A 72,089-nucleotide genomic window follows, 5' to 3' on the forward strand; every position below is an offset into this window, starting at 1 on the left:
AGCCCCATAGAGTACATCTATACAGCAATTAAATACCCGCAGTTGGCCCAGGTCAGTGGACTTGAGCTCACAGGGCTTGGGCTGAGTGGATGTAAAACTGCTATGTAGGTGTTCATGCTCGGGGTGGAGCCTGAGCTCTGGGATCTCATGAGCGGGGAGGGTCCCAGTGCCCAGGCTCCACCCTGAGCCCAAATGTATATTCAGCAATTTTTTGTCCACAAGCCCTGGGCTTGAGTCAGGTGACCTAGACCAACTGCAGGTCTTTTATTCTAGTGTAGACATATCCAGAGTTGGCAGTTTTTCCACAGCTCTTCCAGAATTAGCTGTAATTGGTCAATAGTCTCATCAAATAAGGCAGTATCATCATACTTGAGATCCTCTAAAGGTGAATTTAAATTTCACACCTCCTTCTTTGGCTTCAATCAGCTTTGTCATCAAATAGTCAATTAGAACTCAAAAGAACATAGGTGAGAGAATACACCCCTGGCATTCTCCTGATTCTATTGAAAGCCAGTGTAACAGTAGGCCTTGAATCTATATTTAGACCCCTAAACAGTAGGACAGATTTTCAATCTCCACAGCTGGTTGACTTTAAAGCTGTGAGGTCCTGAGCACCTCCAAAAAAAAAATATCAATCCAGTTGTTTAGGAGCCTAAATGTAGATTTAAGTTTCCTAGACCCCAACAGAGTCCAGCTGAGTTATTCAAGAGTGTATATTTTATTACAGCTAATTAATTCTGGGGCCAACCTACAGTCCCTTAATCATTCCAAACTCCCACTAACATCAATCCAAATTTTGTGTGAGTATGAACTGCAGGAACTGGACCCTTATCTTCATTCTACATTAAATGCCTGAAACTTAGCTACCTTTCATTCCAGTCCTTATTGCCCAAGCTACATCTTCAGGGAACTGTAAAGAAATAAAGTATTGCCTTTTGCACTATTATACATGCTGCAACAAGATTAAAGGTTTTCAGGAAAGGACAACCATTAAGTCACAGGAACTTTGAATTAAAGTGATAGCCTCAACCAAGTTTGAAAAAAAGATGAAATTTATTTTTCATGCTACAGTTTCACACACATATAGCCATTCATATATATCTCAGGATTTACTCATGATTACCATTGTGAAATTGTTTCCACTCTAGCAGTATCCTCAGTTCTCTGAAACCCACACTCCCGGGGCCAAAGTCAGTGACTTAAATGGGGTACTATACACATAGGGGGCAGATCCTGAACTGGTGTGGAAGTAGAGAAAGAACTGACAGGGATCTGTAGGGGATCTTAATGCATGACAGTCTTTGTTAGCAAGAGTTAGGCTAACTGTAACCCTAATAACGCGAGATTTGTAGAAGCGAGGATTGTGTGAGGCGAGTGGAAAAGAACTGTGTGAGAAGTTGTTTTTTGACCTTGTGTAGATAATATGAAATGTAGCCTGGAGTCTCTTGGGGGGCCTATTGTACACCAATGTGAAATCCGACCCACAGTGGCTGACTCGGCCTGGCATCATCCGGCGAGGAAGCTACCTGGGTCTAGGAGCATGTGAACCCATCTTCCCTCCCTCTTCCTTTCCGTGTGGGCTACTGACAGTCTGATCATCTCACTGGATGCAACGAGAGTAAGTGGTGCCGTCTCCCTGAGACTAGCCGACGCTCTTTGCTGAAGGGAGATGTAGGAGGGTCGTGGCCATCCTCCTTTGCCTCTCCTGTGTGAGTACCCTGCAGGGAGAGATCCTTAGTTTATGTGCCGCTAGTGCGGACAGGGCATCCTCCCTGTGTGTGTGATTGGAAAATGGGTAAGGGACAGTCTAAGCCAGGGGTCCCCAACCCCCGGTCCGCGGCCCGGTACCGGTCCGCAGCCTCTTAGAAACCGGGCCGCGAACCGACCCAGTGGAGCTTCCACAGGCATGCCTGCGGGAGGTCCAGCTGAGCCGCGGGACGAGCGCTCCCTCCGCAGTCGTGCCTGCGGGAGGTCCGCTGCTCCCGGGGCTCAGCTGGAGCTTCCACAGGCACGCCTGCGGAAGCTCCACTGGAGCCGGTGGACCTCCCGCAGGCGTGCCTGCGGAAGCTCCAGCTGAGCCCCGGGAGCAGCGGACCTCCCGCAGGCACGACTGCGGAGGGAGCGCTCGTCCCGCGGCTCAGCTGGACCTCCCGCAGGCACGCCTGCGGAGGGTCCGGCAAACGAAACCGGTCCCTGGACCTAAAAAGGTTGGGGACCCCTGGTCTAAGCATTCCATCTCACCCCCTAAGGGTACCCCAGCATATTACATGTATGTATATTATGGTCCTAAAACCTGCAGGTATTTAGACAATTGGAATCATTACACGTGTGAAAATCCATCTAAACAATGCCCACTAGAAGGTACCTTCAATCTAGATAAGATCATACATCTCAGAGGAGCTTTTAATCACCAAAAAAAGCCTCTGACACAGTGTGAGCAATTTGTCTATTGAGGAAAGGAACGGGTTAATTTGAAATTCAGCTTGGCCCAGAGATAAAGAGAAAGTTGCTCTGCGTTCAAGGTCAAGAATCAACGCAGACCATGCTAAGTACAAAGAAAAACTGCTTTTGGCCCCAGCTGGCTGTGAAAAATATAGACAGAGGCAAACCAAAGGCAATACAAGTTACAGAACTGAGATTACATTTGCAAAGCTTAACTGTCCAGTGAGATCCAACAGTGTGCCTTTGCGACCCTGGAGCCGGTGTGGCTTGGTGACACTGGAGAAGCCACAGGCAGCCGACCTGGACTGGAATCTCTGAAAGAGACGCCGCAGGAGATTCCAGGGTGTAAAAGAACAGCCCTCCCAAGAGCGAAAGCATGTTGGAAATTCTGGACAAGCTGTATACAGGATAATCTCCCGTCCACCTCTTCCCCTTCTCTGAACATTATACACAGACGTGGCAAGTCTGGATGTACATGTGTGAGTATGAAAGTGGCTTAGGGCATTAATGTTTTTCCTGAGTGATGTGGGAGCGTTCCCAACACTCTCTGTTGTTGTTTTATTATTTTATTAATGAAGCTTTAAAATTCAGTCATATGGTGTGTTTTCTTTATCTTCCCCCAACGATCCTGTAGTGTCAGCCTGATCACCTGACATGAGGGATAGATTGTTAACAGAAATTTGTCACAGTTTGGTGGGCAATTGAGAGAGGGGGGAGCCCTGCAGAATTTACACCATCTATTTGTTTTACCCTCGTTATTTTATGTTTGCTTTGCTTGGTACTGTTGGTGTTATATGTTGAGGACTACATGATTAAAGGTGTGCCCACACTCAGCCACAGTAAGTCTGAAACCTGGAGAGGGGTTTAGCATTCCTCTCTCCGCGCTGGTTGACCGGGAAGGGTGGCAAGTGGATCTACCCCAGTTGTAGCAGGACTGGGCAATAGAGAAGTTGGAGAAAAGGGAAGAGATGTGTACTTGATAACTAGAATTGAGCAATTAAGAGCACAGATCATGAACCAGGCAGCAACTCAAACCTACGCCCAGGGCCAGCTCCAGACCCCAGCACTCCAAGCGCGTGCTTGGGGTGGCATGCTGCGGGGGGCACTCTGCCTGTCGCCGGGAGGGCAACAGGCAGCTCCGGTGGACCTCCCGCAGGCGTGCCTGCGGAGGGTCCGCTGGTCCCGCGGCTCCAGTGGACCTCCCGCAGGCATGCCTGCGGATGCTCCACCGGAGCTGCAGGACCAGCAGACCCTCTGCAGGCACGTCTTCAGGAGGTCCACCGGAGCCGCGGGACCAGCGACCACCAGAGCGCCCCCCGTGGCGTGCCGCCGTGCTTGGGGCAGCGAAATTCCTAGAGCCACCCCTGCCTACGCCCAAGGCAAGTTGCAGGCCTTGAGACAGGACTTCCAGGCAGAAAAGGAAGCACTGGCTAAGCAAGTACCGGTCCTTCAGGGACTTGTCTAAATTTAACCATTTGTGCTCAGCATATGCCGTAACAGCAGTGTGTTTGCCACAAGAGGAAATTGAATAGTTAATGCCAATGGGCCATGCGTTTTTGCCCAGGTGGCAAGCCTCACGGGGGAGGACTTGGGTAGCCTTGTGAGTAAGAATGTTTAAGGGAAGAGACCAAGAATAGTGGGGGCTAGTTGAGAAGCCCACCCTCCTAGCTAAACTGGTAGTGAGACAAAGCCGGTGCCCATGGAAGGGACGGTTCAGCGAGAAAAGCAGGATCGGGCCCAAGCGGGCAGGCAACAGATTGTGTGATTGGAAAACAGGTTGGAAAATTTTGAGGGCATAGTGGAAGGAAGGAGTAAGTAAGTATCAAATGCTGATTTAAGTTGATAAAAGTGGCTGTTGAGAGATATAAGGAAAGAGTGAGAAGTTAACTCTGTAGTTGCTGGAGGGAACAGCAGTTGAACTTTGTAAAAATGCTAAAGAGGAAAGTTCTTGGTGTCTTTGAAATGTTTGTAAATAAATCCAGGAAAGAAATTATTTGATTGCAATTATTTGGCTATGAACAATTTAGTTGAATTAGCTAAAGAATGTATACAGTGCTATGTAATTGAAATCCTATTAGGCTCTAAGGGGCCACTATAAGTAGTGATGTTTTCTTTCACTGTTTGAAAGCAGGAGTTAAAAGTAAAAGGCAAACAAAATACTGGTAAAAACAATCGTATCCCTTTTAAGTAAGAATCTTTAAGCTGTGGATAGCTTTGGATCCAGAAGCAAGTCAGAAAGCATCTGTATTAAATGCAAATTATCTAACTAAGATAGAAGCCACTGAAAACTGGGCTGCCTATGAAACAAATACAAGAAAATATGCGGTGATTCCCCTATTTTGCCTGAAATCAATAAGGGTATTTGTATATTTTAAGTGATGATTGACTGCCCAGAAGGGTAGACTTCTGTTTTTTGTCTTTCAGATAATCAGAGAAAACTGATGCCAGCTGAACAGCATTCAACGTACCATGCATTTACTAGCACAATAGGAATTATGTTTTGTTTTCTATGTCCTGTCTTGTGGTGTTTGTCTCGTGGCCAGAATTGTTGTGTTTAATATTTTCATAGGATAGTCTAGTTTAAAATCAAACAGAAGGGTTAAATTAAAATGCAGATATTTGTTTTATTCAACTTTGGAATACAAAGTGTTTGGATAAATCAGGAAAATGTGATATACTAAAGTCTAATATATTTGTTTAAGTAAGAAAAAGAAACTTCATTGGCCAAATCAATTTAATTGAAAAACTGTTATTAAAATTTATATTCCAACAGTCTTTGGAAGCAAGGACATGAAAAGTTAACCCACTCCCCATCTTGTACATGGGATCCTTCTGGCTACCTCAGATTTCTAGCCAGAGGGCTGGGGATGGTGGGAAGCTATTGAACACGAGAGGTTGTACTGAGTGGACTCCTCAAAAGTGGGTGTGCTTGTCCTGACTTGTTGCTCCAAGCTCTGTAATAAAGTTATTTTAGTGGAAGGGTATATGTGGCATACATTGAATAATAAGACTAATGTACTGTATAATGGCAATGTTTATGTGTTCATTGTTGGGAAAAGGTGAGAAGGAAAAAGGACAGAATGAATTAACTAGAAAAAATAGCTAGCATGCTCAGTCTAAAGATAAGACACTGGCCCCATTCAAGGACACTGCTCACAGCTAAGACTTGGCTGACAACCAAGAAAGGGGGGGGCTTGAATGTGCCCACACAGCTATGAGATCTGCAAAACACTGCCAGGCATTAATGAAATGTGTTAGGTTTCTTTTCTCACAGGTAAAGAAGCGCTACCCAAAGACCCTAGCAGCCCTGCCACTCCTTCGAACCAGGAGGCTGGATCTATGTAAAGGTCCACCAACGAAAGACTGCTTTGGCTCCATGATGGAAAGGCCCTTATTAAGTCCTGCTGACTACCAACACTGCTGTGAAGTGCCAAACACTGACTGCTTGGACCCATGATTCTCACTGCAAAAAGACCCCTCCACCTCAGGAGGATTCTGCTACTGATGATTAGCCTATTTCTCCTTCTAGTTCTGCTGAGCCTTCTGGACAGCAGGGAAAAAGGACAAGGTGAAGTGCTAGTAACCTCTCCCTTGTCCACTGACAGATCTACTGTGGTTTTGGATTTTTTTGAAGAAGTAAAACCATTACAGGGTGATATGCTGGTAACCTCTCCCCTGTAGAATGCTGAACCACGATTGCTTCAGGAAAGAAGGAACACTCGCTCCACTGAAATTGCCAAAGTCCAGGAATTCCTGACTAGAAAGGACATTAAGAACTGACCCTGGTGAAGAAACAAAGAATTATACACTGGCAGGAAGAAATTTGTGGGACCCATGCTTGGGAATGTGGTATTGATTATGTTGTTTTGGGGTTTATTCTACAGGCTGCACCCTGAGTTTTGGATAAATCCTTCAATATGTATTGCTCTCCCTAATTGGATTTTAAATGACAAGTACTAAAGGCATCTTGTTGCCACTGACCCTGCCATCTCCTCCATTATACTATTACCCCTGTAATACATCCAAATACAGACAATGCCATATATTTGATAAAACCAATGGCCAAGGACTTCACACTTTAGTGATTTATTTAAAGATTGTTTGGAAAAAGAGATTTTTTAAAGTTCAGGATATCCCATATAAGCGAACAATTGAGTGGAGAATAAATGGATCAGTGGAAATAAAAAATCTATGATATCACTACAAATGAACCCTAAGAATCTGTAATTGAACTTGATGGGTTCCATAGTAAAGTAGCTATGATGGCTGTTCCTGGAGTTTGCAATGTGTTACATGAAAGAAGCCCTTATTGTTATTTAGTCACCCAATTAGTGATTAATTAAACAAATACCCAAAGAGTTTGTTCTGCCACTGGAAATTTTACCTGTATTGAAATTATTCCAGTAATTAATAATGTAACCTGTACCTTATTGCAATACACTCCCTCCTATGCTATTAATGTTAATGCCTCTTGAAAGTACCTGAGAATAGTTAAATAACAGATGTGATATAGTACTACACCAAAGAGAGATGTATTAGGATAACAATGGACTGTGATTAATACAACACTAGGGACTGTCAAATTTACATTGCCCTTATCCAGTTTCCAGATCACCTCTACATATCCAAATTGCTCACAAGGGGCTGCCATTAGATTAGCACAACAGAGGGACCTGACCAGATCCCTGTGGGATAGGGCCAATAGTGCAGCAGCCATTTGGAATATTCTTAAAAGACAAGAACACGATGAGAAATTGGGCCAACTAGAAAAGGCAACTAGCCTTATCTCTGGGGCTCAGCTAACAGGCTGGAGTTGGTGAGTTCCATGTCATTTCCCCCCTTAGTTCTATGACCCAAAAGTTGCTGACAGAGATGGTATTGAATATCACTGAGGCTGGGAAGGCATTGCAGTGAGATCTAGTATGTTTAGAAATTCAGGATTTCCTGAATGACCAGCTAATGGCCATTTGGAATGATCTTGAGCACCAGACTTGGCCCACTGCCCTTACAGACACATCAGGAGTACCATCTGATCTGTGGTCATGGAGACATACTTGGAGACTTTCTGGGTGGAAGTGTGGACATTCACAGTGTTCCTTCCAAGCATTTGGACCGGTTAGGGGGGGTGTGGGCTCCCACATACCGAATCCTGCCAGGTCCATGGGCAGGATGCATGTGGGATTGGGTTATTCATCGAGACATCTGGGAAATTAGACCACCTGGTATAGCTAACTGATTTATAGTCAGTGCCCCTAGAATAACACCTGACATTTTGGATAGGAATAGGGAGTCTATGGACATTTTGGCTGTTAGAACCTCTACAGCTTCAGTGTATCCATAAACTGAAGCCAGGGGAAGTTGTCACTATTCATGCCAACGTTTGTTGTGAGGGTAGAGGACAAGGAACTACCCTGACAGGACACTTACTTTTTCAAGCTAATGATAGCTGTGTGTATGTTAAAACCAGTAGCCCTTAGGTTCCAGATACCCTTTAACTGGACTAGTTTAGTATCTGAATGGTTTCAAGATTTGCTTTCAGTGTTACCAGAGGTTCAAAAAATCTCTGAAATACAAGGGCAAATTCACATGCTTCAATATATATATATATCAAATTGAAAAGTATGCTTTTCATACAGCTTATAGAGTGTCTATTTTATGTACTAAGTATGATGTATTGTGCTTTATAACTAAAACTGTACAACAACCCCATCATATTATTGCTATGGGAATGTTATTGCTTGTATTGCTTAGTTATTTTAGGATTATGTTATTGTTGTTGTAAAGGATGTACTAAAAGTAATACCTTTCATGTCCATGCTAATCATACACTGTTATTACATCCAATCAAAACCCCTAAGGTTGAAACATCTGATGTAATCTGAAATCCATGGCTTAATGCAAATAGAGGTTTGAAAATATTTGTTGTATTAGAAGTACAAAAGGGGGGAGTGTGGAAGTAGAGAAAGAACTGACAGGGATTTGTAGGGGATCTTAATGCATGACAGTCTTTGTTAGCAAGAGTTAGGCTAACTGTAACCCTAATAACGTGAGATTTGTAGAAGCGAGGATTGTGTGAGGCGAGTGGAAAAGAACTGTGTGAGAAGTTGTTTTTTGACCTTGTGTAGATAATATGAAATGTAGACTGGAGTCTCTTAAGTGAGAAAAACGAGATATCAGCGTGACCTATGTAATAACAAAATACAGACAATAATAAGCAATAGCTGCAACAAAAGTATAAATGCTTGCTGTAATTGTGGAGAGACCTGTCTAGGAAGGGGAGACCGTATGTCCTAGTGCACTCTCTCCCTGCTGTAGCTGCTAAACAGAATAAAGTATCTGACTTTGCTGTACCCAACCAAAAAGTGAGAACTGAGTTTTTCTCCGACACTGGTGTAAAACTGATGCAGCTCCAACTGAAGTTAATGTAACTGATTTACATCAATTGAAGCTCTGCAAGTCAGTAAAAAAAATGGTTCGTGGTGGATGTAAAGTAGCATAGCAATTTGACATTCATGCAGCGAATTTGGAAAATAAGTGCAACCTTACACATTAAGAGACAGATGCCATAGTATGCACCAGCTGCTTTGCACCTGTTCGGAAACACGGAGAAGCCATAGATCCAGCTTAACTGGCCAGTTGAGCAAGGTTTACAGCTTCTGTGCACAACCAGATTTCTGCAAAGTAACTGAAGTGTACAAATGAATCTTGCCTGGACGAAGCAGAAGGGAGTATAACAGGAAAACATCAGTGTGTGTGTTGGCTATACTTTTGCTAACCTTTCTATAGCTGCTATATCCATCTTCTACCCTGCAGTTTGCAAGATGCTTGGCATTCAGTGGAGGTTACTGTATCTTACCACCTGCCTCCATTTCCTGACTTATTTTCATCCAGATTTAACTTACTCCACTATTTAAGTCAATGAGCGCTTTTTTTTTTTGAATTGCTCCTGCTTATATGAATTTGGCTCATCACAAGGAAAAAGAATTGCATTCTAGGAGCTGTGTTGAGAACTGCTAGGTAATCAGGCTTTATGAAATTCACAATTGAGGGATTAAAATTAAAAGAAATAATCTTATTTTTATTTATAAATAACTTGTTTATTGCAAGATTAAATATTAATTTTAATTGCCTTGTGTTGTACAGTTCTGAATTTGCACAACATATATAATTTTGCCATCTGAGAGACTAGCAATTAAGCTAGGCTGTGAACTAGGTTCCTCTTCAATAAAAAAATATTATGCCGATGCTTGTGGTTTTTCCTGTTAACTTTTAACGCTGTTTGGGATAACATGAACGTACACAGTCATAACCTAACCATCCATGTGTGTCATATTTGTATAAGTGGATGCTGACAGAGTGGGGAATGCAAACAGATGCTCATAAACACTCTCAATGGGAAACTTTCCAAGTTAATGCAATTTTCATGGTTTGCGTGCATTTTATATTTGAATATAATAAAACTTAAGACTATAAACACATATATTAAAAAAGCCTTTGACAATCCCTCCTGCCCACTCACTTTGTGTCAGTTCGAAGCTTCCCCAGATGAAAATGACCAATGCCATTAACTGCTGAAGACTCTGATATTATAGATGTATAAATGAAGTTCAGTCACCCTTTTGGTTGCAAAAAAACCCCAAACAAAAACAACACAATAGAGTTTAACCAGCGGAGTATTTGGCAGGGTTGTCTCAATGGTAGCTCAAATCATGGAAGAGAAAGCAGTAAGCCAAGAAGCGTGAGGAGAAGGAAGACTGTCATTATGCATAATGAAAAGTTTACATGTCCATCAATTTCACAAGTGCAACTCAGGAGGCCTATTGAAAATTTGTCCCAGATTGTCAGACTTCCTATGGTGCAAGAAATATTAATTTAATACTTTACCCTCTAGTCTTTTCAATAGCCTCACACATCCACCTTCTTCTTTTTCCTACTTTTATTTATCAAATGGTATCTTAGAACAGAAAAACAACACTCCTGTCAGGGTTCCCTCCCCACTCTGGGGTACAGATGTGGGGACTCTCATGAAAGACCCTTATGCTTATATTCCACCAGTTTAGGTTAAAAACTTCCCCAAGGCACAAATTTCTCCTTGTCCTTGGACAGTATTGCTCCCACCACCAAGTGATTTAAGCAAACATTCAGGGAGAGGCCACTTGGAGTCCTATCCCCCGCAAAAATATCCCCTCAAGCCTCTTCACCTGCTTTCCTGGGGAGGTTTGAGAATAATATACCAACCAAATAGGTAACCAAGGTGAGCACAGACCAGACCCTTGGGTTTTTAGGAAAAAAGTAAAAGAAGCACCTCTGTAAAATCAGGATGGAAGGTAATTTTACAGGGTAATAGGATTTAAAACACAGAAGATTTCCCCCTAGGCAAAACTTTAAAGTTACAAAAAAACCAGGAAAAAACCTCCTTCTTAGCATAGGGAAAATTCACAAGCGAAAATAAAAGATAATCTAATGCATTTCCTTGCTTTACTTACAATTTTTGTAATCTTAGATGCTTATTTCAGGTAGGATTTTAGGAGAGTTTTTTTTTTCCTGCCTGGTCCCTCTCTTTGTCCCGAGAGCACGCGCGCACACTCTCTCTCTTTCTCCATCCCCCAGTTTTGAAAGTATCTTCTTTCCCCATTGGTCCTTCTGGTCAGGTGCCAACTACGTTAATTGAACTGATTAACCCCTTACAGGTAAGTGATTCTGTGCCTCTGGCCAAGAGGGATTTTATATGACTGCATAAATAAAGGTTGTTACCCTTTCATTATATTTATGACAACTCCTTTCCACTGATCAATTTCCATCTCACTGTATATTGGCTTGTCTTTTGAATCCAGCTTCTTATATCACTGCAAAAGTTAAAGAAGTTCCTTTCCAGCAGTATATACTGTACTAGGAAGCTTTTTAAAATAGACAACGTTATGCCTCTTAAAACATTTTCTTTTGATTCTGCTGCCTTACTAGTTATCACATCCTGCCTAATCTCCCTTTCTTTAGGGAACTCCTTGAAAAATAGTTCTGACTCACCTTCAAACGGTCTAATTCCCCTGTATTATACATACTTACCCTAGTGTAACTCATGGACTTTGACTGGTGTAAATCAAGAGTAACTCCACTAAAGTGAAACAAGAATCAAGTCCCATTTTCATTAAGACAATATTTTTTTCAAAGTGAAATGGGTCTAGGTTAAAAACATAAGAAATTTTATTATCTAGTCCACAGAACAAACAATGTGCAGGTGCAGTGCTATCTTCCTCACATTGCCCTTCCAGTGACTCAAGGACCAACTGTGGTGGTCAAAGAATAGTTCAATCTAAGCTTTAGTATCTGCTGAAACTGCTTACAAAAAAGTGCTAGTTTTAATGGAGAAGAAAGAAGGCAGACATTCTTGACTGCAGACACCAATTAACTTCATATGTGCAAATGAAAGGCTGTCAAACCATAGTGTAATTATCTTCAAGTATTTCCTGCTCAGGCTGCTGCACGGAAACCATTTTCCTGTATGCGAGTAACAGTGTTTTTTACTTAGTGACAAAGAGTCCTGTGGCACCTTATAGACCTGGGATCAGCAACGTTTGGCACGTGGCTCGCCAGAGTAAGCACCCTGGCGGGCCTGGCCAGTTTTTTTACCTGCCACATCAGCACGTTCGGCTGATCGTGGCTCCCACTGGCCACAATTCGCCGCTCCAGGCCAATGGGGTGGTGGGAAGCTGTGGCCAGCACATCCCTTGGCCTGCGCCGCTTCCCACCACCCTCATTGGCCTGTGACGGCGAACAGCAGCCAGTGGGAGTTCTAATAGGCCAAACCTGCTGATGCAGCAGGTAAACAAACTGGCCCGGCCTGCCATAGTGTTTACCCTGGCGAGCCACGTGCCGGGGTTGCCGACCCCTGTTATAGACTAACAGACATTAGAGCATAAGCTTTCGTGAGTGAATGCCCACTTCGTCATATGCGTCAAGATGTTTGTACAATGTTTTTTACTTGTTCTTTTGGAAATTTCGGCTGCATTTGAGAGTATTGATCCAATCATCATTTGCAAAAATTATACTGAAACTTGTTGCTACTACTGAAACTGCATTCTCTGACCTTAATTTCATCATCATCATCTCTGGAATGTTTTGTTTCTTTCTACTCCTGGGGAGGTTTTCTGTCTGTCATTTGGCTCTCAATCATGGTGAGTCACAAAGACTTCAGCTTTGTGCCTCATTATAGCTTCTCCTTAGTTGGTTCACTTGGAGTAGGTATCATTTGTACACAGATGATAACCAATCTGAGCAGCCTTTTTGAAAATTCTCATGCCTATTTGATCTGTGCTAGAAGGTATTAATAATTGTATTTTTCTGCAGTGATATTTCAGGATCAAAACTCTGGTGAGGAGAATATAAATATAATGGGCCACATCTTCAGATGATGTTCATCAGCACTGGTTAACTGAATTATGCCAATTTGGTCCAGTTCATGACCTGGCTCAGCAAATTGTTAAACCGTACCAGACATACTTTGTTCTCAGTGCACACTGCCACTACATCAGTGTATGTGGCATGAAATACAAAAATAGTTATAATCTAATTTTTCTGTTGATCTTGAATTTACTACGCCTTTGATTTTCATATATTATCTTTGGATATATAAATTGTTTCTTGAGAAGCCCAAAAATTAAAGAATTGCAGGTCAAGAATAAAGTCCCTGGCAAAGCTGGGTGGCACAATTTCCATAGTACCCTCCAGAGAGTGTGTGGTTCCTAATTTGCATATTTTGTACTCATGAAAGGGTATGCCTTGCAAACAGAGGGTATACCAAAGGGTTGGGAAGCAGTGGTGCGGGGTAGTTACCACAGGAGTGAGCAGGCTAGACAAAGGAATTCCTGTCAGGAAGATGCTGAGGAGTTGCCCAGGGATGGATCTGAGAACAGACATGATTCCTGAGCACCAACAATGGACTGACAGCCCAGCTGAGCTGTGTGAGCTGGGGCCACACCCTGCATGGGCACAGTTCCACTGACACCATCTCACAAGATGGCATATAGTGTGTAGGAATTGTAATATCCTTGTAAATAGTTTGCAAGCCCTCTACTGGGCTTTCCTGTCTTTTTTTCTGCAGAAGCCATTAGTACCTAGCAGATCAGCAGTGTGTATAGGTAGATAGGGCTTGTATGCATGTATATAGTTATTTGGATCCCAACTGTGTCCATGTGGTTTCCTCATATTCTTAATATGGAAACAGCAAAGACAACAGTACCCAATGACCATGGATATTTACAACCTTCAGAATTCCTCATGACATTCTCCTATGTATTTCATACATTGGGCAGCTACATATGTACAGAAGGACCGCATTATATTAAACAGATCTATTGAGGTCCAGGGAAGGAAATGGTAGCCTGATCTCTAGATTATGAATTAATTATATGTATTACTTAAAAGTTCCCAGATATCAATTTGAGGGTCGACAGGTTCTTTTCCCAAGATCAGGCCCAGTGCTATTCATATTATTATATAGTTGTGAACCCTGATGTTCACAGTTGCAACACTCATGCTAAAGGAACTCTTCTATAACTGCAAATAGTTTATTAATACATTTAGCACCATCCCGAACACTCCAACATAGTAAGGTAGATAGAGATACTCCATATGCTCTCTCCATCCCTTGCAGAACAACCTGAAATGATAGCTATCATCTTCCTCATCATCAACGGCCATCGTGCTGGCATCTCCACAGGGCTACATCTCTCTCTCCTACTGCCCATAGGCTGAGATGCAACTTTTATAACATGTTATGCTGATACCACTATGTCTGATGCATATTCCGTAGCGGTTTCTCTCCTCTCTCTTATTTGTATGTCCTTACCTTACTAATATTGGAGTGTCCTTCTATCGGTTAGCATATCAATGATCTCAACTTATTATCAGACACATCAATTCATCACCATGACACAGTTGTGGTTGGATTCATGTTCCTGTGGTCAGAAATTCCCCTTAAACACTATTTTCAGCTCCCCAGTAATTGGGGTTTTCTGTTGGGCTGTTTATCTGTGCCAAAGTTCATAGGTCTCAAGCCTTATGTTAACTGATGAAGCTCATGTCTTACAGGATTTAGGCCTGTAGGTTCCTTGCATTACTACTAAATCTAATAAAGGCAGAATATAATGATGAGAAGGCAGTAAATATAATAAAGGCCAGCTATCCCTTTGGGCTACAGAAATAAGAGATACATAGTTCTAGTTAAGTACAGATTACTAAACAGTCATATATACACAGGGTTTCTTTATAGCACTTCAGCCTCCCACAGTTCTTTCTTGCTTTCTATTGACCAGTAAGAAAAAATGTTATTATTTGTTGAGCACAATAATTTGCTCAGGTCTGTACAAAACAGAGTAAGACACCTTGTACCTTATGGAATTTATAGTTGAAAAATCCCTCATCTTCCAAATCCTTACTCAAATGAGTGATCCCATTGAACTCAGGAGGACTATCAGGTAAGATCTATACATGTGAGTAAGTGCTTCCAGGATTGGGTGCTGTAATCTATGAGACAGGTATATCTCCATATAACTGGAAGGGACCCTGAAAAGTCATTAAGTCCAGCCCCCTGCCTTCATTAGCAGGACTAAGTACTGATTTTTGCCCCAGATCCCTAAGTGACCCCCTCAACAATTGAACTCACAACCCTGGGTTTAGTAGGTCAGTGCTCAAACCACTGAGCTATCCCTCCCGTCAATAAGCACACCTTTTAATTATCAAATTAACTGACTGACGTGCATTTTCATGGTTTCATTTTAATCTTTAGGTTCATTTTTAGGCCCTATACTGAAAGGCACCGAGTGCCTGCCGTATATGTGCTGAACACTCTCAGTCAAGGGGTGCCCAGCATGTTGCTCACTTGAGCCCTCAGGTCTTACAGTAATGAATGCTGGATGCCCTTTACTGAAACGTTACTTCTCAGGACCCAAGTCTGTATGGAAGGAATGCAACAGGGTTTTGTGGGGGTTTTTTTGTTTTTGTTTTTGTTTTTTTAAGTGATCTAAAGTTAGGCACTTCTGAAACTTTTATTGCCGAAGGGAAACAAACCCTTGTATGTGAGACGGAAATGTGTTTATGCAGTATCTAAGTCAAGAGTGTTGTTATAATTAAAGCCTCAACAAGTTCCCTTGCTCCTGTGAACAGTATTTCCATTATTGCTGAAGTAACTACAGCTGACTTACTTTCTCACTGCCAGTGTACATTGATCATCTGTCTTTTCAGAGCATTACTGACTGGCTGTAAAACAATCTCAGCACAGCCCACAGGATGCTGGTATTGCAATTGTATTTTAATAAAAGAAAATGGAAAACAATAAAAGAAAAACAAGGGGGAGGACCACCTCTACTTTCCTTTCACATATTGTAAAAATTACATATACACACATACACATATAAATAAAAACCACACATCCCAGATCGGGATTCCACATGGGCCCATCTGTAAAACAGCTTGGAAGATGTCCACTGTTGACTGCAGGCAACACCCACAACTGTTTTACTTAACACAATTAGACCTATTAAAAGTAATTTATAAAAAATTGGTCAGTTCTCAACTATTTTTAAAGAAACAACATCATTCAATTATGCACATCATCTATGCAGTTTACACAGTGTTGAGTGTTGTTATACATTGGGCCCAATCTTCAGCTGAGGTGAATCAGTATAGCTCCATTGAAGTGAGAGCTTCATTCCTTCTTGTAGTCAGGGATGAAAGTATCATTAAGCACTTACCAGTACATGGGCCAGCTCCAACCCCCGGAAGAGCGGAAGGAGGGAGGTTGGGGGTCAGTATCCCCCAGCCAGTCCATCCGCAGTGCCTGTCCCGTGCCACCCAGGGCTCCAGCGTTGTTTTAAAGGGCCCGGGGCTCTGGCTGCTGCCACGGTAGTGGAGGCCGGAGACCTGGGCCCTCTTAATTCGTAGCCCTCAGGTAGCTGCTCCTTTTGCCCCTACCCCGTTGGCAGCCAGGGGGGCAAAAGAGGCAAGGACTTTAAAGTGCTGCCGGGGTATGCTTTAATCAGGGTCCTTTGCCGTGGCAGCACTTTAACATTGCTGCCCCTTTTGCACTACACCCCAGTCGGGGGCGCAAAAGGGGCAGCGACATTAATGTGCTGCCTGGGCAGCACTTTAACGTCAGCTGAGTACCGGCGGCCACTTTTTACCAGTATGCCATACTGGCCCATACTGGCTTACTTTCACCCCTGGTTGTAGTTCAAATTATTCCAAAGAAATAAAGCAAGTGCTGACTTCATTGGATCTGTATCAGTATACTCAATTGAGTTTAACTTGGAATTAAGACCACAAGATATTTGCAAAGGAATTGCAGGTAATATGGAAAGGAAAAAGTCAGCAAACTGTCCAAGTGCACATGCTGGACAGATCCATTAAGGAGGAAAAGTTCATCAACATTTAGAATATCTCAGTCTCCTGGCATCAAAGAGAATAGTACCACATCAGCAAAACCTAGGTCCTGGCAACACCTGATATAACTACATAAGATATTATTCAACTAAAATAAAATGGCATAGCTGTTTTTGCATTTTAAAACACCATATGACCTGAATCAAGAATTCACTGGAAAGACTTAGTTATTTCTTTGCTGTATTGGAAAAAGCATATTTCAGAGAGGGCAGGCCACGATTATTCACTTTTTTAATTCTTATTTTTCTGTTTCAGATTTGGAATCAGTGAACAGTTCCATCATAGTCCTGTCTAGGCATTAAAGGGTCTTTGCCATAAAATTTCAGAGCACTGCATGGACATGGCCATTTGGTCCTTTACACCATTCAAAGAAAGGGTAATCTTGGGCTCTAATTGGTACAGGATATTTGCACTTACAAACCCAGACTCAGAGCCACACTAAGTGTGGACTGAGAAGAGGGTAACTTTAACCTCCTTCATATTCATGAAAAATAAGGGTGTTTTTTTGTTTTTGTTTTTGTCTTTAAATCTACACTCTAGTGGTATGGTTATTTGGAATGTCCTTTCCTGTATATATTCTCTATACAAAATGATCCTAATAGGTCTAATTGCAAGCCATTGAAATCAGTGAGTAGTCTTTCAATTGATTTTGGTTGGAAAGATCCATATTCTGAAAATAAAATGCTTTCTGGCATAAATCACTCAACTTCCATCCTTCTTCTTATATTTTGATTTGTCTGGGTCTGACATTTTACTTCTTAGCTGAAACTATAAAACAGTTGGTTTTTCAGAGGCTCATCAGACTAATCACATCTGGGCAGAATTTGTGCCCATGTTTGGGTTCAGTTACTCTTACAGCCCCAAGTCTTGAACTCCCAGGGAAGTTAGAAGGATTTCTGTATACCCATATCTGAGGACAGGCTATGAGTAGTTTGCACCTTTCATACAGTAACCACTATAGTGGCCTTCTGGACTACTTCATGTAGGGCAGTTCTATGTGTGGAAGAAAGTGCAGAGACATTTATAAGAGGTGTACAAATAATCATTCAAGGCTGGCATTGGTGATCAGAGGAGGGGGAAATGACATGACAGACGAGCAGATAAAGTAGAGAGGGATAAGCTGGGAAAGGTCTTACAAATGGCTACAAAGCTTGAATATGACATGGTGGAAGTGGTGAGGGATTCAAAATGAGTAGTGATAAGGTCAAAGAAAGAGACAGGGAAAATCATCACAGCTGTGTTTTGTAATTCTAACAGCCCTCTCCAGGTAGAAGCAGCAAGTGACCTTACATGCATCTGACGAAGTGCTCATGCTCCAATACATCTGTTAGTCTATAAGGTGCCACAGGACTCTTTGCAAGCCATTGAAATCAGTGGGTAGTCTTTCAATTGATTTTGGTTGGAAAGATCCATATTCTGAAAATAAAATGCATTAATGCACTAATTACATTAGTACCACTGTTGCCGAACCCTACCCTGGACCACAACTCCCCTTACCCAGATCATCAGGATGCTTCATTTTCTGTAGGAGACAGTGAACAACCTGATTCATCAGCTATCCATATGTCACAATGTAGTGCCTGGCACAGGCCGCCAACCAAGAAGACAGCTACCGCAAAAGGGTGCAAAAATTCCAGCAACACACCACAAAGATGGGATTTAAAGTAGATTAAAATAGAGGGGAAGGATGCCCGTTCTGGGGAGCTTTGTCAGAGGCTGTTGGCTTCATATGATGAAGTGACCTCACATTACTGTAATCGGACATGACCAAGGAAAACAATGAAAGAAAGGGATAAGATGTATCTGAAAGGAGTCAAAATTCCCATGAACTTCACATGGGAACATGGTCCCATGAAAAAAAGATGATTATATTTACACAGAAGATGAACTATATGGGAGGAACTTCCCTTGTGTTCTCACCCTCCAATAAAATAAACTACACTCAAACCTCCCCACCTCTGGTTCCAATTGCTTAAGTGTTTGCTTTCTGTGCGAGGTGTATTTGTAGTACAGAAATGAAGAGTGTAAGACATTTGTTTGCAGTGTTTTAGTCATGTTTGTCTGTCATTTTCACTACAAAATCCTTGGCATCTAGACATTTTTAAAATATGAATATTACAGATTGTCTCATCTCAAGGAAGACAGTTATGGAATAATGTACATTTAAAAAACGGGTATTTTCTAAAATTGAAAGGTTCAGGGACAGTTACAGAAAAAAAATTATTCCTTAACAATAGAGGCTACATATTGATGTCTTAACTCAGATAGTTTTCAAGGGTAGTATTAATGAGAGACTACAATATTTTTGTTCTAATGCATAAAGAACATCGATTCTGTGCTTCATTGTTCAGTTGGTATTATTCTTCACAACTTATACTATATATACTATTTATTTGGCAATTGAAGAGCTTGATTCTGAGTTCAGTTTTATGCTGGTATAACAGCATTGCTTGTGATTTCCATGAGGATAAGTGAAGAGAATGTAAAGTAAGAATTTAGCCTGAGAGTAAACTGACAAGAATAATGTTCTGCTAAAGTGATCCATTCATGTCAAGCATTTTCCCCCAAGCAACAGAAGCCTTACAGAAAGAATGCTTTGACCAGCAAGTGAGAACAATTTGCTGATGGCATTTGTGTTAACAGAAGAACTTGATCTCAAGATTTCCCAGCCTCTGGGACAGAACTTTTATCACAGAACTGTACCCCTATAATTTATTTTAAAAATTTATACCAAATTATTATTTTTAATTGAGGTCATGGAAATTACATGAAGTCCTTTAAAATAAGGCTTTAAAAAAAAGTTACAAAACAAAAATCAGAGCTTATTAATATGACAATTCACATATGAAGTATGAACTGGGAAGATGACAAAACTACAGAAGATAAGATTTAAGTTGTCTTTCATCTTTGAATTGTATTTCCTTACCTACTTAAGCCCCAGAGTAGAGTTTCAAAGAAAGTTCCCAGCCTGTCAGAAGGCACAGATTTTCCCCAAAACAAGGCAAAATGTCTTAACTTTTCTAATAGATACAACAGTGGAATCATACCAAGGCCCTGATTCTCCAGCTTGCAATAATTTTACAATGGTATAAACTACATTAATTCCAACTGAATTTCTCCTGATTTATGCTGGAGCAGTAGGGGTGACCCAGTTACTGTTTTGTCTTGCTCAATATATAGGCCACTCTTTGCATCCTTTAGACTATGGTCTGCTCTCACACTCTAATTAGGGATTTGATTAATTTTACGCATTCTGGTATAAATCATAATAACCCCGTTGATGTCAGTGGAGCTATTTTATACTGATAAAACTGGTGTGAGGAGAATCAGACCTTCAGGTGTTCCCTTTAGTAGAAGGACCACCCAGTACATCTGCTACTCAGTTTGATAGATGGATAATCGAAAATCTTTCATCTTCCCATGGTTACCATATCTTTGAACAAGCTCCCCCTATATTTGAGATATATGAAGATGGCTAAGCTCAGATCAAAACTGGTTCAACAATTTTCCATCAAACTCTTTGCATGCATGCACAAGCCTTGAAGTTCAGGAAGGTTTGGATTCAGATTAATCTGGTTTCTCCATTCCCAAATCTCACTATAAACTCTAAGCAAAGTTCAAGGCCTCAATGCTGAAAGCATGAAATTGGATAACTTTATCCCTTGATAACTGCATCCTTAACTATAACCTTTGAAGTCAAATGGATTACTCACACATAGCAATGTTTTCAGGATCAATAGCTAAGTTGGTATAATTTTGTATCATTTCTACTGTTTCACACAAGCTTGTCGTGCTCACTGATTCAGCAAAATGGATGCTGGACTTGCAAGAGGCTTCTTCCCTTCCAATATAACCAAGAAACAAAGTGAGCAGTGTGAAAGTGCATGAGAAGTTCTGGGAGCAGATCTGAGAAAAAGGTTTGATGCATGTGCAGATCACTTCCTGTCCACAGACCATAGCTTAGAACAGTGGTTCTCAAACTATGACTGACACTAAACGACTAAAATATTTACCGTATTTGTACTGTGGTAGCACTGAGATCCGAAACCCACTGTGCTGCACACTGTACAAACAATGGAACACAGATTGTAAAGGTAGGAACAAGAACTAAACACAAGACAAAAGACAATTGTCAGACAGAGGAAGCAGAAGATAAAAGATTATATTCAATGAGATATGCTGTGACCCAGGCATACATTTCTCCTTTTCCCAGCAATGCACCCCCAGTCAATCTGTGCATCATTTCTTCCTCTGTGGCTCGTGGAGCTTAACTTTGGCCAACTCTGTGAAGTGTTATCTACATTCTGTTTCCAATTATGAAAGCACCAATCCTGCAGACCCAATGACAGTTTTGATTGCTATGGTCTCTGTGTCTTTTTTGTCACTTTATATGGAAGATGTAATACCAAAAGTGTACCATATTTTATTGTTGTACGCCATTTACAACACTCAAATGACTAAATTCAGCCATAAATTCCAATTTAAGTTAAATAGCCTTCACAAAATTGTGAGAACAATTGAACTAGGTGAAGGAGGTATAATCAACATAGTTATTATGTAAATTTCCAAATTTAGCTCACATTACAATTCAAGATAGATGAAAGATAGCTCATCAAAAACAAAACTAAGCTTAACATTTTTAGGTTCAGACAAGATTGCTCAATTTACAACCAAACTGTTGTGTTATGTATTAATTCACACCTGAGCATATCCAGCATGGTCAGGAAAAGGAATAGCTCATGAAAGGCAGCTGTATTCTCACTTTTGCTGGAAATGGAAAGTGACAAATCTTGCAAGAACCTCAGGAGATTCCAAGCCTGAAGTTTTGTTCATTCTGAAGTTTCCAATAATTTGGATAAGGAATTGAACTTTTGAGTCTGAACCTCAAAATCTTCTGGAGCTCATTAATCTCAACATCAATCTGCAGGGCCTGTTCCTTGAACCAAGACTGTCATAACTGGGCCGGGGTTAATATACCAACTTTATACTTTGTAATACAATTGGTAAGCCCACAGTATACTGTCAATATGAATCTACCTTTACATCGAACATTTTAAAAAAAAATTTATATTAAATATTATAGGTTATCTTAGTGGCTGGGACCGATTCTTAGGGAGACAAGGACTGGCTGTTTAAAGATGTAGAGGAAGAGCACAGGGATGGAGAGTAGGACTGGGGGGCAGGGTGGGGAAGAGAAGGGAAAGATTGGACAAGAAGCTTGAATGAGTGAACGGACATTTGCTGGGCAAGAAGTCAGGGAAGAAGGAGGAAACAATGTGGGGAAGGGGAGAGATGGACTGTGTGCATGGAGGAAGAGACTAGGTCTAGCTGGAAAAGGAGACTGGCACTAGAATGAGAAGCCTGTGCCCTCGAGACTGGGACTTTGTAGGTAAGTAGAATGGAATTAGGAGATGAAGCCGGGGGAAAAGACATGTTGAAGGGTATAGGATAGGAGTTAAATTTTAGAGGGAAATGGGCAGAAGATTCTGTGCCTACTTAAGAACACTAATCGGAATGGAACCCAAAATTCCTGAGTCTCACCATTCCTCTTCTGTCAGCAAATCTGTGAAACCTACTGCAAAGTGTGTATCTCAAACCTATTAATCCTGGTCTACATAAACCAATCTGTTTTCAAGAAGGTGCCACAGGATGGAATTTGGTTTTGGATTTTTGGGTTGCTTTTTTAAGGATGTTGGTAATTAACAACAACAAAAAAGACCATTACTAAGGTTGCAAAGTGAAGCACTCAAAAGTTAGGAAATGCCAGAATTAAATTTGCCTGTGCAATCTTAATTCAGACCCTAAGCACAAGAGGCCAAATTATAGATGCACAATCTTAATCCTCAGATTTCCTAACTTCTGAGTGGTTGTCTTTGCAACCTTCCTAATGTTCTTTTTACAAATTTTGTGTGTGTGTAATATATGTTGACCAAATGACATCTCTCAATTTCACATAGCATTACTTCTTATATTTTAGAAGACATGTTCATATAATACATAAATAGTAATACAAATTAAGTTATTTCAAGGATTCCTATGTTCCCAATATAACCCATGTTGAAAAATGCCACTATATTTTCCCCGTACACTATTATAATTCTTTTTCAGAATGTACACAGAGGAAATGTTTAATCTGTCCTGGGCAGATATAAAATGAATTTCCCATGAAGATGACCTAACAACAATTTCATATCTGTGATACTTAAGAATGATCTTTCAGGATCACAGTATGAAACAGAAATCTTCTTGGGAAATAATATTACATTTCTCTTCAAGATTTAGGTCATTTATATTTTGAAGAATTGTGTTTCTGTCAGAATGTAAAGGTGACCTTAGTGAATTGAAAAGGGCACAATAATAAAACTATCTGAACTGGGGAAAGTCTGCAATAGGAAATAATTTCAGAAGGACACAATGGAACATAAATTGAAGGTTAGAAGAGGAAGCATTATAATAACTTTTAAAGAAAGCACACATAAAAAAGGCACAATGAGGTGGGAAGAGAGGAGAAATCAGAACTGGAATATAAGATACTACTTGTGTGAATACCCTTCCTGTGACCTTTGAACATTTTCAAACCAATCTACTTTTTCTGCCACTCCATATCAATGAAAAGGCAATGAGCCATGCTAGGAGTATACAGTATCATTTTGGAATTCAGTATGAAATAGCTGATGGCAGCGCACAGGGATTCCAGTTACCCCAATGTATCCAGGTTTTCTTGCTGGATTTATTTATTTATTTTGATTCCAGTGGGCTAATGGTAAATTTCATACAAAAGTAATGATCTGGAAGAATGCAAAAGAACCAATAACACGAGGGTTTAACTACTCTATACATGTAATATACATGTATAACATTTTAATGGTCACATTTGTATGCATACTGTGTGTACCTAGGATCCTAGTTAGCCTGACATTTTTTCTCTGGAAAAAATCCAACTCCCTTTCAGTTAAAAGTTGTGAAAAAAACATTGTGCTTGTTGCTCTATTTCCCTTCCCTATCAGCATCTGAATTTTATAACGCTTTGGTGATTAAGTTGAAAAATATGTATAAGTGATTAAGTCGAATGGAGTCAGATTATTTTGCACATGATCAAAGATCATGGTATATTTGCTTCAATTTAGAATTCAGACAAGGCTACAGCTGCAAATATTATACTGATCAGTAAGATCTTAACCGAGTTTTTCCATTATATATGGTCCATCCTATGGTTTGTCCAAAGGTAGAAACGTCTCTATGCCTGTGTTGCTATTGTTGAACACTGTTCAACCACTTCTATACAACAGAAACCATGTTTGTTTGGTGACTAAGAGGCAGCTTAGGAAAAATGATCTAATGGATAGGGCACTGCTCTGGGGCTCAGAAGACCTGAGATTGATTTTTTGCTTGGCCACAAACTTCCTCTGTGATCTTGAGCAAGTTACTTATTCTACCCTGTGCCTCTGTTCTCAATCTATTTTTTTAAGTCTATATATTTAACAGGGGTGTTGTCAAAATTAAATCCATTATAAACTATGAGGTAGTAAGAAACTATGGTAATGAGGGTCACAAAGCAGATAGAAAGGAAAAATAAAGCAATTATTCCTCCAAACGGGGGGTGGAGTAAGTTTTCTGCCATCATAATGGATAACACATTAAGCATTAATAAAAGAAATACCTTTAAAATTTGGTCACATATGAACTTGTAGCAGCATCAGCATTTTCAGTACAACAGGACCTATTCTCTTCTTAATGTACGCATATAATTTCCATTAATGGAAATTATCTAATTTCACTAAAAAGTAGATTGACATGGCTATCTCTGACAGCACATTTCCTTTTTACTTAGAGAGGTACGAGTTAGGTGGTTAGAAAAGTGCAAATATAATCAAACAAATACCTTCCTTTTTTCAGTCTATTTGCTTTCATAACCTTAGAGTATGGTTCATTATCTGGGCTAGATCAATTGGTGTAATCCATGTAGACAATGGAGCCATGTCAGTTTACAACAGCTGAGGATCTGGTACTTTGGTGTTGCATAGATGATTGAAGAGCAGCAGCATGTTAAATCTGAGAGAATTCTCACAATTTGTAATTAAATATTATAGCTACCTCAGACTGAAAATAGTTACCCCATAGTATACATTCCCAGAAGACAGCATCAAAACCCACAAAGTAATTGAAAGGCTTCTTTTTAAAAAAAAATAAAAGGAGAGTATTGCTTTAACAAGGTGAATTGCATCCATCCACCTCCATTTCCCATGCTAACCCCCATAGAGAGTCTGAGATGGTTCTAAAAATAAATACCTGAAAAAATATGACTATACTTGCAATGAGGGACTATCCAAAAGTCCATTGAAGTCCATGAGGATTTTGGATCATGCCCTTTGTGTTTGGGAGAAATGGCTTCAGTAGTGAGCTCCAAGAGTTCAATATTAGAGCTGGTTGGGAATTTTCCACTGAAACTTTTGCCAAAACTAAAACTTTGTGCAAGAACATACCAGGTGTGAAATAACTTCGGTTAGGAAAGATTTCTCAGGTCCAGAGAGAGGAGCCCATTAACCCAACAATAGCCAAAAGCCTAATTTTAGGATACTCACTAAGATGTGGGGGACCCAGGGCCAAATCTCTGCTTTGCATGATTCACATCATGCTTCCCATGCTGTGCCAACTCTGCCCCCCCTCCTCTCCCCAAGTACACCCCTGCTTCATTAAGAATGAGGACTTGAATATGGGTCTCCCAAATCCCAGCAGAGTGCCCTATCAAATGGGCCATTGAGTATTTGGGGGTGGGTTGGTCTCATTTTTTTCATATAAAACTTGCCCATCCAAATCAGGAGAACTAAAGGTCTTGGTTAAGAATGTTTGAATTCTTGAATTTTTTTTCCATCCTGTGAAAATGTTCCCACCTAGTTCTATTCAATATCTTTCACTGTAGTTATCTGAAGAAACAAAACAATGTTTTTTTCTGATATGGAATGCAGATAATCACGAGAATGAATAAACACTTGATCTGGAAATAAATCTTTTGCTTTTTATCATCATCCCATTTAATTTAACATTCCTGCAGTCACTCTATTCTAGACATGTGCCAAAGAAAAAAAATGCCATTTATAGACAAAAATCCTCATAAAACTACACAATAAAAATGTCTTGAGACTTATTTTCATAACTCCATGTGAAAGCTATTGCATATTTTTCAAAAAGCTCTTTTCAAAAAATAAAATTAAGGTATAATGTGATACTCACCAGGAAATAGCAAGGATGGATTCCTTCCAGGAAGTAGTAATTTTTTTTAAAAAAGTATTACTGTTAACACTAGACAGGCTTACTTCAGTTCCAGTATGTCATTCCAATAGATTTGGTCTTAGAGTACACTACTCTATAATTGGAGGTGATTGCAGCACATGTTGGCTTACTTGAACTATCTGTTATCCAGCTAGCACAGCTAAAAATAGCAGTGACGCTATGGCAGAATGGGCTTCAGTGTGTGCTAGCAATGTGAGTATGTGCCTGGTGTGCTTATAAAGCCTGTGTTGAAGCCCATGTCACCACAGTTTCACAACTATTTTCACCAGTAATAGGTAGATTAAAGCTAGTGCAGATATGTCTAGCCAAGCTGCAATTGCAGCTCTGATTTCAGTGAAGACATAACCCTCATGCAGAGTTTGAAACTTGTTACCAAAAAGCTTTTCTTATGTGCTGAAGATACAGGATATACCTAGACACTTATTTATATAGGCTTGGGATTTGTGTCTCAAAGTTGAATAGGTTCAAGTGGCAAATTCTTTTTCTAAAATACTTGGATTGAGACTTCATTAACTTCAACTTTAAAAAAGAAATCTGTGATAATGTAGCCATGAATAAATTGGTCACTTTATATTACAGATACATTACAGTCACGAGACATTGCAAACCATCTACATCATAGGCTGCAATTCCCACTGTCTTTCACAGATGAAAGGATGCCAACAACTTTATAAATACTTTATAAACCATTCATGAGTAAATTGCTGTTTTACAAAATGGTTAATAAAATGACGTAACAGGCTGCTTAAAACCATTTATAAATACCTTCTACTGATGTGCTTATATCCACTTATAACTAGAGTTGTCCAAATCTCAGAATTTCTGCTTTGCAAAAAAATTTGATTTTTTAAAAAGTTTCTAGAGAACTGGAAATTCGGAGGGTGTGTGCGCGGAGTGGGGGGAGGGGGAAGGGGGTTAGTTTTGGAAGCATTGACCCATTGTGTTCCTGAAACAAAATAAACTCTCCAGGATCCTGGCAGCTACTGACTGAAATTAAGGTTCTTGCTACTCAGATACCAGCAGTGATACTGACAAGAATGTCAATTTCAATCAGTAGCTGCCTGGGCTCTCTGGTTCCCTGTAGCCATGCCTTGGGAGTCAGGGAGCAGAGTGAGCCAGCTGTCTCAGGAGTCCAGAAGACCTGAAAATTAATTGAACCTAACTCATTTTCATTAAACATTTTTGGTTTGACAAATTAGCATTTTCTGACTAACCTGTTCCATTGGAAAAGTTCTGACCAGCTCTATAGTAACACATTTTACTTATGTTAACATCTATTAGCCCTTTATAAGTGATCAAGAATTTTAAAGTACATGCATGTTGCTTGTTCTGTAGCCAAGAAATATATTAATTCACACTGGTAGTCAGAACATCCCCTATAGTAAACGGGTGAAGGATGCATAGGTACTAATCCCCATTAAAAAGCCAGAGGGAATGCTGAAAAAATTTAATTTAGAACCTTTTGTTTACAAAAGCTTTGAGTTAAATCTTGAGCTTGAATTTTGTAGAATCATGGAATATCAGGGTTGGAAGGGACCTCAGGAGGTCATCTAGTCCAACCCCCTGCTCAAAGCAGGACCAATCCCCAGACAGATTTTTGCCCCAGACCCCTAAATGGCCCCCCTCAAGGATTGAACTCACAACCCTAGGTTTAGGAAGCCAATGCTCAAGCCACTGAGCTGTCCCTCCCTCCCATGCAGAGTCTGTTCCTTGTATATCCACTTTATATATTCATCAGATCACATCCAAATGTTAATAGTTAAAAATTTTAATCTGAATATATTAATTTGTTGTGATTTTGAATTATCTATTCATTTTAGAGTAATTAATACGGTCCACATTTTATGACTATATTGAATTTGAATCAACAAAAGAAGATTCTGTAAGTGCCAAATATAAGTATATAAACCTGGGAAACTCATAAGAGATAATTGTAACAGCAGATAGGAAAGAATAATTATGTGGGAAGAAAGACCGATTGCAATATACTATCTTGTTAGTCCTCCCAGGTGTAAATAATCATGCTTTCACACATAAATCAGGTAAACTGAGAATGAATAGACATTAAAATATGTTTATTTTGCAAAAGAGGTTTTCTTTGTTTGAAAATCCTATATGACGACACTGATCTGGTAATTTAGCCGGGGAATGAAATTTGCCGCATCTCTCCAAATACAGTGAAGGAGAGAGACATAGCAACTCTATTATCAATCCTCATCACATCAAAGGGTGGCTATGTATCTATTCTTTCCGTATTCTGTGTAATGCTATAGTAATCTCTGACTGATTATCTTTTATTAAATAATCCCAATTGAGCCTGTTATTCAATGACCTTGAGTTGTCTTTAACTGTTATTTTTTACAATCTAGACAGGTCAAGTAAGAGAAAATTATGGCAATACTTTGAAAATACACCTACAGTTTCAGGTCTTGAAAATTAAACAGTGTGGTACTGTTGATAGTGAATGCATTTACAGGAATAACTATTCTCTGCAATGCATATGGAGTTAGCCACACAATCCCCATTAACATTAATGGTTGAGGCCCCTGAATCCACACAGTCATCTGCAGATGTTCTCTTATACATATATAAAATATTAGTACATTAGAACTGACCACCAGCAATAAATTGCAACACATAGTATAATATTGGAAATTTTGTGGAGAACTCACAATTATTCCTCAATCTCAGAATGATTTTTTAAACTAACACCAAGAATCACTGGTCCACTAAGGCCACTTTTGTGCCTTATAAAGTGGCAAGAAATAGCTGGTAGGCAAATTCTTCACTGGTGGAAAAGTGGAAGAAGACTGTCTGCAACTTGTATGCCTGCTACCCTCATGTGTAGCATATAAAGAGAGGAAATGTAGCAGTGTTCTTCATAATGGTATAGTGGAGTTCTACTAGATCTGGATCTTCCACTTCAAACAGTCAGTTATGCCAATGGCTGAAGTTAGAGTGATCCCTTGACATTCTAATTTTTGCTGGGACAGATTTTTAATCAGTCAGGGAGCTGCAATCTGCTCTCGGAGGCTACCATTCCATATTTAAAGTCCATACATAAGTTTTCAGATTCGGGAACCAAGATGACGTGCCATACCAAGGGTGAGGAGACAGGGAAGCAAACATATGCCATTTTTATATACTTACAAATTTTAAATATAAAATACATATAAATAGATAAAGTGCCAGTCATCACCTACCGTCACTCAATCATTATAAAGGGCAGGTTTCTTCAGATTTAAGATCTTTTCCTTTCAAAACACTTTTGGAGCAGGTAGAATGTTAGACAGTACAATAAATATTTCCAGACACTGAAAATAAAAGAAATGACATTTTGTAAATAGAACCATTACATTTTCATTCAAAACATACTGACACCACAGATGACAATGAAACCAGTGAATTTTGTGCAGAGCATGAAATTTTATATAGTTTGCAACACCAAATACCATTGCTTTCAGTGGAAATAATGGGCAGTGGTTACAGTGAAATTCACTAAATTGAACTAAGGGCATCATAATCTCTCACTGTGGCTTTGGACAGTGACAGCAATGAACTGTGTGCCATGTAAGTTTAAGGAAAGACAGTGTTACATGTCCCATGAATATCAACAGTAGCAACACAAAACCCTAAACTTTAAGTTGCAAATGATAACCTGTGTTTTTATTATTATTTTGTTTTTTACTGTTAGAGGGCAGAGAGGTTTATTGGCCACTGGTGCCTGAAGAAGTGGTTGTTTAACCATGTGATTTCTTCCTGACATCTTAACAAATTCTACAACCTCTAAGTCATTGGCTTTATGCTGCTTCTGGCACTTTCTGATTTACTGGGCAAGTCTACAGCAGCTGCAGCACATCTGGTGAAAACGGATTGTGCTGATGGGAGAGCACTCTCCCATCAGCCTAATTATTCCACCTCTGCAAGTGGCGGAAGTTATGTTGGCAGAAGAGTGTCTCCTGCCAACATAGTGCCAGTGTGGACGGCGCATAGGTCAATGTACTTTATGTTGCTCAGGGGAGGTGTCTTTTTCACATCCCTGGGCAATGCAAGTTACATCGACCTAAGCAGTAGTGCAGACCAGCCACCGCATGTAGTGTCCAGACACTTGATCATTGACTTAAATGAAGCTATGTCAGTTTACACATCCTGAATATCCATTTCTAATTTATTATTAATAATTTATCTACTACTTTCCGATTCCATGACCCAGAGCTTCAGCTGGTTTAAATCTGTAGCACTGATCCACTGACTTCAATATAACTGATTTACACCAGCTAAGGATCTGGTTCTATATTTGCTTCAAAAATGCCTGCTAAGGTATGTCCCTCGCTCCCTGAAGCTACATTTTCTGTCCAGGAATTTATTCTGGTATTCTTGCAGTTCTGAGAGATGTATTTAATCATTCAAAACATCCAATGGAAATGGGATTCTGCAGGTGGCAGGTGGAGGGCAAAAAGAGAGCAGTCACTTTTAATTATTCCCATTCCCGCTTCAACATTAATTTGATGCAGCAATAGAATGAGATCCTCCTGAGGCTGTACTAGTGCAAGTTAAGTTAAGTCAAGCATTCTTTGTCTCCTGAGCTTTTTATTTTTAAAAACAGGAATGGCATGTGGGGGCTTTTGCTTGTTGCATTTCCCATAGCTTCACAGCTCTTATTAACAGTTTCTAAATGCAAATAGAAAGAGATTGCAGCTTTGTTAAGCTTTATGAAGATTTTGCAGTCTGAAGGTTAAATACTTGTCTAAAATATCATAAGTAGCAGAAATAAATTGTCCTGAAAACACAGCAGTAATTCTTCCAAATGCATTGGTATTCCTATCATAAACCAAGCAAATGTTGTCCATGTTCTATTGGCAGATCTCTTTGCTTTGATATCATATGCTCCAAGACAATTAAAGCTAGCTTATTCTAGTACGTTCCCTATTTATTTCATTACTACTGAAATCCAGTTCACACTCATGAAACTGAAAATGACACAAACTTGAATTTTGTACAACATAATTGTTAACATTTGAGATTTTCCCTTCTGTTCAAAAGATTAAGATGAAATATTTCTAGAGAATCAGACTTTTCCGTCCCATGTGCATTTATGTTTAATGTAGCAATGGAGTACTTTCCTGTGGTCTTATACCCCTCCTCCCTGCCCTCAGTTCAACTGACTTTTCAACTATGTCCCCTCAAACAATCTAAATCCAAATTGCACAAGAGACTTTTCTTTTTCAGCTCATGCCATCTGATCTCTTTTTGTAACATTTTGTCTCAGCAATCCCCTCTGAAAGCCTGTTATTGTAATCTTTACCCACGAGGGAACTCCTTACTCAGTAATCCTAATAGAACTGTTACTGAAAGCAAAGGCTGGCTCATGTGAGTAAAGGTTTCAGGAATGAGATATTTTCTTCCTTTTCTGTGTTTTTAAGTAAAATAGACAGAAAGATCGTTTCAAAACTGACCTCAATTTGTGGTCCTAATACAGCATCTCTACTTATATAAGTGGTTCCTTTAGCTTTAACTAGACAACTCACATTAATAAAACCATTTTAGAATAAAGTCCTATCTAAAGAATGTATCTGAAAGATGCTATGGAAAATTAAGTTGCACTGTGTGAGGAAGTAGTTATGCTACAAAGACTATTTTAGTTTAATATTTATCTTTCATTTAATACCACAGTAAAGAAAAGCTTCTAAACAAGAAGCAGGCAATATTAGTTTACACAATGTCATCAAGCCTCAGGTAAAACAAAATTTGAAGCTCTTGCTGATGCTGTACAACAATCAATGCATTGACAATGAAAATTGTAATTAGATATTTTATAGCATGCAAGAAATATGTATATGAAAAAGGCCTAACCCTGTTTACTGGAGGTCATATAAGGTACTATTGAATTTATTTAATAGTTTGCTATGATAGTGCACGTTTGATAGCAGGCTGTCTCCCTGCCAATGTTTGCCATAAAATCAGCCCTTTGGACGTCATCTTTTGCATTCTTACATAAAGCAAGTTGAAGGAATGTGCCATTCTTGCAGGAAACAGAGCATATATATTGAACCACATTCTCTACTGTTTTAAATTGGTGCACCTCATTAACATCAGTGGAGTTGAATTTATTTATGTGATCAGGGCACTTGGTTGAGAATGGTAAGGAAAAGAGAATTCTACAAGAAAGAAAATGCTGAGAACAAATCACTGGTGTCTAACACTGCACTTTATAATACCTTTTCAGAGCAGAACATGAAAAATGTCTCCTTTTCCATTAGGAAAACTGATCTCTGGGTTTTCACAGCTGTACTTGTGACTTTAATGGCTAAAACATTTATCTACTTCTTACTCTTGTTAGCATCAGAAGCCAGAAGGAACCCAGCTTGACTTTCAGATCCCAGACTGCATTGTCAAGTTGGCAATCACAAAAAGCCTTTTATTTGTAAATTGGGAGATATGATATAGAAGCCACTGACAAAAAATAATATATGGGAACCCTGCAAAGTCATTTTTGCAGTTGCTTCACAGACCAGAACTTCACCTCAGCATCCCTAAGTCTGTACTCTATACAAGTAACTGCCAGAGGAACAAGATCTTGCAGAATGCTCAAAGATGATGCAAGGATCCTGATTTGGAAAATTAATTGCTAATATGGGCAAAACACCCACAGATATTGGGCTGAGTGGAATTTCATGCAAAAAGTAAGTGATTATGTACCTGCAATGATGGAAGCAGGATTCATTGCTAAATAGGCCAACCTTAATCACTGGAACTCAGGATACAATATTAGTAAAAAAAAAATACTGGTTAATGAGAAATATGATAGATGGAGTTGAGATATCAGGCCCAATTCACTGTCACAGTGTATCTTAGGGTACATCTATACTTACCGTCCGGGTCGGCGGCTAGCGTTCGACTTCTCGGAGTTCGATATATTGCGTCTAATCTAGACGCGATATATCGAACTCCGAACGCGCTCCCGTCAACTCCGGAACTCCACCACCGCGAACGGCGGTGGCGGAGTCGACGGGGGAGCCGCGGACTTCGATCCCGCGGCGTCTGGATGGGCGAGTACTTCGAACTAAGGTAGTTCGAGTTCAGCTACGCTATTTGCGTAGCTGAACTTGCGTACCTTAGTTTGACCCCCCCCCCTTAGTGTAGACCAGGCCTTAGTCAGTTATCTACACCTGTGCAATGTGAGGGCCAAGTAGGTGTAACAGGATACAACTCTGATTTGGCAGCCTTTTATGCCCATTTTGCACATGTAAAAGTGATTATACAAGGTGGCTGTGAGTCAGGACCTTTGTCTATCAGTGTTAAGGGCCTGATTCCAAAAACATCTTTCCTTGTAATTAAACTAATCTCTCTTTCATCATTACTGGAAAGGGAATACTGACTTTCACAGACCTTGCTGGAGAGAAAACAAATGAAGGTGTTTGTCACAATCAGGAACATTTTGAAACATTTTTTTCATCTGAAAATGCCAGACTTTTCACAGACAGGTATTGGTTTCAACAATACTTCCACCAGGAAGATTTCTCAGCTCCAGGATGCAATTTTTAGTCTAAACAAGGGGTGGTGGGGGGGAAACAGAAAAGTCTGGCACTTTCAGATGAAAAAAATGGAAAAAAAATGCATAGGGCACTCATCTGGGATGTGGAAAGACCCAGGGTCAAGTTTCTACTCTGCCTAATTCAGACAATGGACATGAACCTGGGTCTTTCCACATCCCAGATGAGTGCCCTATGCACCAGAGTATTGGCTATTCTGCAGCTGATATGTCAAACAAATTCAAACGGTGTCTTTCATTCTGTATCAGAATGAAGACAGATTTTGAAACCTCAAAATATTTCCTGAAGCAGAATGGTGGTTTTACAGCCAACCTTACTTGTGACCATCTAATTTTAGTGTAAAATAACTGGGGCAGAGACCTCACACAATGAGATAGGCAAGTTTGTGAAGGAGACTGGATAGCCAGTAAATAAGGTCTGGTAAATAGGAAGGCAGGAAAAATGGGCTTTCAGCCCAACTCTACAACTGAAATTCCATGTGTCTTTGAGCAAGTCACTTAACCACTCTGGCCTAGTCTTCACTTGAAAGATTATTTGTGCCTGAAAGCCGATTCCTAGCAAGGGATTCATCTGCACATGAGTTCATTAAAAGCTTAGAGACCAGGACATACTGTGCAAAGCCTATTTCAAAAAAATATGATTAAAACCCATGTAGGACAATCATTCCATTACTATTGAGATATAACACTACCCTTTATACTGTGTGATTACCTAGCATATTACTGCAATAATTCATTCTGTGGTTGTTGGGTTTTTTTTTTAAACGCGTAAGCTATATATGTTGAATACACTTAAGCTAGTAAAAACAACTTGCATTCCCCTTTTATACACACAAGTGTGACCACTATAAAATATATACAGTAAGATGAGCTTCTGAGCACTAAAAACTTGAAGTACAACTGCTACCTCACATGCTTTAGTTCAGATGGCATTAAGATGCATTTTTTTACTGAACTTGTGTGGAACAATGGTAACAGACTGAATTATTATGGTAATCATACAATCAGTATTCCCTATGGATATTCCACTGTATAAATTCCAGGCTCTTTTTCCTGTTGAAAAGGCTTTACTGTGAATATGAATAAGAATCAACTACCCACTGTTTTAAATGCTGCTTAAATTGTGCATTTTAACTCTCCCAATTAATCTGCCTTGAACTTTCTTTAAAAAGTATTCTTATTTAAAAATTAGTCATTATGGTAAACAGATTCTGTGCTTTATTTGGCACACACTACCTTTGTCAACTACCTCAAATACTTTAAGGGAGCTATATATGTTATGATAATGACAGTACACTGCTGGCCTGCACGTGGTTATAATACTTGAATCCCTTCAGTGTGACACCACAGGAGTGAAAAACAATTTTTGTTTCAATACTGCTTGGCTGTCGCACAGGGTATGATTTTTTCCAGGTTATTCAGAATTCTGAAAACAAGTGCTACAGGCAAAATATAAATGATGCAGAACATACTGTTATGGAATTCTGGTTCCTCATGAGCTGGATTTTGAATGTATAGGACTAGAGAGGAAAAGGGAATAGAAAGTGAAAGAGCCTTGGGGTGTGATGCTATCTGTAGCTAGTTCCCAAAGCTTGGGCACCACTGAAGAGAGATGACCTTGATAGTTACAGTGACTGACATATTAAGCACTCAGCCTAGACTGTTCTGTCTAATACCTTGAACAGCTACCAGAATGTTAGTCATGACACTCCAGGCCTACGCTGAGTGCTAAGTTGTGTTTAATATCGCATTGGTTACCTTGACCCCTAAACATCTTATTCTAACAAAGCATTATTTTCCAGTGAATTCCAGAACCTGGAGTTCGAAACAGGCAGCACCACAAACCCAGTCTTAAGTTACAACCCCAAGAACTTTTGAAGAACATTCCTAATTCCCCCAAAAACTTACACAAATTGACTAACCACAAGTTAGAAAGATTACCTTTCTGCAAGTTTAACAAGTGCCTCAAGTTTAACCTGTGTAGTCTAGATCAATTTAGTGCCAGCACAGATTCTGACCAACTAAAAGAACTCAACTAATACTACCACTGCTGTTCAAGAGTGCACTGGTCATCTTCTGAGTTTTCACAGAAAACACTGCTTCTGGGAACTAGATTGAGCGATCAGTACCAAGAGGGTATTGCAACTGATTTAGAACAATGTTAGTGTGGATATGGGCCAAAACTTAGATTAAGTGTAAATTTACTAAGAAGGCCAAAAGCAAACAGAATTTTGTAGTCTTTTTGCTACAGTAGACAGTTTTATTTAGATCAGATCAACCTAAAAGAATAAAAACTTAAAAAAAAAATCTCTTCTAAGCCACAAAATGAGTTGGCAAGTAAGCCAGGTTCATTTCAAGCTTTATTAGGCCTGGTCTACACTAGGACTTTAATTCGAATTTAGCAGCGTTAATTCGAACTAACCGCTCAACCGTCCACACCAGGAAGCCATTTAATTCGAACTAGAGGGCTCTTTAGTTCGAATTTGGTACTCCACCTCGACAGGTGGAGTAGCGCTAAATTCGACATGGCTAGCTCGAATTAGGCTAGGTGTGGATGCTAATCGAACTTAGTAGCTCCGGGAGCTATCCCACAGTGCACCACTCTGTTGACGCTCTGGACAGCAGTCCGAGCTTGGATTCTCTGACCAGCCACACAGGAAATGACCCGGGAAAATTTGAATTCCTTTTCCTGTCTGGGCACTTTGAATCTGACGTCCTGGCTGGACATCGGGGCGAGCTCCGCAGCACCTGCAACGATGCAGAGCTCTCCAGCAGAGGAGTCCGGCCAATCCAAGAATAGAAAGAGGTCCCCAGCATGGACAGACCAGGAAGTCCTGGATCTGATTGCTGTGTGGGGCGAGGAGTCTGTGCTCTCGGAGCTGCGCTCCAGCAAGCGGAATGCAAAGACCTTCGAGAAGGTCTCCAAAGCCATGATAGAGAAAGGATACAGCCGGGATGCGATGCAGTGCCGCGTGAAAGTCAAGGACCTGAGACAAGGTTACCAAAAAGTCAGAGCGGCAAACGGACGCTCCGGAGCACAGTCCCAGACATGCCGCTTCTACGAGGCACTGCATGCCATTCTCGGTGGGTCTGCCACCACTGCCCCACCAGTGACCATGGACTCTGAGGATGGCATAGTGTACCTGGACAGTTCCTCGGCGATGTTCGCCGATGGGGAAGATGAGGAAGGGTTTGTGGAGGATGGCGCAGGCGACAGCGAACACAATACCGCTTGCCCTGACAGCCAGGATCTCTTCATCACCCTCACAGAGATCCCCTACCAACCCTCCCCGCCCGTTAACCCGGACTCAGAATCAGGGGAAGGATCAGGCGGTAAGTGCTATAAACATGGAAACTTTTATTTTTTAAAAACGGGTATAGAAAAAATAGAAATAATATATACAAAATTTTACATGTCAAACTATATAAATAGTAGGTCCACACATATAGGGATTGAACAGTAATCCTCTTGGGACAGTTCAACAAAGCTCTCAGAGAGCAGCTCGAAAAGCCTCCGTAGGAGGTTCCTGGGGAGAGGTGCCTTATTCGGAGCTCCATGGAAGCAAACTCTTCCGCGCCAGGAGATCCTAATGTAGAGAGGAATCATCGCCTCCACCAGCATTGCTGCATATGGTCCTGGTCTGTGCAGGGCTTCCAGTAGCATCCGCTCTCTCTGACTGCGAGTGACCCGCCTCAGGGTGATGTCGGTCTGGACAGGCTGCATCTAAGTCGGGCAATTAGTGTATTGTTACTATTGTTAACGGTTTACAATTAGGTTGCATAACAACGACCCTCGCTTAACAGCCACGTGCTGGAGGCCACAGAGAACAAGCAGACATTGATCTTTCCCGTGCACTGGCGGGAGGGGCTGGAAAAGGCTCAGCCTTTCTGCTTTCCAGATTGCCTTTAGCAGGAGAGCACAGCTATCCACTAACTGATAAGCATGATCTACTTTAAGGCTTACCAGGACTGTCTGCAAGACGGATTATGCTGTATTTCCCCGCTTGTCCGCTCTCCTGTGCAATGGCGCCGCCAATGAGAGCGTATTCCGAAATCTCGAACTTTTCCTGAGATCTCGTGAGACTTGGTGCCCTGTATGGTCTTGTTCAGAGAAACTGACTAGACTGTGTTCACTGTTCGCAAACATGTATCTGTTCAAGGAAATCATTTACTGTTTCCCATCACACAGCTTCTGATCTTTCCCGGACTGCCCCGGCATCCCCCTCGCAGAGGCTGGCTCAGATTAGGCGGCGAAAGAAAAAGACTAGGGAAGAGATGTTCGCGGAACTGATGGCCTGCTCCAGAGGCGAGGCGGCAGAGCAGAGACAGTGGAGGGAGACCCTCTCTCAACAGCATCGCACACACATCGAACGGGAGGATAGGTGGCGGCAGGAAGACCATCAGGCGACTCAAACGCTGCTTGGGCTAATGAGGGAGCAAACGGACACGCTCCGGCGCCTTGTTGATGTTCTGCAGTACCGCAGGCAGGAGGAGAGAGCCCCCCTGCACTGTATCTGCAACCACCCTCCAACGCCAAGAAGTCCTGTCCCCCCCTCACCGAAAATTACAAGACGGAGGGGCGGTAGGGGCCGTGAGAACTGTCACTGCACCACAGCTGAGCGCTAATGTTCCACACACCTCTGACGCTATAACTGTTTAGAAGCGCTTCCCTTACAGGATCACCCAGTCCCAAATCCAAGTTTCATCACCCCACTATGTAGTAGATTAATAAAAGCTGTTTGCTGTTGTTCACTCTTTCCGTCACGTCTTTCGTGTCAGAAGACTGTGTATGTAGGGGGGGGGCAGGGGATTTATAATTGCACGGGATAGCCTACATTAGCAGGGTACAGACTATCGGGGGCAGGATCAACTGCAGGGCACACACAGACTGCATTCAGTAGTCACCAGGGTCCCTCTGTGTGGTGTATGCTGCCCCGGGTCATTCTGTGATGTGTACGCTTGTCCACGGTCCTAGCGCCTGCCACCCCCTAATGTTAAGGCATGCTGCCCTTACCATGCACTTCCACCGTAGGCGCGATCCTCTCCGCTGCCCTGAGCCCCAACAAGAGCCCTCATCCACGGACAGATACTCACCCTTCCCCCACACCCCTCACCCCTTCCTACGCCCAAACCCACAGCCCAGAGCCTGCATCCAATTCCGTATGCAAAGACGGCACCACTCGCCCCTTCCTGCAAACCCACCCCTACATGCACAACCACTTGAAACCGTCGCCCACCCCAGAGACCTATGTAGGAGCAGGAGGCTGTCCGTCCTGTATTGTACAAGCGGTCTGTACATCAGTGCACACCGTACCCAGCACAGTATGCGTCCATGTTTCAAACCCTGAACAGAAATGCAAAGTAAAGGAAAGATTTATTAAAAATAACTGTTCCATTTAATTTGTTTAAAAACGTGTTTTGGAAGTGGGGGAAACTTGGAGAACGGTGTATGTAACCGCAGATCTCACTCAACACATAGAGACACAGGCCCAGGATCAGCTTCTCTTAAAATCAAGTGTAGAGTCATAGGTTACCCTGCTCTCCGAGGAAACTTGCTTTCAAAGCCTCCCGGATACACAGCGCTTCCCGCTGGGATAGTTTTTCGGCACGGGTGTCTGGCTGAGCGTAAACAGCAGCCAGGCGATTTGCCTCAACCTCCCATCCGGCCAAAAAGGTCTCGCCCTTGCTCTCACAGACATTGTGGAGCACACAGCAAGCAGCAATAACTACGGGGATATTCTTTTCGCTGATGTCCGAGCGAGTCAGTAAGCTCCGCCACCTCCCCTTAAGACGTCCGAAAGCACACTCCACCACCATTCTGCACTTGCTCAGCCGGTAGTTGAAGAGTTCCTTCTCTCTGTCCAAGGCGCCTGTATAGGGCTTCATGAGCCAGGGCATTAGCGGGTAGGCTGGGTCCCCGAGGATCACTGTAGGCATCTGCACATCCCCAACCGTTATTTTGTGGTCCGGGAAGAAAGTTCCTGCCTGGAGTCGTCTAAACAGACCAGAGTTCCTGAACACATGCGCGTCATGAACCTTGCCCGCCCACCCAACGAAGATGTTGGTAAAACGTCCCCTATGGTCCACCAGTGCTTGCAGCACCATTGAAAAGTAGCCCTTTCGGTTAATGTACTCGCTGGCCTGGTGGGCTGGTGCCAGGATAGGGATGTGAGTCCCATCTATAGCCCCACCGCAGTTTGGGAATCCCATCGCGGCGAAGCCATGTATGATGTCCTGGACGTTTCCGAGAGTCACTACCTTTGAGAGCAGTTGCTCAACGATTGCGTGGGCTACTTGCATCACAGCAACCCCCACGGTAGATTTGCCCACGCCAAAGTGGTTCGCTACTGACCGGTAGCTGTCTGGCGTTGCAAGTTTCCAGAGGGCTATGGCCACTCGCTTCTGCACACTCAGGGCTGCTCGCATCCGTGTGTCCTGGCGCTTCAGGGCAGGGGCCAGCAAGTCACAGAGTTCAAGGAAAGTGCCCTTACGCATCCTGAAGTTTCGCAGCCACTGTGATTCATCCCAGACCTGCAGCACTATGCGGTCCCACCAGTCCGTGCTTGTTTCCCGGGCCCAGAATCGCCGTTCCACACCATGAACTTGACCCATTGCCACCATGATCTCCACAGCGCGGCGTACCCTGCTTTGTGAGAGGTCTGCGCCACTCTGTGACTTCCTGTCCTCACCGCGCTGCCGGAGCCTCCTCGCCCGATTTCTCAGCAGCTGACTGTGGAAGAGGTGGACGATAAGGTGCGAGGAGTTGACAACGGCCATAAGTGCAGCGATGATCGCAGCGGGCTCCATGCTCGCAGTGCTGTGGCGTACGCGCTGTAACTGACAAGAGAAGGGCGCGAACAGATTTCCCGCCGGCGCTTTCAGGGAGAGAGGGCGGGAGTGACGGTTCAATAATGACAGTTACCCAAAACCACCCTCGGCACATTTTTTCCCCCAGCAGGCATTGGGGGCTCTACCCAGCATTCCAATGGGCAGCGGGGAGTGCGGGAACTGTGGGATAGCTTCCCACAGTGCACCGCTTCCAAAGTCGACACTGGCCCCGTGAATGTGGACTCAGAAATTCGAATTAGTGTATTTAGTATGGATACACAAATTCGACTTCATAAGGTCGAATCCACAAATTCGAACTAAGTTGATTCGAAATAGTCTTGTAGTGTAGACAAGGCCTCAGATAATTATAATACTGTGTTAGACTACTTGAACTGGTATATTTTACAGGATTGACATAATATATTCCTTACAGTCTAATGCAAACTGACCACATACGATTATGTGCACTTGGGGATTGTTTCTTCTCCCTCTGAAGGCAAAAGCAAAGATTGCATTGACATCAAAGGAAGGAGGAAAAGCAGCAGCCATAGTATGCCCATGGAATTCAGGGGAATTTATTGTGCTAGTGAACAATGTAGTTTTGTAACAGTGATAAACAGCCATGTCCACAGTGGTTTTTTTATATTATATATTTCTAAAGAGGTTAATTCATATTTTCTGATAACTTGACCACGAGAGAGATTTTTAGCATCCTTTTCTCCTAGGCTAATGCTGTTTTCATGGTAGGGGCTACAGGCTGAGTGCCTCAATGAAAATTTTGTCTGAGCAAGCAATATGTAAGAAAGGCTCAATAGGGATTTTAGCATGGAAGGGACTAGTCTTTATAAAGCGATTTCGTTTATACACAAAGTATTTGAGTGGGAGAGAGGGAAAGTCTAGACATTTTAATTTCCTAATATTCTTTAGTAATATTTAAAAAGAATGGTGATGTGTTTACATTTAAACAGAAATCAGAAAAAAAACAAATGTGGTTCCAAACAAAATTCCTGTAAAACACAGCAGTTCAAGTAGTCTAGCACAGTATAATAATTATCTAATGAAGTTTGAAATGAAACTGGCTTGCTTGCCAACTCATTTTGTGGCTCAGAAGAGATTTTTTTTTTTAAGTTTTTATTCTTTTAGGTTGATCTGATCTGAATACATTGCTCTTGGATTAACCAAGATTAATTAAAATATTGCTGTATTGGTATTCAGTAATCTCTCTAATTAGCATTTTTAAACCCTTACATTTGGAATTAAACATGCATGAAGTCAAAGCTCTCTGTAGCTCTAATTAGAATCATTATTATTTACTCAATTAAATACATTTTGTGCTAATGATGAGAAGGTATTGTTCTGGGGTTGTTTATCAAAGGAGGGGTTTCACAGAAGACTAAGATTATAGAAATGTATATGAAATACCAATTTAGAAGATTCTTACTAAATACTGTTTTTTTTAAAGTCAGTACATTTTAATCTATTTTTTCCCTCTTCCAATAATGATTTAGAACCAAATCCTGTCCTCAGCAATACCAGCACAACCACAATTCTACTTTCAGTGGGGTTGCACAAATATAAATGAAGGCAAAATTTGGCCTTTAGTGGCAACCCAGTGGTTGTACTTTGATACTTCTATACATACATAACTAGTAGCTGAAAGGCCAGACTGTTGCATAGGGTATGGCTGTTGGGCCAAATAATCTACCATCTGTGAAGTCTCCCTCATACAGCCAATTAAAATGTTGCATGGAAATTAGCTGTAGAGTAAGCATGGTGATTGGTTGAGTTACTTCTGATAACAGAATGGTCTAGGATGGTTAGCACGGTATAGATCAGGGATCAGCAACCTTTGGCACACGGCCCATTAGGGAAATCCGCTGGCAGGCTGGGACAGTTTGTTTACCCGTGGTGTCCGCGGGTTCAGTCGATCGCAGCTCCCACTGGCTGCAGTTCACTGTTTCAGGCCAATGGGGGCTGAATGAAGCAGCATGGGCCGAGGGATGTGCTGGCCGCCACTTCCCGCAGCCCCCATTGGCCTGGAACGGTGAACCACAGCCAGTGGGAGCTGCAATCGACCAAACCAGCAGACACTGCAGATAAACGAACCATCCCGGCCCACCAGCGGATTTCCCTAATGGGCCGTGTGCCAAAGGTTGCTGATCCCTGGTATAGATATATGCCTTATCATCGCTGTAAATGGTAGCAGAGTAATTTATGTCAAAATGTTGGATAATAAAAATTGGATGGTAACAGACTGCAAAATCCAGTGATGGTTGAATCTGGTGATCTTCTTAAAAAAAAAAAGCTCTCAGCCATGCTTGTAGCTGTTTCCATCATTTCTACACTTTTACAGACATTCTAGGCTTCAGAGTGACAATCCTGGATTGTTATTTTATAAATGACACTTGTCATATCCACAGTGGAATAAAGCCTGCACACACGGGTGTATAGATCCCAAATCCACGGGAATGGGTGCTGTTCTGCTGTCCAGATTGTAGGCAGAAATTGAGGAGAGCATATGGTAACTCCCTGAATTCCAATTTGCAGATGGCATTGGGTGGGAAAAGGAGGGGGAAATTCAGTTCAGGGTTAAATGTATCTATTGGCAGTCTCTCCTAAAGAGAAGTGGGGGCTGCAACAGGTCCTGCACAGATCTGCCCTAGTTTAGGTCTCAGATCTCATCTCTGTTGTAGAGAAGCAGGAGAAAAGGAACACATTACAGTGATGCCAGTCTTGCTGTCCTATTTCCTTCCATCTTCCCGTGTGTTTGTTTCCATGGTGCACATATACATGGAAAGTCCTTCCATTCTCAGTGTGCCAGGCTCCCATCCTCCCCTCATTCAAAGGTTTTCTAAAGATACTTTTTCTACTTTTTATGGAAGTAATGTACTACTCAACATGGAGCACTGTGGTGGAAGCAAGCCCTAAACCTCCCAGGAGCCCAAACCTGCAAATGCTTACTATCAGGCATAGTGCTCACCACAATGAATGATGCCATAGAATTGCTCATGGCAGCAAGTGACACTAGTGTATGCAAGCAGTCCATATGGTAGTGTGTATTTGCAAGATTTGGATCATTTGTTATAAAAAAAGATAAAAATGTTTGCTCAAAGACTTAGTAATAAGCAGATAGATCATAGAACAATTTCCAATCTGACACCAGTGTCAGGGAGGAATAATTTGACTGAAGTAAATGAAGTTACATGAAATAAAAAAGGATCAGGGCCTATATTTCTAAAAATTGGAAATTCCTTTCAGTAACTAGGGTTGCTAATTGGAAAAAAAGCAGGCCTAGATAGAATCTCAGCTAAAAAGTAAATGGGACATTTGGGTACAATAGGGTCTTTTGCTCTATTTCTATTTTAAATGTTTCACTTCCTGTACATTTAAATATTCAGAAGTATAATCAAGCATTACCATTATGTAGGTCATTAAACTAATGGTGACATTCATTAATGAGACACTTATTGGGTAATATGATGTCATTAGAACATCCTGCCATGAGTTAAAATAAAGTAACATGGTGTGGAGGGGGGCAATTTTAAGCAAGATATTTTCAAACTGCCTGTCATGAGACTATAATTCAAGGGCCTAGCTCTGCTACCACTGAAGTCAATGACATTAATGGTAAAATTCTCCATGTGACTAGTAACTAGCCCCAGGTGTGTAACCACCATATAATAACTATGAGGATTAGTGTATCATTTCACAATGAAACAACCTCAAGACATTGTTTCATATTGGAAGCTGCTGACATTTCTACAAATTAAAACCAATGATGACATTTGTAGTAGTGGGGAATCAACAGGGGGGACACCCATCTAAAACTCCAATATTCATTGTGTAGATGGGTGAAATCCTGGCTGCACTGAATTCAATGGAAAAACTCCCATTTACTTTAACTGAGCAAGGATTTTACCTGATGCCTTGTTCTGGAAGGCAAGGCACCAGCAAAAGCCAAAAAATACAAAACCATTAAATTAAGAAAGGAAAGGACTAAAGACTCAAGCATAGCATTTCTCAGGATCATCCATTTCTCTCTTTACCTACCACTGAAGTCCACAAAAGGAACTGGCTAGCCAGAGCCAGTATGCACACTACCAACAGTCAGAGCAATGAGCAGAAATGTGCGGTCAATGTTTTAACAAGAGGGTTCCACAAGAATTGCTCCCTTAACCACAAGAAAAACAAACCAACCAACCAACCTGCACCTCAGGTATACATGGATTTGCATCGAAGAGCCGGGAAGAATAGACCAACTTGTTTTCTATCCCATTTAAACAAATCCTCCAACAACAAACAAAAATACAGCAGCACTGGGAAAATGAAACCAGATTCTCATCAGGATCCAAAACAACTCCTCTGAGGCACTGTGGCAGCTCAGATGGACACAGATTAATGTTGAACCAAGCTGAAAGAAAACATTTTGAATCTATGGAACTGATTAAAATGAAACATTTTGTTTGATTGAAAGGTTGAAACAAAATGTTTCAATATTTCCAAATCCAAGTTTATTGGAACTTTGTGTTCCATGAACAACTTTGATATTTTGACTTTGCCTTGATTTAGTATACACATTTTAAAATGTCTAAATTTTCTTCTGTACAAATTTCAATTTTCAACCATCTCTAGTGTTTTGCATCTGAAACATGTACTGAGTTTATTGATACCATGACATAATTTGACATGTATGCTCTGGAGAGGAATGGAGGAGTTTCAAAGACCTTATAGTGGAGTTCAGAATATTTGTTTTGATAATGTCTATTATGTGTTGCAATCTGGTGGTGGAATCAAAAAATTGCCTTTAGGAATATTTGTATTAACCATAAAGTAAAAGTAATTTTGGGAACTAACCAGATTTAGCAGTCACTGGAAGGAGTAAAGAGGGCGATAATGTAATTTATGTTACTTATTTCTTTTCGTTTAAAGATTGACCACAAATCCTGATGGTCTAGACCAGGGATCGGAAACCTTTGGCCCACGGCCCACCGAAGTATGTACCCTGATGGGCTGGGCCGGTTTGTTTACCTGCCACAGCCGCAGGTTCGGCCAAATGAGGCTCCCACTGGCTGCAGTTCGCCTCTCCCAGGCCAAAGGGGGTAGCAGAAAATGGCGGCCAGCACGTCCCTTGGCCCGCACTGCTTCCTGCAGCCCCCATTAGCCAGGAGTGCCAAACTGCGGCCAGTGGGATCTGCGATCAGCCAAACCTGCGGACATTGCAGGTAAACAAACCGGCCCAGCCCGCCAGGGTGTGTAGTCTGGCTGGCCACGTGCCCAAGACTGCCAATCACTGGTCTAGACAATTCATTCTAAAAATAAGCAATTCTTTATGATGCACTTAAGAACTAAAATGAGCCCCGATCTCTCATAAGCGAGTCAACTGCATAGTTAAATATAAGAAACCCCTGACCCGAAGACCTCAATAAACCCCCACCCTCAATTTGAACACTGATATTGCACATAAAAATTATATGCATGGGGCCAGTACCTCCAAACAAGATGTATGTATTTCAAGAAAGCAAGCAGCCCCTCTTTTAGAGCCCTGCCTACAATAGTGCTAGAGCTGTTCTGTTCAAAATCATATTTAAAAGCATGTTTGTGGTAGCAAGCTGCTAATCTCTTTTTCCTGACTACTTCAGAGCGGGATCAATTAAATTATAAAGAGACTTACAAAGGTACAAATTAGACTGTTCCTCAACATTGCCTGCTGTCATGTACTTCTCGGAAATGGTTTATCGCACACTTCAAACTGTATACAGTGGCCAAGAGACAGAAGGTGGCATCCTGCTAGCAAGTGAACATAAGCATTGCATTTAAACAGGGATGGGTGAAACAGGTGAAAAAAACTGTGAAAGTCTGAGAGACTTTCCATCCATTTGTTCAGCAATATGTTGTGCTCTTGGGTTTTTTGTTTTTATTTTATTTTATTTTATTTTAAAGCACAGATTTCGGAGACTGATTTTTTAAAAAAAATTAAGCTATTAAAATAGTTTCATTACAAAATTTTGAAGTTCTCATTCCAAATTGTTTGAAACTGACCCATTTCTTCTTTAAATATCATTTTTTTTCATTTACCAAAAACCTATTTTCATAAAATGAAAAAAGTAAATAAAAGTTCATTACTTCATAAAAGAGAAAATTGTAAATTTTTCATAGAAAGTCATTTTAAATTAAATGCTTTTATCTGAAAAAAAAAGAGAGCATTTCTAGCATTAAGGCATGGCTGGGGCAGGGACTGTCTTCTTGTTCTCTGTATGTAAAGCACCTAGCACAATGGGGTCCTGGTCCACGATCAGGGCTTTTAGGCATTATAGTACTACAAATAAATAATACTTAGGCCCCTTTCCATGCTCTATAGGGCTATAGGGAGGAGGAGGAGAAAAAAGTAAGACAGAGCTTGTAATGGGATGATTGACAGTTAATTTCCATGGTCCTTCTGAGCTACAACCTTGTAATTTGTTAGTAGACCATAAGGAATTCATGTAAGTAGTAAACAGATGGCAAAAGGAGGCCTGTCACCTTTCCATCATCAGTTACTAAAATGATATCAACTATTCAAGTGGCCTTGTTAGTTTAATTCCTACCCCATGTGGCAGCATTAGCTGGTGTGCTTAAAAGAGCCTGGGTTTATAGGTTAAGATGGTACTGACATGATTTATGACACTTTCTATTTAGCAGCTACTGTATCTGATGCAGTCACTTATGGTTATAGATGTCAAAGCAGTGCCTCCAGTTCTTGTGAAGATGTACACATGCTTGTTTTTTCCCTGTCTCTGAAAACGGTATAGGGTGTAAATAAACACTCCTCTATGGGGTTAAGAAACTAGTCAGGATACAAATAGCAAGAATTCCTAGTGCAGGGTATTATGGAGAGAACCTTTTTTGGGGAAAAAAAGACAAAAAAGGCTAGTATTTTATAAAGGACAGTCAATGAAACAATTTAAAATTCCATATACCCAGCTGGCTGGCAGATGTTATCAGTGCACAAGTGTCAAACATTTGCAGATATCCATACAAAATGGGAACAGTAGACCACACGCTTGCCAATGCAGAGATCCTGTGTTGAAGTTCAGATTGTTTGATCCCTACACAAAGCAAAGAACAGCACCCAAAGAATTCAGCTTACCAGAAAATTCTCCTGGAGTACTCACAAATGCAGCCACTTTCCAGATTGAGTCAACTAGGTATCTCAGGAACAGGAGCATGCTAGACCATAGAAGGTAGTCCAATTCCAACTGCTAGGAGGAAAAAGAGTGCTCAGACTCTGAACAAGCTAGGTAAAGCTTCCATGGACTGGAATAGGAAATGAAGATGCAGAAGGCAGTATGTAAATTGACAAGTCATGTTAACAGCATACAAACAGATAAGTCGGATTAAAAAAATACTTTTTGTGGAAGGTTGCAACACACCACCTTTTTTCATTCTTTTTATTCTATTTATTCTTTTTTTTTTTAAGAATTCAGAGCCATTACACAGGAGAACCCAAGAACAAAGAGAGTAGGTTGCTCCTTAAAACAGAAACAACTCACCATACCTTACTACAGGATGGCTGCCACCTGACTGCTGTGAGGCCCAGATTACATTCTTCCCAACAGAGGATAGCCTGTAAGTAACAGCAGGAAAAAACCCTGAAATTTCAAGTGACAGCCTACAATGTAAACAGTACTCGGTTTTCTTTAACAACACCATGAGATTACCACTGCTCGCTAAGATGCATCCTCAATGAAAGGATGCAGAGAGACTCTCCCCCCATTCATATACCGAATCAATCTACTCTGAAGCTGAATGTGAAGACTATGCAGAGACTAGCTGGTAGAGAATGCAGCTGCCTGCCATCTGCATGGTTTAGGCTTCTGTGAGCACACCAAGCCCATGCTGAAGTCCCTCCACTGGCTTCCAGTCACCTCCCAATCCAATTAAAAAGAGCAAGTACTTAAAAGCAATTAAAGGAGCAAATCCCAGCTATATTAAAGACCAAATTTCATTTTTTTGAACCAGACTATTGGGCTCCTATGGAGCAACCCTGATCACAAAGCACAGGATGAAGCACTTAGAAATTGAGTCACACACAGAGACATTTGAGCTGCGACAGAGACATTGGTACATGCACTGGCTCTGAGAAAATCTCACAGGCATTCCCTTGCAGCAAGGGGCACAGGCACTTATGCTGAGGCAGAGCTATATGCACTCACCAAAGAACTTCTGCCAGGGCAAGGGGCACAGGCACTCACAAATGTGCTTGCACTGAGGCAAGGGCACAAGTGCTCTCACTAGGGTGACCAGATGTCCTGATTTTATAGGGACAGTCCTGATTTTTGGGTCTCTCTCTTATATAGGCTCCTATTACCCCTCACCCCCGTCCTGATTTTTCACACTTGCTGTCTGGTCACCCTAGCTCCCACTGAAACAGGGGAACAGACTCACAAACCTGCTTCCGCTGTAGCAAGGGCCCAGGGACCAGTAAAGGGGATGAGCCTGAATCATATGCTTCTAAAAGCATTCAAGCCACAGCAAGAGGCACAGGTGCTAGCACTGAAGGAGAGGCATACACTTGTGAAAACACTTCTCTCAGATGTGGGATGGGCCCAATTGCTTCACCCCCTAAATGGGTACAAGTGCTAAGGCTGTGCAGAGTTGCTGAAAACTGGCCACAGGCTGTGGAACAGGTGACCCCCGACTCAATCAAGTCCAGACATTCCCCTCCCAATGTCCCTTGCCCTTCCCCACTCAGGCACTGGCAAAGTCACTCCCTTTAGCTTAGGCAAGGACACAGATATGGACTCTGGCTGACACTCCACAGCAATGGGGGCCCAGTACATACAAAGGTGCTGGTGCCATGGGACAAGTACTTGAGGTCCAGCTATTGAACAAACGTCAAGAGGAGATGAGGTGAATACAGAACATGACTGTCTAAGAACACTATAAAATCATATTCTTCATGAATGCCTTCCCACCACAAGAAGGATGCAACACTAATACTCTTTCTTCCCTAAAAAAATCAACCAAAGAAAACCAGAGAAAAGTATAAAAGTAAACAAAATTTAAAGAAAAGCCCTACACCAAGCAGAACTCTGACTCCAAAAAGGGAGAGCAAGAGACTTAATGTTAAGTCCACTGGAGATTTCATCATTGCTATCAGTTTTACATGGAAGATGCTCAAATGCTACAGTAGAGCCACAGGGTTCCAAACACCTTGGGAATGGAGGTTGTTCGTAACTGTGAACAAAACATTATGACTGTTCTTTCATAAGAACATAAGAACGGCCGTACCAGATCAGACCAAAGGTCCATCTAGCCCCGTATCTGTCTACCGACAGTGGCCAATGCCAGGTGCCCCAGAGGGAGTGAACCTAACAGGCAATGATCAAGTGATCTCTCTCCTGCCATCCATCTCCATCCTCTGATGAACAGAGACTAGGGACACCATTCTTACCCATCCTAGCTAATAGCCATTTATGGACTTAGCCACCATGAATTTATCCAGTCCCCTTTTAAACATTGTTATAGTCCTAGCCTTCACAACCTCCTCAGGTAAGGAGTTCCACAAGTTGACTGTGCGCTGCATGAAGAAGAACTTCCTTTTATTTGTTTTAAACCTGCTGCCTATTAATTTCATTTGGTGACCCCTAGTTCTTGTATTATGGGAATAAGTAAATAACTTTTCCTTTTCCACTTTCTCCACATCACTCATGATTTTATATACCTCTATCATATCCCCCCTTAGTCTTCTCTTTTCCAAAAGTTTACAATTTAACATTGACTTTATACAGCTTTGAAACTTTACTATGCAGAAGAAAAATGCTGCTTTTTTTTTTTACTAGTTTACATTTAACACAGTACAGTATTTGCTTTTTTTGTCTCTGCTGCTGCTTGATTGTGTACTTCCAGTTCCAAGTGAGGTGTATGGTTGATTGGTCAGTTCATAACTCTGGTGTTTGGAACTGAGGTTCTACTGTATAGTGATGGGTGGCAGTATCAAACCCCAAGGTAGGTAGGAGTGACTACTGATCAGATTGTAATGTAAGCGTCATCTGAAGTGACAAGTGTTTTTTCTTGCTTGTTTGAAGTGTTACTGGTGGCTTTAAGGCATGTTTTGTCCATTACAATGTGATACACCTATAGCATGATTCAAATTCCACTGAAGTTAACAGAAGTTTCTTCAGACGTTACAATGGTCTTTAGGTCAGGCCCCCAAGAATTTTTAAATAAAGTGCCTCACATGTCATCAAAATTTGTTAGATTACTGTATGACTCCAAGGCAAAGAATGGATGGTTCTCGGCATAGACAATACCATAGAATAATCTACTAGTGAACTCCACTACTATAGCAAGTGTAAAGAAAAGTGGATTTCCTCAACATTCTGCTTTTCATGTAGAATCTAAAACATTTCATGAGGAAATAAATAGATATAAACTATGTTTTTTACCTTTGAGAAAAATACTGTTAACAGATGAAAAAAATATTCTTAAGTGGAATACTGTTGGAATCTAATACTGGATAGCTACTGAAAGGATCATTCTTGTATGCAAATACCTTAATTCAATTTGTCTAAATTTCAATATTTTTTTATTTATCTACGTCTATATCACATGTATTATTCTAATCAGCAACAGTGGGCCACTTCCTTTCATTATAGAGGAAATTGTGATATGAAAGAAATGATATATGAAATTATGCCAGGAAAGATTATATATTTTTATTATCAAACCCTCAGCATATTACAAAATAAACATGAATAGATTTAAAGTGCAGTCCCAAAACACAAGTTACTTTGAGTCTGCTTTGCTTTCAGGAATCCTATGCCTCTTTCAATTTAGTTAATTGGAATTATGCATCCTATTATGAAAGCACTTTACTTTGAAGTGGGATTTTTGAATGTCCTGAACCAAAACACCTCCCAAGTGATCTGACAAGTTAGTAAAAGGAGGAAGCCTCTGGAGATTAACCAGCATAATTCTAAAGACAAAATAGCATACGATTTCCCTAGTGGTAAAGAGGTCTCCAGAAATTCAACTTAACTGATATAATTGATGTCTATTCTTGTGAAAATAACTTGAAAATGTTGTAATATTTGTTGGTGTTGCAGAAGCAGAATTTTTAGCTTTATTATCTAAATTGTAGTCCATTATCTGCAGACTCAGACATGGGAGAAATTAGGAAATACCAGTACAGATGACATCAGTTTGAAGTAGTTGAGGATCTGAACCTAGAAGTTTACTTATGGTTAAGCCACCTACAACCATAGATTTGAACGTAAAACATGAGATATCAATGTAGAGCTGTGTGAATAATGAGGAAAGTCAAAGTAATAGGAAATGTTTGGTAATCTATTTGTCAAATAAATTATTGAATGTTTTCAAATATAAAACCATACCAAATTATTACATTTGTTCAGGATTTTCCTAGTGCTTCCACTTTTTTTTGTCTGGAATTTAAATGCAATATGGCAGCTACAGAGAAGAATTGATGCTGTATTTCATTACAAACAAATGTCTAACTTTTGGCAGTGCAAGAAGGATTAATTAATGAGGCTTAATTAGTTTGTACCACATTTCAAAGCTGTAGAGTGCAATATAAATGCTAAGTATTTATAATAATCACTCATGTTATCATGCAAGAAAAGGGAAAATGAAGATGTAGATTAAGTAAAAGGAATATCTATCCCTTCCAAATAATCAGGTTTAAAGGTGTGCAAGATTGTCATTATGCTATATCTCATATTATACCATGCAACAAGTTAAATTCTTGAACTTCAGTTTGTTTTTAAACCATACAATATGGGCCTGATCCAAAGCCCACTCAAGTAAATAGAAAGACTTCCACATAGGCATATATATATATATTATGGATTAAAGTCAATCTCATAGAGCTGGAAGGGACCCTGAAGGGTCATTGAGTCCAGCCCCCTTCTTTCACTAGCAGGACCAAGTACTGATTCTGCTACAGATCCCTAAGTGGCCCCCTCAAGGATTTGGCTTCACAACCCTGGGTTTAGCAGACCAATGATCAAACCACTGAGCTATCCCTCCCCTATCTATATCAGCTTTGGATAAGGCTATACTTTTTTTGTAGTTATACATTATTATGAACTTTCCTTAAATCTGAATATTTGGAGGGTCAGTTGACTGACTTTATTGGATCTGTATTTCCATCTTCACTCCACTTGCAAAATGAAACAAGTGCTGTTCCTTTGGGCAAACTAGCAAAAACTGATTTCTAGAGTTGGCTTACAATCCAAAAATGTAAGGGATATTTTCCTCCAAAACGTTGGGGCTTTCTTGTTGAAAACCAAATTTTCAATAGAAAAATTGTTCAAAAACCAAAATGTGAAAATATTTCAACCCGCTCATTTGTATCTTTAACCAAATTTCATTTGAAAATGATTTTCTCCAAACTTGTTTTTTCCTTCTTTTCCAGCTGATGTTTGCTGGGCCTTAAATTACAAAGTCCAGCACGGTCCCCTGAAGTTCTCCCAGCTCTTCATAATTCCTTTCCTTGCCACTCTGAACAAACATTAGCTAAGAGAGACCACATCAGTTATTTCCACAAAACATGTGTAAGTGAACACCTATATACTAAATCAAATATCATTTCTGCAAATGTGTAGTTTAACTGACAGAACAATCTCTACCAGAAATTTTACTTTTGTAAAACAATGTCAGTTGCAGAAAATATGTATTAATTTGAAGTTTTATTGGAATGGGAATTGTAGGGACTCAGCACCACTTCATAGGATCAGATTGTGAAACAGAGTAAGAGATAGGATGTTCACTATCAGCAAAAAAGTTTGAGGTGTGGGAGGTACTTCTCATATCCTTTTGATTTGGTGAACTACTGAATGCCAATTTATCTATAATTTAGAGTAACAGAACTTTGAATTGAGAATTAGAGAGAGTAGTCTGGAATCTGTGCATATCTAATGTCAGACAATTGATTTCAGTATCTAGGCAATTCTATTTGCTCCATAGCTGTAAAACACAGTTATGGACTTGATCCAAAGCTCATTGACATAAATGGAAATCCTTCCATTAATTGACTTTGGATCAGACCCAATACTTTTAAGTTCAACTCAGTGAGTCCATGCATTTATGTCTCCAAGAAATGTTCAAACTCCCAAAGTTGTTTTTGGGCCATGTCATGATGTAATATACAACTTCTGTAAAGTAAATAAGCATACACAAACAAGATCTTTCTTATCTATTTTATTAATAGGCAAATGTACACATTTAGTCACATTAGTTTTTAATAAAAGGTACTATTCATTTGCATAAATGGAGTCCCTGGTACAATCTTTTGTCCCAGCTGGTGAAATGTCTTCTGTACCCTTGTTGGGAAATGGAGGCTCCTAATCAGGGCTTTGTCTTCCAGTTCAGGCAGCACTCTCTATTCCTTGATCCAGGGACCTATTCTACCACACTAGAAAATGACTTAGACTTCAAAGTGAACAGTTTGTGTATTATAACCTCATAAATCATCTCTCTCATTTGAACTTCTGCAATTCAAAACTTGTTTATTAATGGACACAAGGCTCTGCAGCAAGGCCAGCCAGCAAAAGCCATCTTGGTATGCTCATAGATATTATATTTTATGCAGTATGAGAGTTCTGATATCAGTATGATGAGTGTAAGATGCCCCTCGTACTTGATGCTGCTGGATTTCTGCACAACAGGCACCACATGCATACAAGGTCCTGGCCCTTGCAGATCCAATCACAGAATGGAGGCTTTGGTCCAACATTCATTTAATTATAGAAATATACAGTGGTCACCATTAAAAAGACAACAGTTGCTCACAATTGCCTGATAGTGCTCTCCAACACGCAGCATCTCAGTATTTCCCTTGACTTAATAAAAATGGTATCAGGTACCACAGAGTGATCAATTTTGACTCTAACGATAACTAAGCAGACCATAACTATTTCTAATATTGTCTAAATGGTTGACCAAATATAAATTTGAATATGAATATATTTAACATTGTTATGCTTTCTGATTCATATTTAGATTCCTTTTAAGGACAATCTCATTCCTTCTAATGAAAAATGGCAGCAATGCTGAAGAGCTTGTTTAAAAAAAAATCTCAGGGCAAGTTTGAAAAATGCCATATTTGGTTGAAACCCTATAATACTGAGTTTTCTCTCATGGTGTGTAGGATTGTTATCACTGTAAGCGTGAAAATCAAGACCATTGTTTCTTGAAAGGTCATCTTTATCCTAAATACACGTAAATCCTAATCTCCATCTCCAGTACTCATATGGCCCTCGCTCCTGTAACACCTAAGCACCTCAGAGTCTTTTATGTGAGGATAAATAGAACAGCCCTATGAGGCAGAGCAGTGCTATTATCCAAGTCTTACAGATGGGGACTGAGACACAGAGGATGTGTCTATGCTACAAAGATAAACCCATGACACTGAGTTCCAGAGCCTAATTGACTTGTGCTCATGGGGGTCAAATTGACTTGTGCTCATGGGGGTTGTTCGGTTGCAGAGCTAAAAACAATAATGGAGATGCTCCCACTTAGCTGGAGACTGGGCTCTGAAGTAATCAACAGGGTCTCAGATCCCAGGAACCTCTACACTGCTATTTTTAGTCTCTCAGTCAAGTGATCTGGGCTCAGACCTGGCAAATTGGGTTTTTCTTTGCAGTGTAGACATACCCAGAGAAGCTAAGCAATTCATACAAGGCCACACAGGAAGTCTAGGGGAGCAGACAATTGTACCCGGGTCTAAATTCCAGCTACTGCTCTAACCACTGGACTACCCTTCATCTTTAATCTGACTGCAATAGCACAACAGCAGTAATAAACACCTACTAGTCTCCACAGATGTCCCCTAGAAATGAAAGTGAGTGTATGCAACTCAGATCAGGTTTTATATTGGATGTATGAGAAACAGGCCCCAGTCCCCCACACAGAAATGTCATTTCACTCACAAGAGTAGTCCTAGTCACATCAGTAAAACTGCTCTTTTGGATAAAATTGCACAGATATAGGTGTTTGCAGGGTCAGAGCCACAGACAACAAAGTTAGATATGAAATGTTCATCACTTTCATGCAGCAATTGTTTTAGTTACCTACTTTAGTTTTCAGGTAAAAAGTCAAAGTGTTTAGTTCAGGGGTCAGCAACCTCTGGCATGTAGCTCGCCAGGGTAAGCACCCTGGCGGGCCGGGCCAGTTTGTTTACCTGCCACGTTGGCAGGTTTGGCCGATCGCGGCTCCCACTTGCCATGGTTCGCTGCTCCAGGCCAATGTGGGTGGCAGGAAGCCACGGCCAGCACATCCCTGCTGCCCCCATTGGCCTGGAATGGCAAACCACGGCAGAGAGCTGCGATCAGCCGATCCTGCCAATGCAGCAGGTAAACAAACTGGCCCGGCCTGCCAGGGTGCTTACCCAGGCGAGCTGTGTGCCAGAGGTTGCCGACCCCGGTCTAGTTGTTGAAGGGGTCACTGAAGTTTACAAAGCTGGGCTGATTTATAGTTGTCCCTTCTTCTCCCCAACCCCTCTATTTCCCAAGTTAAATTATGCAACATGCAATTTTTCCATGCAAAGTAAGATGCAAGCTAGAGTTTATATTCAAACTTAGGATGGGAGAACATGGGGCCAAGCCAATCATAAACAATTAGATAGATGCTTCCAAAGCAAAAATACTACCCTATTTCACACAGTTTTAACACACAAGTAATTTCAAAAGATGCTGTTTAACCTCATGTATTCACCTGGAGAGGAAAAAAGCCACACACATCTAGGTCAGCTGCTTTGCCTTGCTTGTTGCCGCATTCTTCTATATATTCATTTTCAGTGGCAAGTAATATCATAACAGAAACAAAGAAGACTTCTCAATTTTCAAGCATGCTGAGCAAGTTCAACTCCAGCTCACTTTCTGAGTCAAAGGACAATTCTCTAAGGTGTTGGTCTACTCTCTCCTTTTAACTGGCTCAGGACACCTGGTGACCAATTACTAATTGAAGCTAGTCAGCCTATTTACACATTTTCATCTGCTCTACTTATAAATCCTAGTAGCTTCAGGCTTGTTCTTTTAGTATCTTCATTCATTTCTCACTCAGAGTGGGCACGGCAGCCCTCCCACCAAGAAATTTATTTTTTGCCTGAAAACTTTTAAGGGCGTGGCCTCTCCAATTTTACATTATTCCTATAAATGCTACATTTCTCACTTACACCCACACAGTTCCTGGTTGAATATTCTATTTCTCTTTGGTGCATCTGGTTATTAGTATTGGGTAATACACCCTGTTACAAAACAAAAGATACATGATTCATACTGATCATAGGATCGTCTCTAAACATAACATTTTCTGTGAGATGTGAACTTTCATTTCACACAAAACAGCTTGGCCTACCTTATAATTAGCAACATGTAGGTTAAAGAATAGTAAGTACCTGAAATTATTTTTTCTATCCTATATAGAAAAGGCTAAGTAAAAAAACCCATGTTCATACCCAAGTAAAAACAATTATGAGAAGAGATTTAAAAAAAAAAAGTTCTTTAAGAGGCTTGTCATCTGTAGGGCAAAACTGGTAAATCAAGGAAGCTTGATATTAAGTAGGCAAATAGATGTGGATTCCTTATGGTTATCAGTCCTTCTGAAGGAGCGATGAAGCAAAAAGCAATTAAAACAAGACAACTTTCTATCAGTGGCATGCACATAATAAAAGTAATAAACAAGGAGGGGAAATTAACCAATGCAGATTAATTCAATAGTATATTTATTGCACGGTTTAAGGATTTACAGAACATTAGTCCAGTCCTTAATTCCAAAAAGTACTGAACTGTCATTATTTTGTGCTTTTGAATTAGTGCCAGGAATAATGAAAAACACAACTGCTTATTAATTAAGCAAACAAAAATGAAATGAACAGAATTGGTTATCATGAAATTTCACCTAACGGAGCCCCCAAATGTGATTATGTTAAATACACCATGCCAAATCCTGCCCTAAACTAATGCATTGAAGAGACTACACAGAACAAAAGAACAGAGTTTAGCCCATTTGGGTCTTACTTTCTTTTTGCCTCTGTGGCGAAGATTTCAAGAGTGACTAATGACTTTGGGTGCCCAATTTACAAACTATAAAGGGGCCCAATTTTCAGGAAATGCTTAATACCAGCCTCTGAAAATTAGGTCACTTTATGAGATCTCAGACTGGGCATCAAAGACCCGGTAACTTCTAAAAGTCTAGGTCTAACCCCATGTGTTGTGACATTCAATATTTTAACTGTTTATGAAATGTATCATTTCCATAAATCTTGAAATTTAACAGTGTGTTCTATATTTTAATCTATATGAAAGTTAATCTAAAATTGGCTAGTTATACTTGCATGGTAATGAAACATTCTTTCAGAGAGCTTATATATTTCAACAGGTAAAGAAAAACACTACCACAGAACAACAAGATCAATATTTGTCATTCAAAGTCTGATCTGAACACTTTGGGATTTGGGGAGACTTGAAATCTGTATCTAAGCTTTGCAGTTTGGGCCCATCTCTACTTTAATTTATACAAAATGCTATAGCAAAACTAGTTAAAGTATGCTAAAAATTACTATTATTCTTTTGTATTATAATAGCATACAGAGGCCACAACCAAGTGCAGAACCCCATTTTTCTAGAGGTTGCACAGAATGTACTTAGAGTCGCTGTCCTGAAGAGCTTATGTTCTAAATAAACAAGACAAAGGATGTGAGAAAGTACACTTTATCCCCATTTTATAGCTCAGAAATGGAGGCATGGAGTGATAAAGAGAGTCAGAGCTAGGACTTTAACTCAACTTTTCTTGCTTGAGTTCCAGGCAGGGCCGGTGCAATCATTTAGGCGACCTAGATGGTCGCGTAGGGTGCTAGGATTTGGGGGGCGCCATTTTCTTCGGCAGCGACCATGGTGGCCGGATCTTCAGCCGCCCCGGTCACCGCTGGCATTTAGGTGGAGGGAGCTGGGGCAGGGGAGCACGGGGAGGGCCGCCTGCAGCAAGTAAGGAGGGAGGGGGCGGCACGCAGGGGAACTCTCTGCCCCAGCTCACCGCTGCCCCACCTCCTCCCGCCTCCCAGGCTTGTGGCGCCTAAGCTGATTGGCGCCACAAGCCTGGGAGGTGGGAAAAGTGACGCAGTGATGGCGTGCTTGGGGGCTCGGGGACGGGGGAGGGTGCAAGGTGGAAGTTTCGCCTAGGGCGCGAAACATCCTTGCACCGGCCCTGGTTCCAGGTCTGCACATTAACCACATAGTTTCTTCTATAGATGCCTATGGATTTTATTAAGCTAGTAGTTACATAATTTGGAACCACACATCCAAAATTGCTTTGAAAATGTACTGAAAACCAGGAAACGCTTTAGGAAGGGAACTGTCATCCCTAGAGTACATTCTATTCTATTCCAGCCCACACTGCAACCACATGAATCACTGCATTGGCACAATACAGTTCAGCTAAAAACAGGTATAGAAAGCAAGGGAGTAGAGGAGATGACAGAACTAGTTTTCAGAAGAGGCTTATTTTGTTTCTATGTTTAAAGTAATAGAATATCAATGTTATTCTAGTGGGCCAGTTATTTAACACATGAGCCAAGGGCATGAACAAGTTCACAGTTTGGAGTAAGCTGGTGATATGTAACATTAGGTATGACATAACTTCACCTAAGAGACAGAATTGCTTACATTCATAATTGTAGTTGCATGTCCAGATATGGTCCTCTGACCTCAGCACACTCAGTGGGAGAGCTATGGTTGTATGCAGCAGCATGAACCATTATGTACCATAATTCATTGCTTATGTTACACTTGGGAGGAAATGTGGAATACTGCACTACATAACTTGTATTCCTCTACATAGTGAAAGATTTAGTAATTCCCACCCTTTAATTTGTGACCTAAATTAAAATGCATTTAAATGTTTTGAGGCTTGATTTCAAATCACTTGGGCTTCACTGATCTTTAATAATTAGTACTGCTGAAAGCTGCCAGACAGTATTAACGTGTTACATTGGAAAGAGATTCCTCTTGCTTTCAGAAATTTTTCACAGCTATTCAGAACAGTTCCTCAATGCTCAGTGTGCCGTGCAATTTGCAGGGGTCCTAGATGGGTAAGGGGTTAGGTTACTATGCTTGTGTCTGATAGAAGAACTCAGTAGTTGAGAGAAACGTCAGAATGCTTGTCTGATGGAAGCTGTGAGTAGAGGCACTTGTGGGATTGCTGTGCAACTGGGGGAAATTACAGGAGGTGGTGTGGCACAAGGGGACAATTTATATGAGTATACTCTTCCACAGTAAATCTTGTTTCCACACTGCAAGAGAATGTACTCAGCTGACAAGTGGCCCTCATGATGCCTCAGTTAGCCTCTCCTTTCCAGTTGCCTAAGCTCTCCTGTATCCCTTCCACTGCATGTTCTAAGGTAGTGGATTGTAGCAAGGTGCTAGTGCAAAAGCACCTAATTAGCCTCTGGCCAGTCAGCTCCAATGAGGGGAAACAGATTGGGGCTGATGGAAAAGGATTGGCAACATCTGCTGGCCTGACAAGCCAAGGCCTATAAAGGCTGGGAGGGAGCCAGAAGGCAGGGGGGCAGCCAGGAAGGGAACTGAAGACCTCCTAGCTGAAGGCTGACTCTGCCTATAAAGGAGGTGACTAATCCTGTAAAGCTTGTATATAGATGGACACTGGTGGTAGGACAACCTTAAGTAAATAAAGACATGGGTGTTGCATAACCCTCTATGAGCCTTACTGGGGAGAGGGGCGGGTCGTGAACCCTGTTACATCCAGTTCCCCCTTGAGTCAGTGGAGTTGCCTCATCGGCTTGAGCAGAAGCAGATTTGGCACTTCACAGATTATGCAAGTTTTAGAACTTCAGTAGAATTGCACTAATAGAGAATTTCACACTCTCTCACTCCCCTATTTGTTTTAAAACAGCAACTCCAGAATCCAAATTTGTCATCTTATTTAGAAGGTGTACTCAGGCTATTTATTTCATAATGGCATCAGTTAATAACAATACTTCTGAATACAGTGGGCTCATAGGAGAAGAGATAGCACCAGTACTCAAACAATTCTCATTTTTCAAGCCACATCAATATGTGCAGAAAAAACTAAGATTTTTCTTTTTAAATGTTTACAGAAAGTTGTGTTTCTGTCCAATGTTGGCTGTAAATCATTCCTATTAAACAACCAAATCTGTTACCATAAATACAATTCAGATATTTTTCCCCCATTTAGGAAGATGCTCCGTACACTTTCAGGAAAGAAAATTACTATGGAGTTTATTCTTTTTTTTTTTCCCCCATGCTAGAGCCAGGCACCTAGAATTAACACAACTATGCCAATATCTAGTCCCAGGGACAGTGCTAGCTGTTACATGATGAGTATATGGTTGTTTCTAAAATGTGAATTGGCACCTCCTCCCAACTGCCAGTAGTTACAGACTGTATCTGTGTGGTGAAGAAGCAATTTGACCACCCTCATGGGATACTGCAAGCTAACAGCTATCTTCTGCTCAAGTACTTCCCTCCCTTCCCTCCCAATGTGTCCCTTAAAGTTTAGAAGCATTTAGGTCCTCAGTGTAGCAAGACCTTTAAGCATGTAATTAAATCCATCTCTGTTTCCCAAAGCTCTGGTTAGTTATAGCCATATGCTTAGATCCTTAAGCCTGTGCATAAATGCTTTGCTGAACAATGATGAATTGCTGAATCTGACTCCTAGCAAGAAAAGAACTCTTAAGAGAAAGTAATGACACAGTAACAAGGATGCACAGTCGTTTCATAAACACATATTTACTGGAAGTATTGGGGAGAATATATTTCAGATTTTTAAGGAAACAGATCAAGCATATCATTAGTGCAATCACAAGGAGATATGTCCTTTGTTTTGATACTAACCACCTCTTTGCAAAAACACACAGGAGTTAGACTCAAAAGCTGAACCATATTTTTGTATCCCAGATGACCTCTCTGTAGAGGACTCTTGGTCTGCTGAGGTCTTTGAGGGATTAGGAAGTAGCTCCCTCATCAAAAACTGATCAGCAGCAAAGCAAGAAACAGTCTCATCTCCTCTGTTGCTTGCTTTGTAGAAAGTTGTACAAGGGATTGTGAGGCCTCTTGCCAGAGTACAATGGAAAACTTACTACGGTATATATAGAGAGATTAAATCCAGGTCAGAGTTCAGTATCAGATATACCAGCGTGATGAGGGTAGGGTAGGGGGTCTAAAAGTGCTTACCTAAACAATTTAAAACAAAAAGTCTTCCATTTGTGGGAATCTGGAACTCTTAAGGACTCCCACAAGAAAGACAAGTTTTCTAATGTGCTTATGTGAGAGATATGAAATGGTAGCCCCTTTTTCCCTTTAGGGTAGGAAAAGCCAGTATTGCAATAGAACAGATTCTAAATGCACTACAGTTTGTAAGATATCCCTTAACTCATTCATAAATCTGAACTCAAATAATCCCACTAGCTATTTCTAATAAGGGTCAAACCCTCAGTACAGTATTCTTTCATATACTACAATGCTTTCATTTTCCACAAGTTTCTTTGTTGCCTACTTTTCCTCAGAACACGTAGGAATATTCGTAGCACTAGAACTTCAATGTTTAGATAGAAAATGGCACCTTCAATGTTTTTTCCTTAGGAAAATACCTTCAGATTATTGCCATCTGCTTTCCCTTACTGCTAACAGCAGGCATCAGTAATGGAAATAGTTAAAACTAAACATTTCTTGTTTCTTTCCTACCACACTCCCTAATTTCTAGTGCTGTTCTAACTCTGACAAATCTAAATTAAGTATGTCAATTGCCAGCCCCAAAGCTCCCATATACGCCTTTGATATAACAGTCTTTTCTTCTAAAATCTAATGACACTTTTCTGTACAGAAAGGGCAGAAAGTCCTGCAAGGATGTTAGCATTCAAGCCTGCAGCATTGACCTTAATAGGAACAGGAGCACCCCCACTCCCTTGCACACAGGTATTGTGTATTATTTGTCATTTTATACATAAATCTACTCCATCCTCAGCCACCACTCTAGCAGAGAAGAGCCATTAATTTTTAGGCTCATGTTTAGTTTTCCACAAGGTCAACCTTCTCAAGTGGTAAAGTAAAGTAAAGTAAAGTAAATAAATAAATACACATTTTACATTTAGTTCCCATGACTATACTCTAACCTCTCTCCACACACAGCCATGCCTCAATTTCTCTCTTTTTTCACCTCAACTTCCTCTCACCAAACTTTAAAATGCCAACTTTTCTGAAGTAATGAGTCTTTGAGCCCTCAAAAGGCCTTTCTGGCATGCCATTAGGCCCTGGAAGCAGGTACTTTTCAGCCAATGGTCACACTACAAACAAGATTCTACCTTCTCAAAAGGTTTCCTGCTGCTTACATTCTTCCTTTCATAGCCTCTCTTTTAATGAGGTCCAGCTGTCTGCTCCTCCCTCCATGACTGGTAGATTGCTTACAGCCCTTGTGACACTTCATTAACCCCTTCTTCCTCCTGCTGGGGATGAGGTACATACAGGGAGTCACAGTTTTACTTTCTCCACAATAAAAGATTTACATTAGACCAGCTTTACTGTAGTCATTCAAGTCAACACATTTCACTGAGAGAGTACTGAATTTGTCCTCAGATATAGGTAAGATTATCTATAAACTAGGGATCAACAACCTTTGGCATGCAGCCCACCAGGGTAAGCACGTGGGCCGAGGGATGTGCTGGCCACCACTTCCTTCTGCCCCCATTGGCCTGGAACGGCGAACTGCAGCCAGTGGGAGCCACAATCGGCCGAACCTGCGGACATGGCAGGTAAACAAACCAGCCTGGCCTGGCAGGGTGCTTACCCTGGTGGGTCGCGGGCCAAAGGTTGCCGATCCCTGCTATAAACATTGGTGCTGGAACTAAGGGAGCTCCTGCAGCCCCTGGCTGGAAGTGGTTTCCATTATATACAGGGTTTGCAGTTTGGTTCAATGGCTCTCAGCACCCCCACTATATAAATTGTTCCAGCCCCCCCGTCTATAAATGATAGGAGTAGGAGCCAACAAGTCTTAAAGCAACATTTCCTATTTTGGGGCTGAGTCACACTTTAGCTTACAACATATGGCTTGAAAATACTACCCTCCACCTTCTGGTTTACTTGTCAGTAATTCAGGAATGTGTCCAGCAGTTTTCTGGTAACTTCCAAATGACTTCCTTCAGGGAACTAATAAGAAGTGAAGTATATTGTACCTTGAAAATGACTGCATGAACTACAGATAAACATTGATGGCCTTCAGGGCACAAAGCCCAGCACATCAGGATCTATCTCCTCCTTTCCATTATTTTTCAAATCTGTACACAATTTATTTAGAAAATGAAAAATAACAACAAAAAGAAAATCAGTTCTAAAATCTTACAAATGCATAGGACCAGAGTAGAACAGGAGGAAAACTGATTCCAAACCATCATTACTCTCCCCAGCTCTGGGCCAGCTGCAAGTCTAAATATTCCCTATGTTAAAGCAGCCTCTGCAATATAAAGCAAACATAGTCAGGGTTGAGAATGTGGCCCTTAGTGGTTCATGTAAGTTAAGACTTGAGACTTTTCAAAATTAAACTGGTGAGTATTATGAAGATAGACATTGAGAAGAAATGGTTTATCCTAAATAGAATAAGAAAGTGGATGCAGAAACTGAGGCTTTTTTCTGGGTTAAACATTGTGATGTACAACAACAAAAGACATTTAATAAACAAAGGCTCCAGTCCAGAAAGTACTTATGCATGTGCTTAACTTTACTACTATGAGTAATAGCCAGGGCCATCTTGTAGTAGTAAAATTAAGAATGTGCATAAGTGTTTACATGATTGGGGCTAAAAACAAAGAAAAATCTTCACTTAAAGAGACAGGTCAGGTGGATGAGCTTTAACATATGCATAGAGGAAAGTATACATATTATTCTATTGCCTAAGCAGGAAAAGTGAAGAACATATTCTATAATCATTTTATTCCAGCTACTGCACATTTAGTATTTCAAAGAGTGTTTACATCTTCAAAACAGTCTAATTTTAAATGGGTCTCAGTGGTATCTTTCTCATTTTAAAAGTGCTCTAAAAATCAACGGGGGGTATACAGTTTAATATTGTGTGATGTTTCATATTTATATTTTAATTTAAATTGTTTATCGTAATAGGCATCTTATCGGGTGGTGTAATTTTAGCAATGCACACCTTTCTAAGGACTACTTGCTGCTTCTTTCTTTATAGTACTTTTCAGGGTCAAGAAATTGGTCATAAATGTTCATGGACAAAATAAAGCAGATGTTCATGTAGGTGATTAAATTAAAATATGTATAGAAAATAGATTTTAAAGGTACAAGAACCAGCAGCATCATGTTCTGCAAAACTGGGCCAGTTTATTTGCTGAGTAGAGATTCCACTTGGTTCACCATGGTAGTCATGGTAATGAGATGTCATAGAGTCTGTTACAGCTCCCTGATTCTCTCTTTCCAGAGCTAGCACAGGTTAGAGGTACCTGGGAGCTGCTAAAATATGTGCCAGCTGGCAATGTCCCCAATGAATGATCCAACAGTTGAGGATAGTTGAGAAGTAATGTACTTTGACCACATGGCCTTCCTGATATTGCCACTTCCACCACTCCCTTCTGTTCCTTGCATCAGGAGGCGTGAGGAGACTGGCATCGCAGTCAGCTATACTGGTTCTACACACATGGAGATTTCCTCCATAACAAGACTTCCACCAAGAGTCATCGGGTTATATTCCAAACCCTCTAACTACCAGAGCAGTGCAAAGATGACAGGACGTGGCAGTGAATCTACCCATTCTACCCAGATAGGAGTAATTAGTATAGAAACATATATGATAGGTTTAGAAAAAAAAAGTCATGGCTGAAATCTTGGCCCTACTTACACCAATGGGAATTTCACCATTTATGTCAACAGAGCTAAGATTTCAGCCCATGAGTTATGTTCTCTTATCCCTTTCATATGCATATTAAATGTTTTACCCAAACTTTTATTACCTCTGAGGTTGGTTCTTCCACAATATTATTCCATAGCCTAACTGTTTGTGTGTGTGTGTATATCAGTATATGCACATATCCTAAATGTTCTCATTCATCATTTAACCTATTTTTTCTTCCCTGTATTGCATTGTTATCTATTTATAATCAGCCCCTGATTTTACATCATGTCTCCTCTCTATTGTCCATTGGATATTCTAGCATTCTTAATAGGTAGTGCTCAGTATTGTATGCATCTGGGAAATAGGTAAGTAGCAAGAAAATGACAGGCCTACATCTCTTAGGCTGTGATTGGCTTAAATATTCCCATCACTGTCTTTCTTGAATTTACTAAGTAGCTTTATTTCCTGACTACCACACAGGCTCCACACATGATTTCAGTTTGCTGGGCATCAGAAGAAGGGTACAAATTCCAATCACCCATATGGAGGAACTAAGCCCTGGTCTACACTGGAGGGGGAGGGGGGAAGGGGAGGATCGATCTAAGTTACGCAATTTCAGCTATGTGAATAACGTAGCTGAAGTCGACATATTTAGATTGACTTACTATGATGTCTTCACCACGGTGAGTCGACTGCTGCTGCTCCCCCGTCGACTCTGCCTGTGCCTCTTGCCGAGCTGGAGTACAGGAGTCGATGGGAGAGCGCTCGGAGGTCAATTTATCGCATCTAGACTAGACACAATCAATCGATCCCACTGACGATCCTGTGGATAATGAAGACATACCCTGAGAAGCCATTAGACAATGTTTCTGCAAGTCTTGAGTCTTTTCTACCTCTGGCACTTTGTCCAAACTGATATGAGAACTTGAATGACCCTGGTATATTGATTGGAGCAGAGCCTTATAACATTGATTGTAAGAAGCTGCAAAGCTCACATAAAGAAATAACATGTTCCACACTCTTATGGGCCTAAATTTTCAAAAATGACTAATGAGTTTGGATGCTTCAATTTTTAGGTGCCCAATCTGAGACATTTTAAAAGCATCTGATTTTCAGAAGGTGGAGATTCAGAACTTTCTGATAATCAAACTCCTTTTAAGCTGTCTCAAATTGGCCACTATAGTGGGGCGACTCCCCCACTCCAGCTGAAAAGGGGAAGGCTCTCTCCAGGCTGGGAGGGAGCAGGGCCTGGATGCCTGCCTGCAGAAAGGGTATTGGGAGTGAAGCAGGGCTTGGGAAAAGCCAGAGGAGCAGGGGCACTCCAGGGTGGCAACTCCCCAGGCTGCAGGGCCTGGTCCTAGGCCCACAGAGGTACTGCGCGGTAGAGGAAGGCAGCTGGTCCAACTCTCTCTTGCCTATGATAAGTGGCTTTTACACTGCAGTCTGGCCCAGTGAGCGGGGGCTAGATGATGACTAGCAGTAGCCCAGACTGAGGCAAGGTGGGGATTAGAGGATTGGGGGTTTCCCGGAGAGGGGAGACCCATAGAGACTGGTGGGCTATTGCCAGGGAGCAGTCCCAGGGTAAAGGGGCACTGCGGTCCGGGAGGGACATGGGGCCAGCAATAAGCGGGACACCGACCTGCAGAGGATGCCCAGGCTGGAAAAGAGCTAATTCCCTGAGACGACCAGCAGGAGGCACTGCAGGGGAAAGTCCACACACATTTACAGTCACCTAAAAATAGAAGCATCCAAATCATTAGTCACATGTGAAAGTTTAGATGCATAATGGGAAATCTAATATTCAGGGGATAGCCTGAGTATTCACAACTGGGTGTGTCACAGCCTCAGTCACAGATGTCTGACTTTGGCCAGATCCCTGCAACTTGATCCACTACCACAGATACCTGTGCCCACAGACAATGGGGCTCCATGTAAGTACGGGGGTTATTATTATTATTTATTTGTATTACTATAGCTCCAGTCATGGACCAGGACCTCACTGTGTTGGGCTCTGTGTAGGTGCTGTAAAAACACAGAACTAAAAGGCCCCCAACCCCGACAAAAAACTCTAGACCAGCGCATCCCTCAGCCCGCACTGCTTCCTGCAGCCCCCATTGGCCTGGAGCAGCGAACTGCGGCCAGTGGGAGCCACGATCAGCCAAATCTGCACACTCGGCAGATAAACAAACTGGCCCGGCCCGCCAGGGTGCTTACCCTGACGAGCCGTGTGCCACTGGTTGCCGACCCCTGGTCTAAATATAAGACAAGAGACAACAGATGGATACAGATAGAGAAGTACAAGTAAACAATGAGACAGTATTGGTCAGCATGAGAGACAGTGTATTAGCACACCACAGCCTAAACATTGTCAAGATTTTGTAGGCATCATGGCAAAGAAGCGTTTTAAGGAGAGATCTGACAGAAGGTAATGTTGTCCCAAGTGTGAAGTCCAGCACAGGAGAAATCATGAAGGTTCTTGTTTGAAAATTTAACAAGTGGCTAATGGTGGCTGTCATCATGGGTTGATTGGAGGTGGGAGTCAACATTTTAATAGTGAATGAGTAGATAGCTCATGACAGTCTTTGAAATTGTATATAAGCAGCTTATATTTGATATGATAGAGAAAGGGGATCCAATGGAAGGATTAGTTTTCCATTCTATATCACTGCTTCTCCTTTGCCAGCACCCTTCCTCACTGCCAGAGCATTTCATTGTCGTGGGGAAAGGGTCTGGTAGTGGAGAGGCAGTGGGACATGACACTGCTAAAAATAAGAGTGTGGATATGGGATGTACTGCCTGGGCATGTAGAGAGTCATGTCAGGCATTTATCTTGGGGCTTCAGCCATGCAGAGCGCCCTACTCTCCTAAGCTGTGCCTCACCATCTACACTGCTATTGAAACTTGTGGTAACTGGGTGTGCAGTATCTGAACTCCACATGCCAGTGTAAGTGTAGACATAGCCAACGATACGGCTTTTCCTATGAATCCACACAGCTAGAATTCTTGTCCTGGCTCCCATCATCTCTCGCCTCAATTACTGCAACATCCTTTTTCCTGGCCTCAGCAAATGCAATCTTTCTCCACTCAGAAAGCTGCTGCAAAGATCATTCTCTTAGCTCATCACTTTGATCATTCTCTTATCTCATGTCACTCCTCTCTTTGAAATGAATATGCAGCCACAAAACATTTTGGCTTCAACAAAACTACATATTTCAGTGAAGATACACTGTGCATCTCACTACAATTTCTTCCAGATATTCTGTATATTACAAAATATTTATAAAGTTCCTCTGAGGTATATGCATCAAAGAATAATTATCTTGATTCAGCCATGGGTTATGCCCTGGCAACAAAACCTCTACTCTTCCAATTGCAATACAAGATGTCCATAATTCCCTAGTCCAGCAGAACCCTGCAACCTTCTCATAGTATCCCAAATGTAGACGGTGCTCAACAGAGAATGGATGTAGATGGTGAACGTGGGGTATGAGTTGGTTCAGCACATCTGTTGGGCTGCCGCCATTGGTAGAGCTTGGTAACAAGTAAAACCTGGCTTTCCCTAGTGGAATCCCTAAGAGGGGATGGTATCAGAAACAGTGCTTTCCAACCTTGGGTGGACATCTCTTCTGAGGTGCATCTTTTCTTATTGGTGCAGTGGGATGCAGTTTGCACCTGCTATGCCAGATAGTGATGAATGAATCCCAGTAGTTGTATAGATTATGTGTAGACAGGTCAAACAAGGATTGAAATGTATAAGAAGATGCATTTAAGTGTTGAAGTGCACAAGATTTTTTGGTATATGCATACAGTATACAAGTTGTACACATCTGTTTAGGAAATGTATATGTAACTACTAGGTATTATATAATGTAATGTATGAATCACATTGCATTTCACTGACCTGCTCTCCCATCTACAAACTGACCTGCTCTCCCATCAGATAACAAACCTCTTTGACAGAATAACAATTCATGTACTGTGATAATATTTATAGAGCATGCCATATTTACAAAAAGACTTAGGGACAGATTCTGCTACCTTCATTCAACACTGAGTCATACCTTATTCCATGAATAGACTCAGGGATGAGGAATGAGAAATAGAGAAGGATGGAATGGGCTACACAGCCATGGAGCCCCTCCAGGGCTACGAGTGAGAGAGATTCAATCCATCAGGATTCATTTAGTGGTCCATAAGCATTAACTCAAGCCGAGCAACAGAGTTCCACCTCATTCCATGCATCCTGTGATCCAGAGTTAGGATTTCATCATGGAAAGTCTGTCCGATTGTATTTTAAAATATCACCCTACTCTAATATACTATGGCTGCAGTTTTCTAAAGTGCTTACAAGAAGCACAAGTCCCATTGAAACCCAGTGGGATTTGTACTCTTAAGCACCTTTGAAAATCCTACCTCATAGATTTTGTATTATCAAAATGCAATAAAATGTTATTTTTTTTTAAACTGAGTCTGTGAAATGTAAAGCAAGATTAGCTGAAACTATTCACATTCATATCTTAATATCTCTATTTTTTCTAAAATATTATTCTATTTTTTCAGAGAATCTAGTAAATTAGGATCTGATAATACGACACGCTAAAGTCACCCATCAACAAATCTGTGAATAACACCAATATCTGGTTTGGAAATGAGCACACAGGAGCATAGAATTATACTTCAGTGTGACCTAGAGAGACTAGAAGAGTGGATTGCATACACAGGAATGGGATTCAATATGAACAACCATAAAATCATACTCAGAGGAAATAAACAGCACAGTTGGGATGTCAAGAAAGGGAAGTCGAATAATAAATTTGCTGAATAGTACAACCTTAAATGCACCAAGGGCCATATTGGTAAGCAGCCAGAAGCTTGAGGGCCACGCCTAATTTGCATATGTATTTACATGTTGTCAGTGAAGTAAGCCATAATTACTGCTAAGTTGCTCTAGGCTTGATTTCCATTCCTATTATAGTAATAATTAATTAATCAATTAATTAAATGCCCCAATGCATTTTTATTTGTATTTAATCAACAAGCCAACCTGAGAACTCATGAGCATTAAAAAATTAGGATATAAGTAACTTATGCATTCATGTGTAGTGCACCTATCCTTGGCAGGACACACAAAGTGGGAGAGGAGAAATCACCCCGGTGCATAATAAAGTCCCTGATACAGTGTCATTAAGAGGAAACATGCATTTATTTATGACTCTGAAGTACTGAAATGTGGTCATTAATACCTCCTCAATGGTACAGCCCCGCTATGGCTCCCTTTTGTGTTATCTGGATTGATAACACAGCCAGTTAACTTCCAGCCAGTTCACAATTTAAGCCAGAAGCCTGAGGGCCACACCTAATTCGGGAGAATAGTGAGAGTACAGAAACTGGGACTGATGAAAAGGAGAATGTCTTCAACAGGAGGGAGAACTAGATGAAAATCTATGAGGGCCTTGGGGAGGACACTCAGGGACTGCTTAGAGAGGAAGGAGGGAACCTAATATAGGGCCATTCCATCCATTCCCCACAATATTCTTCATACCTTAATGACATCATACAGTCTATGACATTCTACGTTTCTGACAAAAGTCATAGAATCAGGTTACCCTTGTCAATCACTAGAAGATCATCAACCATCAACGTCAACATAGTCTGTTGTTCTCATTCTGTTCTATGTCTGAGCAGCATTTGGCCATACAGGAGAGTAGTAGCAGAAGGGAACCAGTTGCAGCTCCCTGATCCTTGCCTGCCTAGCCCGATGTAAGTTAGAGCAGGAGGGTCCTATTTTAACTTTCACCACCGATTAACAGAGTTTACACCCAATGAATATCAGGTATAGTGGCACTCCAATCCTCCCACCCACACCTTACCCATGATCCAGAATTCCCTGTCACTCCTCCGCCTTCATGATTTGTTGGGGCAGAAGGGGTATGGGGGTGTGGCTGTTATAGGATGTGACAGAGCCTCCTGTGCCAGCATTCTGCCAGTGGAGAAAGTTCCTCTCTTCCAGGTGAATTCTCCATCAGCTGTCTATGACCTTTAGAGACTGGAGAATCCAGCCTACTATTCATAAACAGAAGACAGTGATGGGAATAATACTTCACTCAATAATATGGTGGCAGCACAGTCTAAGAATCTGAATAGAAGAATATTGTATGGATTTTTTTTAAATAATCAGTGGAGTCTAGGTGTAGTTGGAACCAAGGTAAAATTTAAGCTGGCCCACCAGGGTTCCTCACCCTCCATGGAAGGCAGAAGGGCTTGCCACTTAGTATCAGGGTGGGACACAAGGGTGAGGAAATTAAACGCATGTTACATGAGCGTGTACAGATATTTCTTTGGTGCAATTTGGAAATGAACCAGCAGCAGATTATACAGTCAGATCAGATTACAGGAGGGAGGAAGCTGTGGGAACTCATGGGACAGGGCAGATTATAACGATATCTGGAGGGCCAGGGGTAAAGGGTGGGTACCCTCCTGCAGGAACCACCCAAGGAAAGCCTGTGAGGTAGGCAGTAAGGCTGCCCCCACCTCCTGTAGTATGTGCTGGGGGGGGGTTGAGGGGTGGAGAGCCTCATGTGCCAACCTAGTGCAAAGGGGGCCACCCAGTTCCCCCGGTCGTAGTCCAGGACGGCTCAGATCCTAGTGGTTCCTGCCAGGACCA

The 72,089-nt window shown here is 41.1% G+C and overlaps 1 long non-coding RNA gene across 2 annotated transcripts; it reads right to left on the minus strand.

Moving 5' to 3' along the window:
• Positions 1-28,741: 28,741 nt before the first annotated feature.
• Positions 28,742-56,421, minus strand: LOC123364931. Of its 2 annotated transcripts, none has more exons than XR_006577360.1 (5): positions 56,267-56,421; positions 48,084-48,152; positions 47,676-47,784; positions 29,373-29,483; positions 28,742-29,202 (listed from the first exon to the last, which is right to left on the minus strand). It is a non-coding gene; the product is annotated as an uncharacterized LOC123364931 (long non-coding RNA). The 2 variants fall into 2 exon arrangements; XR_006577359.1 differs by having other exon boundaries at positions 47,676-47,787.
• Between the last annotated feature and the right edge of the window lie 15,668 nt (positions 56,422-72,089).

Source organism: Mauremys mutica, chromosome 2, assembly GCF_020497125.1.
Source record: "Mauremys mutica isolate MM-2020 ecotype Southern chromosome 2, ASM2049712v1, whole genome shotgun sequence".
Taxonomy (NCBI): domain Eukaryota; kingdom Metazoa; phylum Chordata; order Testudines; family Geoemydidae; genus Mauremys; species Mauremys mutica.